Source organism: Bos grunniens, chromosome 3 (genome assembly GCF_055505025.1).
Source record: "Bos grunniens cultivar Pamir isolate PY7600 chromosome 3, Bosgru_T2T1.0, whole genome shotgun sequence".
Taxonomy (NCBI): domain Eukaryota; kingdom Metazoa; phylum Chordata; class Mammalia; order Artiodactyla; family Bovidae; genus Bos; species Bos grunniens.
This window is the reverse complement of record NC_141167.1, coordinates 78,771,752-78,843,840: the sequence shown is the minus strand read 5'-3', so window position 1 is coordinate 78,843,840 and position 72,089 is coordinate 78,771,752. Positions and strand designations below refer to the sequence as shown.

The 72,089-nt window shown below is 39.2% G+C and overlaps 1 protein-coding gene and 1 long non-coding RNA gene across 4 annotated transcripts in view; both read right to left on the bottom strand.

The window, feature by feature from the left end:
* LOC147375901 (uncharacterized) overlaps positions 1-25,344 on the bottom strand; it is a 64,013-nt gene extending 38,669 nt beyond the window's left edge. Inside the window, exons 1-2 of one of the 2 annotated variants that reach the window (XR_015160578.1) lie at positions 25,032-25,344; positions 24,332-24,494 (exon numbers count right to left, since the gene is read on the bottom strand). This is a non-coding gene — a long non-coding RNA (uncharacterized LOC147375901). The remainder of the gene's footprint in view (positions 1-24,331; positions 24,495-25,031) is intronic. The other variant, XR_015160579.1, reaches the window with a different exon arrangement.
* Positions 25,345-42,763: 17,419 nt separating this feature from the next.
* On the bottom strand, positions 42,764-65,577 carry LOC147375900 (vascular cell adhesion protein 1-like). 2 transcript variants are annotated; one of them, XM_086391477.1, is made up of 9 exons: positions 65,408-65,577; positions 64,595-64,873; positions 61,874-62,194; positions 60,153-60,419; positions 57,690-57,965; positions 55,323-55,643; positions 53,982-54,248; positions 50,066-50,332; positions 42,764-43,656 (listed from the first exon to the last, which is right to left on the bottom strand). In XM_086391477.1, exons 1-9 carry the CDS (start codon positions 65,469-65,471, stop codon positions 43,499-43,501), a joined length of 2,220 nt encoding a protein of 739 aa, XP_086247603.1. In that variant the 5' UTR covers positions 65,472-65,577; the 3' UTR covers positions 42,764-43,498. The 2 variants fall into 2 exon arrangements, with proteins under 2 accessions (XP_086247603.1, XP_086247604.1); XM_086391478.1 differs by lacking the exon at positions 50,066-50,332.
* Between the last annotated feature and the right edge of the window lie 6,512 nt (positions 65,578-72,089).

Below are 72,089 nucleotides of genomic sequence, written 5' to 3'. Positions count from 1 at the left end.
GTCCATGGGGTCGCAAAGAGTCAGACACGACTGAGCGACTAAGCACAGCACAGCACCGTACAAAATAAACAGTTAAAATTTTAAAAACGGGCTCCTTGTACCTGAGTGGGAAAAGAAAAGAATTCACTGGAGAGCAATGTCCCTTTCAATGGCTGTGCCACAGTGCCGTGCCATCTCAGTCATGTTCGATTCTTTATGACCCCATGGACTACAGCCCACCAGCTTCTCTGTCCATGGAATTTTCCAGGCAGAGTACTAATCAGTTTAAAATTAATCTGGTTTATAATAACTCAGTTAAATTCTTAATTAAGAATTTTCCATTTGAGAGAAGTAAAAAGACTGATTTTATTCTTCCAGTAACAACTATATCCACTGAGATATAGTGTTCTATTTTATGAAAGGGAGTAATACTGTACACATGTAAAGATTGTTAAGAAATACATTTGTAGAAAAAATATAAAAGAGTTAATATCCTTGATAAAAAGAGCTATCATAAAATCCATTTTTTAAAAGTTTGTAATACCTAGATGGGCAAAATAACAATATCACTTATAAAGAAAACTAAAAGAATAATGATATGTGTATCCTAAAAATACAAAAACTAAAATGAAGTAACAATAAGACATAATTGCTGTTGATAACATTTACCAAAAAATAATTTTAATGACAGTCCTGGTAACAGTATGATGAGATAAGGCCTCTTATCTAATGGTAGAATTATAATTTAGTAGAGCTGCTCTGAAAAACAATTTGGCAATATGTATCAAGACATTTCCCTAAACTGCTAGTTTATTATTATCTTCTATATAAATGATAAGAACTATTGACTTAAATTTATGCATAAAATTTTATTTTGATATTAATTAGAATATATACACGTTATAACCAATCTAATTATCAAACTTTAGGGGGAAATACAGGTATATTATGGTGCACATGTAACACAGAATATTATGACTCAAAGCTATAATGTTTTCAACACAGGGGCTATGATGTGAAATGGTAAAAACTCTTAAACTATGGAAGTTTCATCTGTAGACCCATGGAAAACCTTTGGAGTGATAACGTGCAAATCCAACTCAGTTCAGTTCAGTTCAGTCGCTTAGTCCTATCCGACTCTTTGCAACCCCATGAATCGCAGCACACCAGGCCTCTCTGTCCATCACCAACTCCCGGAGTTCACTCAGACTCACGTCCATCAAGTCAGTGGTACCATCCAGCCATCTTATCCTCTGTTGTCCCCTTCTCCTCCTGCCCACAATCCTTCCCAGTATCAGAGTCTTTTCAATGAGTTAACTCTTCGCATAAGGTGGTTAGACTTTCAGCCTTAGCATCATTCCTTCCAAAGAAATCCCAGGGCTGATCTCCTTCAGAATGGACTGGTTGGATCTCCTTGCAGTCCAAGGGACTCTCAAGAGTCTTCTCCAACATCACAGTTCAAAAGCATCAATTCTTCAGCTTTCTTCACAGTCCAACTCTCAAATCCATACATGACCACTGGAAAAACCATAGCCTTGACTAGACAGACCTTTGTTGGCAAAGTAATGTCTCTGCTTTTGAATATGCTATCTAGGTTGGTCATAATTTTTCTTCCAAGGAGTAAGCGCCTTTTAATTTCATGGCTGCAGTCACAATCTGCAGTGATTTTGGAGCCCAGAAAAATAAAGTCTGACACTATTTCCACTGTTTCCCCCTCTATTTCCCATGAAGTGATGGGACCAGATGCCATGACCTTCGTTTTCTGAATGTTGAACTTTAAGCCAACTTTTTCACTCTCCACTTTCACTTTCATCAAGAGGCTTTTGAGTTCCTCTTCACTTTCTGCCTTAAGGGTGGTGTCATCTGCATATCTGAGGTTATTGATATTTCTCCCGACAATCTTGATTCCAGCTTGTGTTTCTTCCAGTCCAGTGTTTCTCATGATGTACTCTGCATAGAAGTTAAATAAGCAGGGTGACAATATACAGCCTTGACATACTCCTTTTCCTATTTGGAACCAGTCTGTTGTTCCATGTCCAGTTCTAACTGTTGTTTCCTGACCTGCATATAGGTATCTCAAGAGGCAGGTCAGGTAGTCTGGTATTCCCATCTCTTTCAGAATTTTCCACAGTTTATTGTGATCCACACAGTCAAAGGCTTTGGCATAGTCAATAAAGCAGAAATAGATGTTTTTCTGGAACTCTCTTGCTTTTTCGATGATCCAGTGGATGTTGGCAATTTGATTTCTGGTTCCTCTGCCTTTTCTAAAACCAGCTTGAACATCTGGAAGTTCACGGTTCACATATTGCTGAAGTCTGGCTTGGAGAATTTTGAGCATTACTTTACTAGCGTTTGAGATGAGTGCAATTGTGCAGTAGTTTGAGCATTCTTTGGCATTGCCTTTCTTTGGGATTAGAATGAAAACTGACCTTTTCCAGTCCTGTGGCCACTGCTGAGTTTTCCAAATTTGCTGGCATATTGAGGGCAGCACTTTCACAGCATCATTTTTCAGAATTTGCAATGGCTCAACTGGAATTCCATCACCTCCACTAGCTTTGTTTATGGTGATGCTTTCTAAGGCCCACTTGACTTCACATTCCAGGATGTCTGGCTCTAGGTCAGTGATCACACCATCGTGATTATCTTGGTCATGAAGATCTTTTTTGTACAGTTCTTCTGTGTATTCCTGCCACCTCTTCTTAATATCTTCTGCTTCTGTTAGGTCCATACCATTTCTGTCCTTTATCGAGCCCATCTTTGCATGAAATGTTCCCTTGGTATCTCTGATTTTCTTGAAGAGATCTCTAGTCTTTCCCATTCTGTTGTTTTCCTCTATTTCTTTGCATTGGTTGCTGAGGAAGGCTTTCTTATCTCTTCTTGCTATTCTTTGGAACTCTGCATTCAGATGTTTATCTTTCCTTTTCTCCTTTGCTTTTCGCATCTCTTCTTTTCACAGCTATTTGTAAGGCCTCCCCAGACAGCCATTTTGCTTTTTTGCATTTATTTTCCATGGGGATGGTCTTGATCCCTATCTCCTGTACAATGTCACAAACCTCAGTTCATAGTTCATCAGACACTCTATCTATCAGATCTAGGTACTTAAATCTATTTCTCACTTCCACTGTATAATCATAAGGGATTTGATTTAGGTCATACCTGAATGGTCTAGTGGTTTTCCCTGCTTTCTTCAATTTAAGTCTGAATTTGGCAATAAGGAGTTCATGGTCTGAGCCACAGTCAGCTCCTGGTCTCGTTTTTGCTGACTGTATAGAGCTTCTCCATCTTTTGCTGCAAAGAATACAATCAATCTGATTTCAGTGTTGACCATCTGGTGATGTCATGTGTAGAGTCTTCTCTTGTGTTGTTGGAAGAGGGTGTTTGCTATGACCAGTGCATTTTCTTGGCAAAACTCCATTAGTCTTTGCCCTGCTTCACTCCGTATTCCAAGGCCAAATTTGCCTGTTACTCCAGGTGTTTCTTGACTTCCTACTTTTGCTTTCCAGTCCCCTATAAGGAAAAGGACATGTTTTTTGGGTGTTATTTCTAAAAGGTCTTGTAGGTCTTCATAGAACCGTTCAACTTCAGCTTCTTCAGCATTACTGGTTGGGGCATAGACTTGGATTACTGTGATATTGAATGGTTTGCCTTGGAAACGAACAGAGATCATTCTGTCCTTTTTGAGATTGCATCCAAGTACTGCATTTCGGACTCTTTTGTTGACCATGATGGCTACTCCATTTCTTCTAAGGGATTCCTGCCCGCAGTAGTAGATATAATGGTCATCTGAGTTAAATTCACCCATTCCAGTCCATTTCAGTTCTCTGATTCCTAGAATGTCAACATTCACTCTTGCCATCTCCTGTTTGACCACTTCCAATTTGCCTTGATTCATGGACCTGACATTCCAGGTTCCTATGCAATATTGCTCTTTACAGCATTGGACCTTGCTTCTATCACCAGTCACATCCACAGCTGGGTACTGTTTTTGCTTTGGCTCCATCCCTTCATTCTTTCTGGAGTTATTTCTCCACTGATCTCCAGTAGCATATTGGGCACCTATTGACCTGGGGAGTTCCTCTTTCAGTATGCTATCATTTTGCCTTTCATACTGTTCATGGGGTTCTCAAGGCAAGAATACTGAAGTGGTTTGCCATTCCCTTCTCCAGTGGACCACATTCTGTCAGATCTCTCTACCATGACCTGCCTGTCTTGGGTGGCCCCATGGGCATGGCTTAGTTTCATTGAGTTAGACAAGGCTGTGGTCCTAGTGTGATTAGATTGACTATTTTTTGTGATTATGGTTTCAGTGTGTCTGCCCTCTGATGCCCTCTTGCAACACCTACTGTCTTACTTGGGTTTCTTTTACCTTGGTCATGCCACACTGAAAAAAAGAATATCCATTGATACTATTTTATAGTTTACATAGGAAAGAAAATTAATACCACAAAGACTATAGTGAATCAGACATTTATATTTAGAACCTAGTGCTTACTTTTATAGTGTTAATAATTAACACTGAGGAGTATATTAACAAGCACAGAGGCAAAAAGTAATTCACAACCACAGAAAGTTTTAAAATAATAAATTAAATTAAATTCAAAACTATGCAAAGTAAGTAAAATATATCCCTATTATAGGGAGTTTTCACACTGAATAGACCGAATAAGTCTTATTTAGTAAGATCTCAAAGTTTTGTAATACATAAGTAATTCTCAGTGGGTAGGCTTCAGGATGAACTCAGCATTTCTAAAAACAAGAAGTTCAGCATGAACTGAGGAAGCAAAGAATCCCTGTGTCCTTTCATTTGAAGGGCAAAGAGCCAAATAAGAAGTTCATGGAATTTATACTTGAAATTAGCATTCTCTACAGAAAGCAAAAAAGAATTCACAGTTATTCCTTAGGGTACATGAGTTGGTTCTCAAGATGTTTCCCAATACTATTGAGCAACTAAGAATGTAAAATGCAACAACACCCTGTATGGCAACAGTGGAGATATTTGAAAGCTCTTTTATATTCTATTTTTTAAAATTTACTTATTTTTTAATTGAAGGATAATTTACAGAATTTTGCTGTTTTCTGTCAAACCTCAACATGAATCAGTCATCAGTTCAGTTCAGTTGCTCAGTCGTGTCCATCTCTTCGCGACCCCATGAATTGCAGCATGCCAGGCCTCCCTGTCCATTACTAACTCCCAGAGTTCACTCAAACTCACGTCCATCGAGTCAGTGATGCCATCCAGCCATCTCATCCTCTGTCATCCCCTTTTCCTCCTGCCCCCAATCCCTCCCAGCATCAGAGTCTTTTTCAATGAGTCAACTCTTCGCATGAGGTGGCCAAAGTACATAGGTATACATATATCCCCTCACTCTTGAACCTCCCTTCCGTATCCCTCCTCATCCCACCCCTCCAGGTTGATACAGAGCCCCTGTTTGAGCTTTCTGAGACATACAGCAAATTCCCATTGGTGATCTATTTTACATATGGTAATGTAATTTTCCATGTTATTCTCTCCATATATCTCACCCTCTCCTCCTCTCTCCCCATGTCCATAAGTCTGTTCTCTATGTCTGTTTCTCCACTGCTGCCCTGCAAATAAATTCATTAGTACCAGCTTTCTAGATTCCATATATATGCATCAGTATATGATATTTATATTTCTCTGTCTGACTTACTTCACTCTGTATAATAGGCTCTAGGTTCATCCGCCTCATCAGAACTGATTCAAATGTGTTGCCTTTTATGGCTGATTAATATTAGGCGATCAGTCCTGGGTGTTCTTTGGAAGGAATGATGCTAAAGCTGAAACTCCAGTACTTTGGCCACTTCATGCGAAGAGTTGACTCATTGGAAAATACTCTGATGCTGGGAGGGATTGGGGGCAGGAGGAGAAGGGGACGACAGAGGATGAGATAGCTGGATGGCATCACCGACTCGATGGACATGAGTTTGAGTAAACTCCGGGAGCTGGTGATGGACAGGGAGGCCTGGCGTGCTGCAGTTCATGGGGTTACAGAGAGTTGGACATGACTGAGTGACTGAACTGAACTGAATTGACTGAATAGTCCACTGAGTACATGTACCACAACTTCTTTATCCATGCGTCTGATGGACATCTAGGTTGCTTCCATGTTCCAGCTATTGTAAACAGTGCTTCAATGAACAGTGGAATACACGCGTCTCTTTCAATTTTGGTTTCCTCAGGGTTTATGCCTAGGAGTTTAAGGACTCTCCATACCATCTTCCATAGTGGCTGTGTCAATTTACATTCCCATCAACGGTGCAAGAGTATTCCCTTTTCTCCACACCGTCTCCAGCATTTATTGTTTGTAGACTTTTTGATGGTGGCCATTCCGACTGGTGTGAGGTGATATTTCATTGTAGTTTTGATTTGCATTTCTCTAATAATGAGCGATGTTGAGCATCTTTTCATGTGTTTGTTAGCCATCTGTATGTCTTCTTTGGAGAATTGTCCATTTAGGTCTTTTTCCCACTTTTTGATTGGATTGTTTGTTTTTCTGATATTTATGTTCTATTTTCTCATCATAATTGGTCAGTAGATAATTAGACCAAAAATGGATGAATTATATATAATATAGTCACACAATCAATAAATCTTTATTGAGCATTTATTTTAGGGCCCAGAGATATAGCAATAAGCAATAAGACAATGCTGTTATTTGCAAGCAGCTGATATTCTAGTGAGAGAGCACAAAAGTAAACAATAAATGTATTATTTCCAGGAAGCACTAAGGGCGATGAAGAATAAGCAGGACAAAGGGTTACAGGAACTATATACTATTGTGTGAAGACCTACTTTAGATAGAGGGTATTGAAAAGGCCTCTCACAGGAGGCCCGATTTAGACAGTTTGGAATGAAGTGAGAAAACAAACCATGACATGACCCAAAGGAAGAATGTTCCAAGCTGAACAAAGAGGACATAAAAAGAGCCAAGTTGGAAACAAGCTTGACACAGTTTAAGGAGATAAACACGGCTGAAGTAGAGTGGTCAGGAGAGGAAGAGCTGAGGAAGCCACTGGGTCAGATTATTTGGAATCTTAACAGCATAACTATGACTTTATTCCAAATTCACTGGAAGCAGTTGGAAGGCTTTAAGAGAGGGTTTGGTGTGAGCCAATTTACTCCGAATTTTGACTGCTGAGAGGGAAATAGATTTTTAAAGGAAACAAATGTTGAAGTAAGAACTATCAAAGAAGCTACTACTACAGTAGTTCAGGTGTGAGATGACAGTGTCTTGGATACAGTGATAGAGATGAAGGTGATCAGATTGAGGCTATAGCGAACAAAGCCAACGGAGTATGCTAATGGGCCAGCTTTATCATATGCGATACACAGAAAGGCCAAGGATGATTTCCAGGGTTGATAATGGAATATCACTAAATTGTGAATTGCTAAGGGAGAAACGCTTTTGGGGATGTCAGGAAAGAGGAAAATTGGGAGGTAGTCAGGGAATGAATCTATTTCAGATATATCAAATTTGAGGTGGTTGTTAAATATCCAAGTGAACATAGCAACTAGGCAGTACAGCTGTTTACTAGAGTCTGGAGCTCAGAAAAGTGGTTTAGACAATAGATATAACAGTTACACATTTGAGAGTCATTAGACTATAGATGGGATTTAAAGCCAGAGGACTAATTGAGATGGCTAGGAAGTAAGGGTATCAAACAGGGTCTATGTTTTTTTCTGTTGTCATGTATGGATGTGAGAGTTGGACTGTGAAGAAGGCTGAGTGCCGAAGAATTGTTGCTTTTGAACTGTGGTGTTGGAGAAGACTCTTGAGAGTCCCTTGGACTGCAAGGAGATCCAACCAGTCCATTCTGAAGGAGATCAGCCCTGGGATTTCTTTGGAAGGAATGATGCTAAAGCTGAAACTCCAGTACTTTGGCCACCTCATGCAAAGAGTTGACTCATTGGAAAAGACTCTGATGCTGGGAGGGATTGGGGACAGGAGGAGAAGGGGACGACAGAGGATGAGATGGCTGGATGGCATCACTGACTCGATGGACGTTAATCTGAGTGAACTCCGGGAGTTGGTGATGGACAGGGAGGCCTGGTGTGCTGCGATTCATGGGGTTGCAAAGAGTCAGACACGACTGAGTGACTGATCTGATCTGATAGATATAATAGTTATAAGTTTGAGAATATGATGCTGCTAAGTCACTTCAGTCGTGTCCCACTCTTTGCGACCCTATAGCCTGCCAGCTTCCTCTGTCCATAGGATTCTCCAGGCAAGAATACTGAAGTGGATTGCCATGCCCTCCTCCAGGGAATCTTCCCAACCCAGAGGATTTAAAGACAGAGAACTAATTGAGATCGCCAGGAAGTAAGGGTATCAAGAGAAGCTTCTCTCCAGTTTGGCTGCACGAGGAAAGAAGCAGGAAGAAGCGTCAGGATGGCAAGAAGCTGCTGAGACCAGCTAAGTCCAAGTACCGCATGGACTTCATCCAGTAGCAGAGGCTGCAGCTTGAGCACTGGCATGTCATGCTGGACAAGCTGGGTAAAGTCACCATCGGGGGCACCTTCCAGAACTGGACACCCGACCTCACCAACCTCATGACGCGGCAGCTGCTGGACCCCCCTGCCATCTTCTGGTGCAAGGAAGACTCCTAGGCCACGGATTGGAAAGAGGCCAAGGCACAGGAGTTCAGGGAGCGCTTGTCTGACTTGGCCAAAATCCGCAAGGTCGTGTACTTTCTCATCACCTTCAGCGAGGGCCTTGAGCACGCCAACCTCAAGGCCTCTATGGTCTTTAACTAGCTGCTCTCTGCTACCCGCTCCTCTTGGCTACCTGCCTGGCCCCTGCCCTTACCCCATCCCCTGGGTGTTTGGGGACATTCTTTTAGCTGCTGGTCTGAAGCTTGGCCGGAACCCAAGCCTGCCTTCATCTTCCTCTGCTTCCCCTGGTGCTGACGCTCCTGCTCACGTGAAGAAATGCAAAGGCTCCAAAGTCCAGAAGCTGGCCTGGGGGCCGCTGCTTCTGCCTTCGACCTTGGAGGCCTGGTCTGGGCCAGTGTGGGAAGATGAGAGACCATGGGAGATTACTTTTTCTCTGCTCCATTGTTGGGAGACTGAGAGAGAGACAGAGAAACAAATCTAAAGAACCAGGCATTGGGTTTCATCCTGAGACGGGGAGGTGAAGACTTCAGAGCAACCTCCTTGGAGAGTCTGACCAACAGGCACTTACTGCCCTCTTGGCCACAATGCCTTTTCCCAGAGTCCGTGTCCAGAGGTGAGCACCTAGCTTGAGAACCCAGAAAGGTGCTCTGCATGCACCATGTGTGGTCCCAACATGCCTCAGGTCTAAGACATTGGGCAGGGTTGCTGTGGGGCTGATTTGGGCAGTAGTGAGGGGCTGGCAATCCGGAGGCTGTGCAGGCCAACTCTTGCTTCTGGAAATGTCTTCAGGAGGGGAGAAGTGAAGGGGGAGAAAGAAAAAGTCATGTAGAGATGTATCTATCTTTATGCATACATGCGTACTGAAAGAAGAAAAGAGAAGCTTAGGACTGAGTAGTATTGGACAACTTCAATAATTAGAAATTGGATAGATAAGGAGGAGCCATTAAAGACATAGGGGCTTCCCTGATAGCCCAGACAGTAAAGAATTTGCCTGCATTGCAGAAGACCCGGGTTAGATCCCTGGGTCAGGACGATCCCCTGGAGAAGGAAATGGCAACCCACTCCAGTATCCTTGCCTGGAGAATCCTGTGGACAGAGGAGCCCCCTGGGCTACAGTTCATGGGGTCACAAAAAGTTGGACATGACTGAGCAATTAACATTAACATGAAAGACATGGAGAGGGAGTGTCTAGTGAAGGGGGAAGAAAACTAGTAAAGCATAGGATCTAGAATCTTAAGGAGAGAGTATTTCTAGGAGAAGGGGAGTGCCAAAAAGTCAAGGACAAGAACTGACCTTTGTATTCGGCAGCTTGGAGGTCACTGATGACTATGAGGAGAGCAATACACGGGAGGTCAGGTACAGAGGCCTCACCAGAGTGAGCTAAAAGACAGTAGAAGGTGAGGAAGTGGAGACAGCAAAAACAGACTACTCTTTTAGGGAATTTTGCGCCAATGGCACCCCACTCCAGTCCTCTTGCCTGGAGAACCCCACAGATGGAGGAGCCTGGTGGGCTGCAGTCCATGGGGTCGCTAAGAGTCAGACACGACTGAGCGACTTCACTTTCACTGTCATGCATTGGAGAAGGAAATGGCAACCCACTCCAGTGTTCTTGCCTGGAGAATCCCAGGGACGAGGGAGCCTCGTGGGCTGCCGTCTATGGGGTCACACAGAGTCGGACACGACTGAAGTGCCTTGGCAGCAGCAGAAGCTGTGAAGAGAGCAGAGAAATGGAGCCATTGTTGTATGGGGAAGTGTCGGGAATGAGGATTTTAAATATATGTGTATATATATATGCCTTTTTAATATTGAAAGATGCTAAAGCATGTGTGCATGCTGATAATGGGAATGATTTCTCAGTGAAGAGTAAAGATTCTCTAAGAGAAACAATGTAAGAAACAACGCAAAAGTTTAACACTTTCAGGACTTACTGGTGGTACAGTAGATAAGAATCCACCTGCCAGTGCAGGGCACATGGGTTCAGTCCCTGGTCCAAGAAGACTGCACATGCTGCAGGGCAACTAAGCCTATGCACCACCACTACTGAAGCCTGTGTGCCTAGAGCCTGTGCTCCCCAACCAAAGAAGCAAATTTTTTTTCAAATAATGAAAAAATCTGTTAAAAATTTAATATTTGAATAAAAGAGGTTTCCCCCCATGTTTTATGGGCTTCCCTGGTGGCTCAGACAGTAAAGAATCTGCCTGCAATGCGGGAAACCTGGGTTCGATCCCTGGGTTAGTAAGATCCCCTGGAGGAGGACATGGCAACCCACTCCAGTATTCTTGCCTGGAGAATCCCCATGGACAGAGGAGCCTGGCAGGCTGCAGTCCATGAGGTCACAAAGAGTCTGACACAACTGAGCAACTAAGAACAGCACATGGGGAAGAAGTCTGAAATTTTGTGAAAGGATAGAAATCAATTGAATGGCATCGTTAAAGTGCTACAGGAAAAAAAAAAGCATCAGTTAAGGATTTTACATTCAGGAAGTTATTCTGAATAACAAAAATGAAAACAACAGATTTAAAATAATTTGTGTCAAAATTCCAACAGATTTTTTTTACAGAAATGGGAAAACTGATTGTCTAATTCATATAGAATTACAAGTGGTCCTGAAGAGCTAAACTAATCTTAAAAAAAAGAATAAAATGTGATGCTTCACACTTTCTAGTTTCAAAACTTACCACAAAGCTGCAGTAATTGAAAGAGAATGATACTGGCATAAGGATAGACTTATTAACAAATGGAATAGAATTGAGAGTCCATAAATACACCAATATACCTATGGTCAATTGGTTTTTGATAAAGGTGCCAGGTCTGTTCAATAGTGAAACAATAGTTTCTTCAACAAATGGTGTTGGGACAACTGAATTACCATATGTAAAAAAATGAAGTTGAACCCCTGCCTCACACACATACAAAAATTAAATCCAAATGGATGAATGACTAAGTATAAGAAGTAGAACTGTAAAACTCTTAGAAGAAAATATAGAAGTGAATCTTCGTGAACTTGGACTTGACAATATATTCTTAGCTATAACAACAACAAAAATAGATAAATTGCACTTAATAAAAAAAAAAACTTTTGTGTATCAGACAGCATGATTAACAAAGTGAAAAAACCAACCTACAAAATGAGAGAAAATATCTTCACATCATGTGGATGGTAGGTTTAACATCCAGAATATGTAAAAGCTCCTACAACACAACAATGACAAAAAAAAGACAATCCAATTTTTCAATGAACAAAGGACCCAAAAAGATATATAAGTGGCCAATAAACACATGAAAAGATTCTCAACACCATTGGTCATTAGGGAAATGCAAATGAAAGCCACAGCGAGGTCGCACAGCAGAGCTACTAGGACGGTGATCATTTCTTTTAAAGGAATATAGCACATGATAAGAATGTGGAGGAAATGGAACATTTGCACATTGCTAATGAGAATGCAAAATGTTGCAGCTGCTATGAGAAAATAGCTTAATCTTTCCTCAGAAAGCTAAACATAAGCTATGATCCAGCAATTCTATTTTTACCTCTAAGAGGAACTCAAATAGACATTTATATACCAATACTTCTGGTGGCTCAGATGGTAAAGAATCTGCCTGCAATGTAGGAGACCCTGGTTCAGTCTTTGGGTCGGGAAGATTCCCTGGAGAAGGAAATGGCAACCCATATTAGTATTCTTGCCTGGGAAATCCCATAGACGGAAGAACCTGGCAGTCTACAGTCCATGAAGTCGGACACTTGGAGTCGGACACAACTGAGCAACTAATACCAACATACCAATACTAATTGTAGCACTACTTATAATAGTCAAAAGTTAGAAACTTCTCCAGTGTCTATCAACAGATGAATGGATAAACAAAATGTGATCATATACATACAGTGGAATATTGTTCAGCCATTAAAAGGAATGAAATTCTGATCCATGTTCATTCAACATGGATGAACCTTGAAAACATATTAAATGAAATAATCCAGACAAAAAAGACAGATATGCTTGGTTCTGTTTGTATGAAATATATATAATAGACAAATTTATAGGGACAGGAAGTAGATTAAAAGATACCTCTGGCTAGAAGTTATTGCATAATTCTTGGCTACAGTGTTTTTTGGGATGATGAAAATGTTTTGGAAATAAATGGTGGTGATAGTTTCAATTATGAATTCAAATAATACCTTAGAACTGTACTCTTAAGGTAGTTAAAATGGCAAGTTTTTTATATATTTTATCACAATAAAAATTTTGAATAATTACTCAGCCATTAAAAAGAATACATTTGAATCAGTTCTAATGAGGTGGATGAAACTGGAGCCTATTATACAGAGTGAAGTAAGCCAGAAAGAAAAACACCAATACAATATACTAATGCATATAAATGGAAATTAGAAAGATGGTAACGATGACCCTGTATGTGAGACAGTAAAAGAGACACAGATGTATAGAACAGTCTTTTGGACTCTGTGGGAGAGGGAGAGGGTGGGATGATTTCGGAGAATGGCATTGAAACATGTATAATATCATATAAGAAACGAATCACCACTCCAGGTTTGATGCATGATACTGGATGCTTGGGCCTGGTGCACTGGGATGACCAAGAGGGATGGTACGGGGAGGGAGGTGGGAGGGGGGTTTGGGATGGGGAGCATGTGTATACCCGTGGCGGATTCATGTTGATGTATGGCAAAACCAACACAATACTGTAAAGTAATTAACTTCCAATTAAAATAAATAAATTTATATTTAAAAAATAAATAAATCATATAAAAAAGAAAGCAATTTTAGATAATCAGAAGCAGATTAAAAATGTTTTCAGCACCTTGGCTTTACAAGAAATTTCAAAGGAAGCCTTTCATCCTGAAAGGAAATGATATAAAATGGAAATCTTAATTGAAAGGAAGGAAGGAAGAGAACAAGAAATTGTAAATATGTGGGTAAATATAAAGGTCTATCTTTCTCTTCTTAATTTCTTAAAAATAAATTGACTAAAGTAAAAATAATAATGGTGTATTTCAGGTTTAGAACATATTTGGGGCTTTAAACATACAGTGTAAAATGTGTGACAATAATAGCACAAATGATAGGAAGAGATAAAATTCAAATTGTGCTGTTATAAGGGTCTTACATATATATCAAATAGTATAGTATTAATTATAGATAGATAAGAAAGCTCTAAATATAATCATGTAAAGAGGTAGTAAAAAACATAAATGGAAGAGATAGAATGAAACTCTAAACAATTCTCAACTGAAGGGAAGATAGAAGAAAAAAGGCCCCACAAACAAAGGGAACAAATAGAAAACAGAGGGTGAGATGATATTAATTTAAACCCAATCATGTCAATAATTATATCAACTATAATTGAACTAATAATGTTAAAAACTGGAGATTGAAGACTCATGAGGAAGCAAGACCTAGTTAGAACAATATACAGTTTAGAAGGGATATATTCTAAATATAAAAACAGTTTGAAAATAAAAGGGTAGGAAAATGAAAATTCAGTGTCAAATATATACCCTAGGTTTGACATTTCATTTTTAAAGGTTATAGCTATCTCAGAGGGACTGAACTAGATGTACTCTTATCCTTCCTCTGAAGCATAACAGTACACCACTGCACAATACCACCCAATCTGAAGACCAATAGTAAAGGAAATTCTTCAAGAAAAAATGAAAATCCATCAATATGAACATCTAAATAAAAAAACACATAGAAGTGTATCATCAGGATAAAAAATTTTTTTGCCAGTTTGTATTGCCAATTTCCAAAACAATGCAGCAAACATAAACCCAGTCCAGACGTCAATTATAAATACTAATATAGCTTGGGGTTTTATTTAAAGGCAGCAATTTTTTGAAATAGTTAATGCAGCAGTTGCTACACAATAATAATAGTACTTCAACTCTTCCTCTATCCTTTTAAATTAATTTTCCAAAGTTGGAGTGTAATCTTTTCCCCCTTAGACTATGCATTAATTGAGACTTCTCACCACTCTTTGTAATGTCTAGTATACAGTATTTCTACTTCTCATATCTTTGCTCTTCACAGTCACCTTATCCTACCTCCCACCATCTAAGAAGAAAAGATGGTCAGACTAAGAAACAAGTGAAGTCTACAAGATGTCTGTATGTTTTGTGTGGCTTCAGAGTTAGATTGAAATTGCCAGGCACAGATTTAGTCTTGTAATTTTGTTTACACATTGGAGAAGAAAAATTCGATTTGTTAAATGTTTCATGTAACTATACCCAGGTTTTACCAAGCTAGGAACTTGGACCTTCTCTGTGTGTGTTAGTTGCTCATTTGTGTCTGACTCTTTTCGACCCCATGGACTATATAGCCCACCAGGCTCCTCTGTCCATGAGGAGATTCTCCAGCCATTCCCTTCTCCAGGGGATCTTCCAGAGCCAGGAATCAAACCTGAATTTCCTTCACTGCAGGCAGATATTTACCATCTGAGCCACTAGAGCTGAGAACTTGGACCTTTTATGTGTAGTGACTTTTTAACCCTAGTTTTCATAACCTGGAGGTCAGACTGTTGCTTTTGCATGATGTATGTAGTGTCTCTGGAGAAGGCAATGGCACCCCACTCCAGTACTCTTGCCTGGAAAATCCCATGGATGGAGGAGCCTGGTAGGCTGCAGTCCATGGGGTCGCTAAGAGTCGGACACGACTGAGCGACTTCACTTTCACCTTTCACTTTCATGCATTGGAAAAGGAAATGGCAACCCACTCCAGTGTTCTTGCCTGGAGAATCCCAGGGGCGGTGGAGCCTGGTGGGGTGCCATTTATGGGGTTGCACAGAGCCGGACACGACTGAAGCGATTTAGCAGCAGCAGCAGCAGCAGCAGCATGTAGTGTCTCATGACTGCAGTTTGCTTTGTTTTATAGTATCTGTACTTGTATTTTTCAAGAGCTAATTTGTAAATAGATGATGTTATTTCTCCATTGAAAACACACTTTTTAAAAAAGCAAAATCCCCACTCCCAAAAAAAGGGTAGAACAATATGCAATAAAAAATTAAGTGTGATATAGTCACACCAGTCTGCTATTAACATCAAAGAGTCTTCAAGACAGGGAATCAGGGATGAAGTTATCTGATGATAAAAGGTTCAATTCATCAAGAATGATCCTAAATGCTTATATCCTTAATAACAAAATTTCAAAATATATGAAACAAAAATTGACAGAACTAAATGAAGAAACATATAGATTTGTTTCTACATGTTGCTGGATTTGATTTTTTTAAACATTTTTATGTCTATGAACATGTGGATTGGAAGACTCAATATTATTAGGATGTCAGTCCCTCTCAGATTGATGTATAGATCTAAGGCTATTCAATTTAAATTCTAAGCAGCTTTTTGTTTGTTGGTTTTTTGAAGAGACTGATAGGCAAAATCTAAAATTTATCTGTGAATCCAAAGGACCTAGAATATAATCTTTAAAAAGATAAATAAAAGTGAAACTCTTACACAAACTGACTGAACCTATCAACTTATTAAAAAGCTTATTATCAACTTATTAAAAAGCTGTAGTAATCAAAGTAGTAAGGTATTGACAAAAGTAGAGAGAAATAGAATTACATAGAGAGAACAAAAATATACATGCATTTTTAAAAGTTAAATGATTTTTGACAAAGCACCAAGATAGTTCAATGAAAAAAGAAAAGTCAACAAATAATAGTGCAATATAGGATATTTGTGTGAAAAAAATTAATCTCAACTGCCACATTATGTGATACATAAATATTAATTTGAAATACATGATGGGACTAAACTAGAAATTTAACACTATAAGACTTCTAGGGAAAAAAATAGGAAGTCATCATGATTTTCTGGTACACAGGGATTTCTTAGAACTCCAGAAGACCTAACCATAATATAAGGTTTATATTTGTAATTTATAAATGTTAAGAACTTCTTTTTGCAGTGAGACACTGATAATAAAACAAAAATATAAACCACAGACTGGGAGAAAATATCTGAAATACACATATAAAATGAGAAAAGACTTGTTTCCAAGTCATATAAAAAACACTGACACAGCATCACTATCATCATCATCATCATCATTACCACCGTCATTGTCATTCAAATAACCTGATTTTTTAAATGGGCAGAAGATTGGGGGGGGGGGGAACCAGTTAATAAAAGAGTATATATTAATGATAACTAGACATTTCAAAGTCTCTTCTCTGACCTGCGAATCAAAACCACCATGATATGACACTCCCATTATCTACCAAAGTGGTTAAAAATAAAGAGACCAACAGCACTAAGTGTTGACAAGGATGGGAGCAAGAGGAGCTCTCCTACTTTGGTGGTGGCCGGGTGAAATGGTATGCCCATTTGGAAACAGCTTGCCAGTTTCTTATAAAGTTAAATGTATACCTGTTCTATGACCCAGCAATTCAATCTTAGTTTTTAAAATCAAGAGCAATGAAAACACAATAGATGGTATTGGTTCTGAGCTCTTTAAATGAGATTTTCATAAACAAACTTTCTAAAAGGTTAAAGCAGGGGTCCCCAACTTCTGGGATCTAATGCCTGATGATTTGAGATGCAGCTGATGTAATAACGATAGAAATAAAGTGCACAAGAAATATAATGTACTTGAATCACCCTGAAACCCCTGTCCATGGAGAAATTGTCTTCCACAAAACTGGCCCCTGGTGCCAAAAAGGTTGGGGACTACTGGGAAACATACTTGCCAGCTCGACTTTCTTGTTGTTGTTCGGCTGTTAAGTCTTGTCTTACTCTTTGCAACCCCAGGGACTGTAGCACACCGGGCTCCTCTGTCCTCTACTATCCCCTAGAGTCTGCCAGGATTCATGTCCGTTGAGTCAGTGATGCTATCTAATCATTACATCCTTTGCCACTCCCTTCTCCTTTTGCCTTCAGTCTTTCCCACATAAGGGTCTTTTCCAGTGAGCTGGATCTTCACATGCGGTTCGTCAAAGTATTGGAGCTTTACGAACAGTCCTTCCAATGAATGTTCAGGGTTGATTTCCTTTAGGATTGACTGGTTTGATCTTCAGTTCAGTTCAGTCACTCAGTCCTGTCCGGCTCTTTGTGACCCCGTGAATTGCAGCATGCCAGGCCTCCCTGTCCCTCACCAACTCCCAGAGTTCACTCAAATTCATGTCCATCAAGTTGGTGATGCCATCCAGCCATCTCATCCTCTGTCGTCCCCTTCTCCTCCTGCCCCCAACCCCTCCCAGCATCAGACTCTTTTCCAATGAGTCAACTCTTCACATGAGGTGACCAAAGAATTGGAGCTTCAGCTTCAGCACCAGTCCTTCCAATGAACACCCAGGGCTGATCTCCTTTAGGATGGACTGGTTGCATCTCCTTGCAGTCCAAGGGACTCTCAAGAGTCTTCTCCAACATCACAGTTCAAAAGCATCAATTCTTCGGCACTCAGCTTTCTTCACAGTCCAACTCTCACATCCATACATGACCACTAGAAAAACCATAGCCTTGACAAGATGGACCTTTGTTGGCAAAGTAATATCTCTGCTTTTCAATATGCTATCTAGGTTGGTCATAACTTTCCTTCCAAGGAGTAAGCGTCTTTTAATTTCATGGCTGCAATCACCATCTGCAGTGATTTTGGAGCCTAGAAAAATAAAGTCAGCCACTGTTTCCACTGTTTCCCCATCTATTTGCCATGAAGTGATGGGACCAGACGCCATGATCTTCGTTTTCTGAATGTTGAGCTATAAGCCAACTTTTTCACTCTCCTCTTTCACTTTCATCAAGAGGCTTTTTAGTTCCTCTTCACTTTCTTCCATAAGGGTGGTGTCATCTGCATATCTGAGGTTATTGATATTTCTCCCGGCAATCTTGATTCCAGCTTGTGTTTCTTCCAGTCCAGCGTTTCTCATGATGTACTCTGCATATAAGTTAAATAAGCAGGGTGACAATATACAGCCTTTACATACTCCTTTTCCTATTTGGAACCAGTCTGACCAACCTAGACAGTATATTTAAAAGCAGAGACATTACTTTGCCGACAAAGGTCCACATAGTGAAAGCTATGGTTTTTTTCAGTGGTCATGTATGCATGTGAGAATTGGACTATAAAGAAAGCTGAGCACCAAAGAATTGATGCTTTTGTAATGTGGTGTTGGAGAAGACTCTTGAGAGTCCCTTGGACTGCAAGGAGATCCAACCAGTCAATCCTAAAGGAAATCAGTCCTGCATGTCCATTGGAAGGATGGATGTGAAGCTGAAACTTCAGTACTGTGGCCACCTGATGTGAAGAACTGTCTCATTTGAAAAGACCCTGATGCTGGGAAAGATTGGAGGCAGGATGAGAAGGGGACGGCAGAGGAGGAGATGCTTGGATGGCATCACCGACTCTATGAACATGAATTTGAGTAAGCTCTGGGAGTTGGTGATAGACAGGGAAGCCTGGCGTGCTGCAGTCCATGGAGTCACAAAGAGTTGGACACAACTGAGCGACTGAACTGAACTGAACTGAATCCTTGCCAGGTAGTGCAGTGGTAAAGAATCTGCCTGCTGATGCAGGAGACGTGTGTTCAATCCCTGGGTCAGGCAGATCCCCTGGAGAAGGAACTGGCAACCCACTTCAGTATTCTTTCCTGGAAAATTCCATGGACAGAGAAGCTTGGTGGGCTATGGTCTATGGGATTGCAAAGAGTCAAACAGGACTGAGCACGCAGCACAAAACAAAAAAAAAATAGTCCTTGTCTTGACCTGACTCTTGCTTTGTCGTTTTGTTATCATCTTAACCACCAGCTCTATTACTTTACTTCTCTCTTACATTTCAGTCCCTCTGATTATGGCTTCCTGATTTTTTGGCTTTTTTGGTTGCCTTTGCCATCATTTTCTTTGAGTTCTGTGTGCTCATCACCATGACGTTTGTCCAGCTTTCCTGTTTGTTAACTAACCCTTTGGCTTGTCCTCTTGATGCCCTTCTTAGAATTACCACTACAGGAAGACTTTTTGGCACTGATTCCAGCAGTCTGAGCTCTGTTCTGTTGTTTCGCTTTGATATAAGATCCTGGGCATTCCAAACCTAGCCTTCCTGGTTTATTATAAAATCATGAGGTAGATTTCCTAGAATCTCAAGTTTAAAAGGAATCCTAAAATCTGTAACAGTACAACCTCTGAGTTAAAAACTCTATATTCTTTCTATTATTTTGCCATTCTTTTTAACAGTTCTTCAAATATTTGATGGCACATTTCATATCTCTATGTCTCCTCTTCATAATCTAAATATCCCAGTTCTTTAGTCATCATTTCCAACTTGAGTGATTTCCCCGAAATTGGCATCATTTTTATTACTTACCCTTTTACAATGATTTATATGATCTGAAGAGAAATCAGAATGAAAAAGTTGGTTTAAAAACTCAACATTCAGAAAATTAAGATCATGGCATCTGATCCCATCACTTCATGACAAATAGATAGATAGGGAAATAGTGGAAACAGAGACAAACTATTTTCTGGGTTCCAAAATCTCTGCAGATGGTGACTGCAGCCATGAAATTAAAAGATGCTTGCTCCTTAGAAGAAAAGCTATGACAAACCTAGACAGTATATTAAAAAGCAGAGACATTACTTTGCCAACAAAGGTCCACATAGTCAAAACTATGGTCTTTTCAGTAGTCATATATGGATTTGAGAGTTGGAACATAAAGAAGGCTGAGTGCTGAAGAATTGATGCTTTTGAACTGTGATGTTGGAGAACTCTTGAGAGTCCCTTGGACTGCAAGGAGAGCAAAGTAGTCAATCCTAAAGACAATCAACCCTAAATATTCATTGGAAGGACAGATGTTGAAGCTGAAACTCCAATACTTTGGCCACCTGATGTGAAGAGCTGACTCATTGAAAAAGACCCTGATGCTGGGAAAGATTGAAGGCAGGAGAAGGGAACGACAGAGAACAAGATGGCTGGATGGCATTACTGACTCAATGGACATGAATTTGAGCAAGCTCCAGGAGATGGTGAAGGACAAGGAAGCCTGGCATGCTGCAGTCCATGGGGTCACAAAGAGTCGGACACAACTGAGCAACTGAACAACAGCAAATTTTACAATGAAAGGTGGAAAGAATTTATTTTTTTAAAGTCTCAATTATGTTCTGACCAGTGCGGGCTAGAATAGGGCTTTATATTACTTACTATTAACTTTTACCTAACTTTTTCTGTGGTGATGATCAGGATCTTTTTAAATCCTTATTTGGAGTCAGCATATTCGTTACTTCCTGCTTCAGCTTCAGCCTCCTCTCAGATCTGAATCATGAAGCTGGGGTCAGTGTCATGCTACTTCCCATGAAGGTAGACGCCTTCACTAATTTCTCTGCAGCCATGTGCAGATATACAACATGTTACCAAGGATATGTCCAGATATGTTATGAGTGTTGAAGGGTTCTGTATAATTCTCTTCTGCTTATTGTAACTCCCTCTCATCTCCTATTCACAGAAACCATCTGAATTCCAATGAGGGAGATATTATCAGATGGAAAATCTTGAATCCATGTTGATTTACTCTTTAGCGCTAGTAACAAATTTCTTTTCACACAGAACTGATTGAAACACATCCATGTGTCTATCACAGAAGAGATTCTTGCATGTGTGAGAATTCCTCTAGGTACTGCTCCAGTCACCCTGTACACATTGTGTAGTCATTAAAGCAGTTATCCTAAGTGTCCACATCCTCCCCAAAGACTTAAAGAAACTCTCTCAGACCCTTGCCAAAATTCTGATTTCATCACATTTATTGTACTCCTTTTATTTACAGGCTTCAAAAAAATGAAAGCTAGTTTGGCATAACTTTCTTTCCCCTTTTAAATTTTGATTATTACTGCTCTATTTTTATTTTAAAAGCTTTAGAATCTTAGCAAGGTCCATGTCAAGCTCCCCTTTTCATGCTGTTTAGCAATCTACCTATTTAAAGAATAATCCAGAATTAGTGGATTTTTTTTCTTTGCAATTGGGATGTGATTTCTAGGTCTTTATTATTAAAATAGGCTTCCCTGATGGCTCAGGTGATAAAGAATCAACCTGCCAATGCAGAAGATGCAAGCTTAATCCCTGGATCAGGAAGATCCCCTGGAGAAGAAAATGGCAACTGAATCCAGTATTCTTGCCTGGAAAATCCCAAGGACAGAGGAGCCTGGCAGGCTACAGTCCATTGGGTTGCAAAGAGTCGGACATGACTGAGCACACTTACACATTATTAAAATAAAGAAAAGTTATTGATATTTGAATATTTATCTTGTATCCAGCTATTTTGCCATTACTGCTTGTTATTGTTGTGGTTTTACTCAAATTCATTTGGGGTTCTAGGGTTTCAAATATAATCAGCAAAAGCAGATAACTTGATCTCATCTTTTTGAAACCAGTTATTTTACATTCTTGTTGCTTTGCCTTATCTAGAACTTCCGAGACAATGTTTAATATTAACAATAGAATGAACAAAAATTTGGAATTTCTTAGAAATTAAGACTGATATTACTAGATAATTATTGGATCAAACAGAAATCAAAAGTGAAAGATAACCAATCTATCTAGAGAGGAATGAAAAAGATATTCTGCCAAAATCTATAGAAATAGCAAACACTGAGGCAGGGGAAAACATAAACATATATGTATACATTCATATATATATATACACATTCATATATATATATATTCTTAGATGACTTTGTCATTAAAGAAAGTAATAAAAAAATCAAAGGGGAGAAAAGAACTTAGTATTTATTTTAAGAAATTAGGGAAGAAAAAGAAACAGATGAAATTAATTTTAAAAAGAACTTAGTATCTATTTGAAGAATTTAGGAAAGAAACTAAGACGAAATTAATTTTAAAATTTTAAGTAATGACTCTGTTCCTGGAAAATCCCATGGGCAGAGGAGCCTGGTAGGCTGCAGTCCATGAGGTCACTACAAGTTGGACACAACTGAGCGACTTCACTTTCACTTTTCACTTTCATGCATTGGAGAAGGAAATAGCAACCCACTCCAGTGTTCTTGCCTGGAGAATCCCAAGGACGAGGGAGTCTGGTGGGTTGCCATCTATGGGGTTGCACAGAGTCAGACACGACTGAAGCGACTTAGCAGCAGATGTTCTTCCTGTCTCCCTCTTACAGGGAGCTTTCTGATTACTTTGGACCCACTTCTCAAGTCTAGGATAATCCACCCCCCCACCTTCCCTGCCCCCCGCATCTCAAGATCCTTAACTATATCTGCAAATGCATTTTTACCATATAGATACCATATTCATAGGTTCCAAAGATTAGAACATGAACTCTTTATTTGGGAGGTTTGGGGGGGGGGGTCATTATTTGGCTTACCACTCAAAAATTTGGGCTAAGATTCTCTTTTCCAAAGTGATCAGTTTCTGCTAAATGCTTATTAATTAGGTTTTCTTTACCATCTGTATCTTATGACTTTTTTTGCTTGTTTGGTGCAATGGCACCAATTTGGTGTCAGGCCAGGTCTCTTTGGGCAGCTTTAATTCTCACTTTCACTAGTACAGAACACTATAAAGCACTTATTTTGCCTTTCAAAATTGTTCTTTTTTCTTTTACATTTGCTTTCTTGCTGACTTTTAATTTCTTTCTTTCAAAGTTTCCAAATTCAAAAGGTATGAATATACATTAACCGTCAAACACGCACTCAAGAAATTCACTCATGATGACAGATGGCCATTTCAACACAGTAGCTCATAAGTTTCTTTTAATGTCAACAGAAGGAAGTTAAGTGTCCAGTGAATAATCTTGGATATTTAGCATTAATAATCTAGGATTCTTTTCTCTTCAGAAAACACACAACAAAAACTTATCTAACAGTATTATCAGCCCTTTGTCCTTCCCATAACACACTGAATACCTAAGACAAATGTCTTTTTTAAGGTTGCTTTCAATCTGTCCTTCAAAGATGTCTAAGCCTGTAGTTGTCTATTTCATGTGCATGAATTAACAGTAACACGGTATAGAGAGTAACAGTACCAATTCTAGAATCAGATCAAGCATAGTCTGATTCCATAGCTCTATCAATTACTAAATTTAGGGAAACTACTTAAGTATTCCAGTTCAGTTTTTCTATTGGCCAGATAACAGTACTTAGCTGGATTAATGTGAATATTAAATAAAATAATTCATGGAAAGCACTCAGTCCAGGATAGTAGTAGTAGTGTTAGTTGCTCAGTCGTGTCCAACTCTTTGCAACCCAGTGGACTATCGCCTGCCAGGTTCCTCTGTCTATGGGATTCTCCAGGTAAGAATACTGGAGTGGATTGTCATTCCCTTCTCCAAAGGATCTTCCCGAGCCAGGCATCGAACCCAGGTTTCCTGCACTACAAGCAGATTCTTTACCCTCCAAGCTACAGGGAAAATCCTTAATCCTGGATAGACATGCCATAAATTCTCAACAAATATTACTTATCAGTTGTTTTTACAAAGGTACCATTAAAAATGTGCCAGACACATCAAACAGGGATTTGTTCCCCAGCTTTGATCAGCCTGAAAAACAGGCACCCTAATTCTGGAAGCAATGGGACCACTGCCGAAAGAAAACTTAGGTTCTTCTTCCCCTAGGCATGTCATTAATGTTGACATTGTTTATTGAGTAAAAAGAAATATGTTGGTTTATGCTATCATTATCCTTAGATCCTGAAGGTAGTAGTATTAGTAGCATCATTGCTCAATTGTGTCCGATTCTTTGCGACCCCACAGACTGTAGCTCACCAGGCTCTTCTGTCCATGAGATTCTGCAGGCAAGAATCCTGGAGTGGATTGCTGTTCCCTTCTCTGAAGGATCTTCCTGACCCAGGGATCAAACCCAGGTCTCCTGCATTGCAAGCAGATTCTTTACTGTCTGAGCTACAGGGAAGATCCTGAAGATATATTTCTTCAAAAGGAAACAGAAAAAAGAAAGATATAGTCCTCTAGAGTTTCTGTTACCATTAGTCATGTTTCTCAATTGTCTTCCTGATAAAGCTATAAAAACTCTTTTAAGACTCCAAAAGTTCCTTTACTTGTTTGGAGAGCCTGAAAAATTAGGACTACTGTTATTCAGATAAATGCTAGTAGCACCCATGTCTCCTGTGCCTGGCTGGAAGAAGGGCCGCAAAGCAGAGTTTGCTTAACAAGGGTGAAACTGGAAGAGATGTAAAGCAGAATAATTTTCTTATATCAAAGATGTAGACACAATTGTAGAGCTACTTGGTTGAAAATTCCTGAGGAAATCAAATGAATTAGTAAATTCAGTTGGTCAAACACAGTAATTTAATAAAATGACAGATTTTTCCTTTCCCAGGATTTCCTTAAATCCTTCTTTATCTGCTTAAGTGTTATCAGATTCCATAGTAGCAAATTATGCCAGACTGGAAAAGAGTGAGCAAATGATTCTTGAGGCATAAAGTCAAAATTTGCATAAGGCACCTACCTGTGGTTTCTCGGATAGCTGTTGAAATCATCACGGTACCCTGATGTTTAAACCTCAGTATTTCACTTCAGTGTGGCCAAGCAATTCTGATTGAGTCCTTCCCCAAGCCCTGTGAGAGTGTGCAGTGACGGTGTGCAGGCTCTTCATGTCATCTTCCCTCCCTCCAAGCTTTATTTAGAAATTTCAGAGGAGGTTTAGTGGTGAAAGGTTGTTCAAGTACTTTCCTCTCCTTTTTATTCCCTTCAGAGCAATTACTCAAACACTCAGAAAGCCAAAGCAGCTGTCTCACTCCATGTCTGGATCACAGAGCCCTAAATATTTATAGGTCTCTGAGAATTCCAAGTCTCAAGTTCAGGTAGGATGCTATTTTTACTTGCTGTTTGAAGACTTACTAGCCATGGTTAACACACTAGAAAATAACTGTTTTGACTGTGTAATACATTCTAATTTGGAAAATTGATATGGTATAAATAAAATAAAATTACCCATAATACCACCGTCAATGTTACACTGAGATCTCTTTTCATCGCTCTATGTATATATGCATATAAAGTCACATCCAACTCTTTGAAGCCCCATGGACTATATCTAGCCAAGCTCCTCTGTCCATGGGATTTCCAAGGCAAGAAAACTGGACTGGGTTGCCACTTCCTTCTCCAGGGGATCTTCTCAACCCAGGGATTGAACCTATGTTTTCTGCATTGGCAGGAAGATTCTTGACCACTGAGCCACCAGGGAAGCCTGTATATGCATATAGACACACAATATTCAGATTTTTATGATGTTTTCAAATTTTACATACAATTCTTATTCTGTTTTTGTTAATCTATTTGGCAGAAACATGGGAGAATGTAAAAAAATTACAGTAAAAACTGTAATTTTTTTACTGTGAGTTGTAACTAATTGTGGGAGGCCTTAAATGCCGTCGTGGAAGTTTGGACTTTGTTCAGTGCTTTAGAAGGTTGACACCTCATGTTCACTTGGTATTTTCTGTTTATGCCTTTCTGTGTGTGTGTCTGTACGCACAGTCATGTCTCAAAAAGTTTGACATGACTGAACACACAGACACACACACACATACAAAAGAAAAGATAGAAAATATCAAGCGACCATGAGGTGTCAATCTCCTAAAGCACTGGGCTGATCCTGTTGGTCCCTTTCAATGCTCTTTTTCATGAACAAGGCCTTTTCCCTTCATTTTGAATGTCCCTGCCCTTCCTTACAGTGACTTGTCTACATCTTATCCATTGATTCATGATGCAGCTCAAATAGTACCTTCTTCATGGAGCCATGCTTGAGTCCTTCTGTCTCTCCTGGCCAGAGTCAGTGGTTTTTGCTTCTCAGTTCTATTTTTACCCATGCATCAGTTTTCTTGAGTTATGGCTATTTGGGTACACATCTTATTACTCCTTTTTGATTATGCATCAAAGATTTTGGACATTTTCATCATATCACAGTATCCTTTTTGGTCATTACAGTTTTTCTTGGCACATGCTAAAGAATTAACAGCAACCACAGTTATACTACTCACTTAACATATGGTGTCATTATTTGAGTAAAATTGCCCTGACTTGTCTTTTTTATATTCATCAGAGAAATGTTTTGTGGTGGTAGCTTATCTCCAAAGACAGTCCCCAATATTTCCTCTTCACTCTGTAGATACAGGTTCCCACACACATAAGGACCTGGTGCTACCTCCAACCCTCAACCATGGGCTGGCGTTATGGACTGACTTTGACCAAGAGAATGCAATGGAAGTAATAAGTCTAGGGCTTCCAAACCCAGTATCAGAAACCCATACTATAAAGCAAAGGGCCAAGGTTGTCTTTGACCTCCACAGCTAGTTCCCAGCTGACAGCCAACAGTAACTGTCAGGCTTGTGGGTGAATCACACTGAACATTCCAATCTAATTAACAACCGACCCAAACCCATGAAGAAGAAGCAGAACCAAACCCATGCAGCTAACCCTAGTCAACCCAAGAATCATTAAACATAATAAAAGGGTTGTTGTTTTAAACCATAGAGTTTGGGTGTAGTGTGTCACACACAACAGATAAACCTAACACTGATTTACAAGTTAAACCATATGAATTGCTGGATTTGACAGGTTTTGACTGGCAAGTTCATATAGTTCAACCTAACATGAATAATGCCTTGATATTGCTCTATTGCTCTCAGCTCTTATTCTAAGCAAGTTATAACACTCTTGTCTCAGAATCCACTCAACAAAGAGTAGTTAAAATTTATCACCATAATGGTAAATAATTACAGTATAAATAAAAATAAATATTTTGTATTGATCAATATTAAGCAGTTCTACAGAGAAGCATGCATTGTAAATACTAGTGTTCTATATACAACATTAAGGAGAAAAACTCCCAAGTTCAGTTTTTTCAAACTTCAGTTCTTTACATGCCACCTTCATGATTTATGGCACGTCTTCATTCTCACCATAAGATTGCCTACATTGTGTTTGCTCAGAAAAATCATTTTAATAAAACATTATATCCCTCGCATAACGATCTATTTAAATCCTTATCAAAGAGACTCAAAGTTATGTAATGTTACTGGCCCTCTTTGAAGCTTATATATTTTGATAGACACATTTATATACCCACAGGCTCTGGTTAGATCATCACACACACACAAGTATCACAACATGTATTATCAAACACAGAAGATCAGAGTTCTTTCTTTGCAAAAACTGTGAAAAAAATAAGCCTTTCCTTCAGCTCTAATTATCACTCTCCAAACCACAACCTGAGACATCCACCTTCTTTCTAGTACCCCAAATATCACTGGTCTACACAATGACAATTGATCTAGAACCCTCCTCAGTGGACAGCACTTAAGCTCTGGAGATTTCTTGTCTCTTTTTCCAACCTCATTTATCCTGTTCACCAACTCATTGAGTCTTATTCTCAAATGGAGAAAAGTTAATATAAAGAATTCATCTAGACCACGTTGTTCATGCTTATGCTTCCAAGGTACCACATATAAGCCTATTATTTTAATTTTTGGCTTACTTCTTTGTATTCTGGTCTTTCCATAAACTATTTGAGGCAACTTATGGGAAAGTGTTTAATAGAATAATAAAACACAAATGTAAGTAAAAGGCACAAAAGCCAGAAGAAAACACAAACTAGTATAGATGTAACCAAGGTGGAAATAGCACTCAAACAAAATAGTCCATAAAATACAACACAGATGCTACAGTTAAGGTATCAATTTGACTAAGAAGCTCTTAGTTGATCAATGAAGAAAGAAAAGTGGGTCTTTTATATTAATCTCCTTAGTCATGATTTAGAATAAAAATAATTTTTTCAGGTAAATGTTTTCCTGCATTATATTCTAAAATTAGTTTTTCATATGGGTCCTTATAATTTGGAGCAAAGAAATATAAAATATAAAAACATTCCCATAACAAATAGAGAAATCGTTTCTAGAAGGTGTTTCTAGCAGTTGTTTTGTAGCTAAGTTGTATCTGACTCTTTTGCTACCCTATGGTCTGTAGCCCCCCCAAGTTCCTCTGCCCATGGGATTTCCCAGGCAGGAAGACTGGAGTGGGTTGCCATTTCCTTTTTAGGAGAATCTTTCCAACCCAAGGATTGAAGCTGCATCTCCTGCATTGGCAGATGGATTCTTTACAACTGAGCCACCAGGGACACTCATTTCTAGCAGTACGCTTTGATTAAAAGTGAGTTCAGACTTCTACTTTTGGCCAAGATAAGAGGTTAGATTTACCATTACAGTTGAAAAAAAAAATGACAAACCCAGAGAAAATATATGAAACAATGATTTTTAGTCATTGGACAGGAGGTTGCAAAAGATAGTGATATCTGTGAGAGTGGAAACAAATGAAGTATGTCTTCTAATTGCCCAGACTTACTGCCTGGAGAAAGTTTCCAGGCTACAACTGCAGGAGAGAGGAAACCCAGGCAGAGCCTAGTGACCTCCTGAAACTACGGAGAATGACTTGGAAGTTGAAAGAGGCCAGGGTTGGTAGGGTCCTGAAATTGTTGTAATACAGCAAGACTATAGTTATATCAATAAGTGGTTACATCATAAGATAAGGTGGACGTTGTATCACTACAAAGGAGCAGACATTATACTGAGGGTTTAAACAAGATGAGAGCATGCATTGTTCATAAGTCACTACATTGGGTCCACCAGTGAAAGTCACATGTACATTAAGTTTTCCAGAATCATTGGTAAAGAGAAAAACATAAGGAGAGGGTAGACGAGCCAAAACAGAGTAAGTAGAATTATTTTCTGGTTGGAGTTCTTGCTGCAGCAGCCCCGTCAGTCTCGCTGGGATCTCGATGTTTATCTTGCCTCCCCTTCCGGCGGGCCGGCTCCTCTTTTGTGATCGAAGCAATGGGGGAACTGGATGTCTGGGGGACTGCAACATGGCGAATCAGCCTGTCCCGTATGTAAATTGGAAAATCTGCATCCTGTGGAAAAATACAAGCACATCCTCGACCGCTAGCTAATAATGGGTCATTATTGTCCCTTCCATTGTCCTGACAGGAAGTCCTTCCATTTGACTAATGGTTTTGCATTTAATTGCTCCAGGCACCAATGACGAAGCATTGCAGTAGTTCCATCCAGATCAGTATTTAGAATATTTATTACAAAAAGAGCATGTTGCAAGATTTGATGGGGAGAGCTATACTTAAACTCCCCTTCTTTTAGTTTTTGAATTTGGATTTTTAATGTTTGATGCGTTCTTTCAACAATGGCCTGTCCCTGGGGAGATTATAAGGGATGACAGTATTATGTTTAATTTGAAACTTTATACAAAATTCCTGAAAAGACTTAGAAGTGTAAGCAGGAGCATTGTCAGTTTTCAGAGCTTTTGGCAGGCCCAAATATGAAAAACAAGTAAAGAGATGTTGTATCACATCTTTAACTGCCTCTCTGGTACGAGCAGTTGCAATAATAACGTGAGAAAAGGTATCTACAGTTACATGAACAAAGGACAGTTTTCCAAATGAAGAGACATGAGTTACATCCATTTGCCAGAGTACATTAACTCCCATAGGTAGACTATTATAAACAGTGGGGCAGTGTAGGCAAGAACGCACAATCTCTCGAGCAGTCTCTCTGGGAATTTGGAATTGATATCTTAAAGCAGTAGCATATTGATGATAAAGTAAGTGAGAGGCTCTGGCCTCCTCAATCACAGTAGCCACTGTATTTCTGGTTAACAAGTCAGCCAAATCATTAAAGGCATTTTAAGGGCCGGGCAATCCGGAATGAGCCCAAATGTGTCCAGTGAAAAATATTTTATTTCTTTTCCAAATTTGTTCCTGTAATTTAGTTAACAAATGAAATATGGTAGTTTTATTTTCAGGCAAAACCGCAGTTTTATTTTTTTAATTTTTTTTTTTAACATTATAAAAAGGTAGTATTTTTGTGTGTGTTCTTTTTTTTTTATTTTTTTTTTTATTTTTAAACTTTACATAATTGTATTAGTTTTGCCAAATATCAAAATGAATCCACCACAGGTATACATGTGTTCCCCATCCTGAACCATCCTCCCTCCTCCCTCCCCATACCATCCCTCTGGCTCGTCCCAGTGCACAAGCCCCAAGCATCCAGTATCGTGCATCGAACCTGGACTGGCATCTGGTTTCATACATGATATTTTACATGTTTCAATGCCATTCTCCCATATCTTCCCACCCTCTGCCTCTCCCACAGAGTCCATAAGGCTGTTCTATACATCAGTGTCTCTTTTGCTGTCTAGTACACAGGTTTATTGTTACCAACTTTCTAAATTCCATATATATGCGTTAGTATACTGTATTGGTGTTTTTCCTTCTGGCTTATTTCACTCTGTATAATAGGCTCCAGTTTCATCCACCTCATTAGAACTGATTCAAATGTATTCTTTTTAATGGCTGAGTAATACTCCATTGTGTATATGTACCACTGCTTTCTTATCCATTCATCTGCTGATGGACATCTAGGTTGCTTCCATGTCCTGGCTATTATAAACAGTGCTACAATGAACATTGGGGTACACGTGTCTCTTTCCCTTCTGGTTTCCTCAGTGTGTATGCCCAGCAGGGGATTGCTGGATCATAAGGCAGTTCTATTTCCAGTTTTTTAAGGAATCTCCACACTGTTCTCCATAGTGGCTGTACTAGTTTGCATTCCCACCAACAGTGTAAGAGGGTTCCCTTTTCTCCACACCCTCTCCAGCATTTATTATTTGTAGACTTTTGGATCGCAGCCATTCTGACTGGTGTGAAATGGTACCTCATAGTGGTTTTGATTTGCAGTTCTCTGATAATGAGTGATGTTGAGCATCTTTTCATGTGTTTGTTAGCCATCTGTATGTCCTCTTTGGAGAAATGTCTATTTAGTTCTTTGGCCCATTTTTTGATTGGGCCATTTATTTTTCTGGAGTTGAACTGTAGGAGTTGCTTGTATATTTTTGAGATTAGTTGGTTGTCAGTTGATGTTGAAACAACCTGACAATAGACTGAGAATCAGAATAAAGGTTAAATTCCTCATCTGCAAACATAGGAAAAGCCCCTATGACTGCTGTTATTTCAGCTCTTTTAGCTGAAGTTTTCTGTGTTTCTAAAACCTTTTGGTGATTTTTAGTAACTATGGAGGCTTTACCGTTTGCTGCCCGTCAGTAAAGGCTATCTGAGCTTTTGGAATAAGAGACTGTTTACATCTGACGGGAAAAATAACTGGATGTCTGGATATAAAATTCAGCAAAACATGCGAGGGTAAATGATGCAAAATTTTGACCAAAATAGTTTCCTATAGCAATCTGCCAATTTTCATCAAACATTAGAAGAGCACCAAGTTGTTCCTTATTATATGGGATTACAATTTCTGATGGCTCTTTACCAAATAATCCAATGTTCCGCTTTTTTCCTTTAATATCAAAGTAGCTGTCAATCCTGGATAAGAAGCCGCTACTTTTTTAGTTTGAGCTGGAAGATGGACCCACTCTAGGGGGCCGTTTTGCTATAAAACCAATTTTTTGTCTGGTTACCCCAATTACACCTATGGGGGTTTTATGGCAAAGGAATTGTCAAGCAGTTGTCAATTTAATTTTTTAAATTTTTAAAATTTACATTTTAACAACATAAATTTAGGTTAATTTAGGTCTAACAACATAAATTTAGGTTAATTTAGGTCTAACGTTTAGTTTAGGTCTCTATAAATCTAAATAATAAATGTATAACCTCCTTATCTCATTTTGGTATACAGATATACCTAAATGCAAAATGTATTTATATGTATTTATATATGGCAACAAGTATAAACATACTGACATAATCAATATACTTGAATTAATCTTTATAATTAATATGTTAATTAATATATATTACAGCAATATAACATGTACACAGCTAATACCAACCAACACAAACCAATGTACTGCATTAGTACATGTCACATATATATAATTATACAGTATATAGAACATATATCACAGCACATCAATCCATACCAATTAATATCAGCCACACACATATTACTGCAATATACATTTAATTATACAGTATATATATAATATGCATATATAGTATACATATTAATTTATATACAAATTAAGTATAGATCTATAAATAGAATTAGGTATACCTTTATTATATTTTATTTATACCCATACCTAATTAGGCAAACTGTAATTAGGCAAATATATTTATATTATGTATTTATAACAACATATAAAGTATTGTTAATTGTACCGCCTGTTGATAACTAAGAAATTGAGAAAACCCTTCTCTGAGGATTTCCTATTTGAGACAGCATGTCCCTCCCCCATAGGGTAAAGGGGAGCATAGGAACTACATAGGGTTGGAAAGTTCCACAGATATCCTCAAACTGCCAATCTAACATTTTTGAACTTTTAACTACTGTGGGGGCTTGAGGGCAAATGAAACAAAATTTGACCTCTGAAATCTATCAGGGCAACTTGCCAATCATCACTATTTTGTAAAAGACTTGCAGTTGATCCTTATTGAATGGAATTACTATATTTGCTACTTCTTTTCTAAAAAGTTCCACACTTCTTTTTTCCTCCTTTTATAAATTGTGCCACCAAGTTAGGATAAGATAAAACTATTTTTCTTGGGGTCACTGGTAGATGGAACCAATGGGCCTTTTTGTCACAATCACCCTGTAGGTGTATGTTTTATGGCAAGAATAATTTAATCTCATCTTTTGGTAATATTAATCCTAATTAACTGATCATTTAAAGTCTCATCTACTTTAACAAGAGCCGTCTGTCTTATTAGTCAACTTTCTCTTAGAACTGGAATTAGTATCGCTTTTTAAGCAATCAAATAAAGGCTTTAAATCTGCAGTAGTCAGTTTTAAATGAGGGCGTATCCAATTAATGTCCCCTAATAATTTTTGGAAATCATTTACAGTTAGTAAACAATCTCTCCGCAGCTTCAAAGGGGCATTATCAGTTTTTAAAACTTTTGGCAGACCTAAATATGAGAAGCAATTAAACAAGTGTGGCACAACATCTTTATAAGCTTCTCCAGTTATCGTTTTGTAACCTAAATCTGGTCTATAGCTTTTTAGATGACAAGCAACCATCTAATCTTCACTTGAATACTTCCAGCAACGGGGAACTCACTATTTTTCAAGGTTTTAAACGCTCCCTCACCTTTTTCTCTACAGCATTCCCACCCCGCATACCACTTTCTCTAATCTCACCAACTCATTTTCAGTAGTATGCGTTGGCCAGGAGCTGGGTCAGTCTTTCCCAGCAATGTTAAGAGACGTCTGTTCCTGTGTCTAATAGCCCTGACATTTTATTTTCTTGAATTAAAAGATCTTTTAAAGGCCTTGGAGCTGTAATTTCCTGCACCCAAAAGGCTAGATCACTAAATCCAAATGTTCTGTGGCTCCTAGCCTGAGAAGTCAAGGTTTTTTCTTGTCTGATACTAAGGTAAAAAGCAAAAGCTGTGTTACTCTTTAAGATTTATTAATTTGCATAGTTTTAGTAGGTGATGAGATTAAAACTTTAATTTCTCAATATAATCAGAATCTATTACATCATGCACCACCGAAGTTCCTTGAAAAGAAAGCGAACTACGCCCTAGCACAAGTCCTACAATGCCCTCAGGCAGGGGGCCAGCCACTCCCACTGGAATCGGAGCAACCGGCAAGTCAGGGGTTAATATTGTTGCTAAATCCCCTTACAGGTCAGCTTTTTTCTGAGCCTAGGTGAGACCCCCCTGAGGGGGTTTTCTCCAAGGAGCATGCTCTACATATTGTGCATGCAGTCTGTTTTAAAAGCTCCACTGTTGAAAAAACTTTTTATCTTCCTCAGGCTTAGGCAACACTTTGAGAGGCTTTGGGGGCAAAGTGGGGAACTCTTGGGCCCTGGAAGGCGCAAACGGAGGCGGCAGTGATGGCCTTAAATCAGAAAGTGGTGGATAAGTTTTTTTTTTTTTTTTTTTAAGGTTTGCGCAGAGGGGGAGGGAGCTCGCCAGGGTGCCTGGTCACAGCGTCTCTTACTGTCTCTCTCTCTCTCTCTCTCCTTCTCTTCCTGCCTCTCTCACTTTTCTCTCCCCCTTCCTTTTTCGCTACCCTTCTCTTTCCTTAGTTTCTTTCCCTTTACCCTCTTTCTCTCTTTTTCTTCCCTCCTCCCTCTCTTTCTCTCTGTATCTCTTTTTCTAACTTCCTTTCTTCCTTTCTCAATCTTGCTGCGTTCCCTGATTCCTTCTTTCTCTGTTCCTCTCTCCTTTTCACTCTTTAGCTTTTTCTCTATCTTTAGATCTTTCTCTATTTCCTTTCCTTTTTTCTTTTTCTTTTTCACTTTTTTTTCTTTTTTCTTTTTATTTTTTTCTCTCTCTCTTTTTTTTTTTTTTTTTGCTTGGGTGAGGCCCCCGTGAAGGGGTTTTCTGCAAGGAGCAGGCTCTGTATATTGTGTATTTTTTAAAGGCTCCTTTGTTTAAAAGAAGTTTTTATCTTTTTCAGCCTTAGGCAATGCTCTGGGAGACTTTGGATGTAAACTGGGGAATTCTTAGGCCCTGGGAGGTGCAAGCGGAGGTGGGGTAGTCGCCTTAAATCAGAAATTGTTGGATAAATTTTTAAAGGTTTGTGTAGAGGGGGAGGGGGCTCGCCAGGGCGCCCGGCCGCAGCGTCCTGTAAGCCCTCTCACTCCTCGGGAGGTAGAGCACAGTCTCCCTCCTTTTCTTCGTCAATGGCAGAAAATATGATCTGCGCAGAAGGTGGAGACCCACTACCATCCACCGCTATAGCCTCTCCCATAGGCTATCCCACAGCCTCATGACGAGGGTCCAGAACATTTTTAATCATATTTATAGGATAAGTTTTTAGTTGTTTTTTACTTTCACCCAAGTATCTAAATTAACAGTAGCCTCTTTAACAGTTTCAAGTACTTATACAAGTAAAGAGTTGCCATTCTTAGTTTCAGTGTTACGCATGTCAGAAAATTAAGTATAATAGAAGATAAAGCTTTTAGCTTTCAAAAGATCAGGCTTTTCTTTGGCCTTTTAACGTCAGAAACCGTTTTTTCTCTCTAACTCTAACTTTTTAACACTTTCAACACTTCCAACTCCTACTCACCCTGTCTATCCTACAGGGGGGTCCGCAGCACCCTGACTGGGGTCCTATCCGTCCCTAAAATTCAACACTGGGGGAAAGGGTTGGGGACCTACCTTCGAATTGTCCCTGTTCGGGCGCCACCTGCCGGGGACCAGCCCCCGCTGATCCAGGGTATTCGAAGCGGGGACGGCGTCGGCGACCTATTTATTTAAATATTTTATCAAAGATATAAAGAGTAATAGGGTGAGGATAGCTCAGTAGGAAAATTCAGTGGAGAAAAGAGGCTGAGTAGCTTGGTTTACGCGGGAGACCAATAAAACTTCAAGACAAGAAGTTTGCACCACTTATGTAGGCCGCAGGCATCCTTCCGTTCTCCCGAAGGAGAGGAGACACTGAGGCCTCCCCGGTCGGATCTTAGAAGCCCAGGCATAATTAGCAAGCATGGCGGGTTCCACGCTCCAGATGGAGACTCAGCCAGAATTTGAGAGAGAGCGACATGGGGAGACCAAGTTTCAGTGAACAAGGCCCGCACTTTATTTTCCAAAGTAGTTTTTATACCTTAAGTTGTGCATAGAGGATAATGGGGGAAGGGGTGGAGTCATGCAAGGACAGCAGTTCCTGGTCCTAATCGAAGCCAGGCTTTCAAACTTATCATATGCAAAAGTTCAGGTGAATTACATCATCTTCTGGCCAGGAGGCCTGTTAACATTTTAAGAAACTTATCTTTCTCTAAAGGTGATTATTCCAAAGTCAGGCACCAGCCTCCAAAAAAGCATTGGACAAAGCTGCATTCCTATAGGGCAAAGGTGAGGTGGGCTCAATCAAGAAAAGAATTAACTCAAGGGTCCAAGGTTACAAACATTGAGGCTACTACTTACATTTCTATACACCCATTATATCAATCAATACACTGCCAAGGACACAGTAGGTAAGGAGTATGGAGACTTAGCAGCAAACATTGGCCCAATAAGTGAAAAACCCTTCACCAATACAATTTCTAATCAATCTTTTAACTACTCAAAGGAATCTGTATTTAGACAGTTTAGAACATCTCCTGCCTCTCACAGTTGGGAGGCTCTGAACAATCACATGTGGCCAGAAAAACCTATTCAGGCAGGTTAGAGGATTTCCAAAGGAGTTTGTAGGTTAAACACTGTCACACCCAGGAATTATTAACTGGAGCTGTAAGCTAACTCTTTTTTCAGAGAGAGGTAGTGGGGGACAGCCCCCCGTAAAGTCAGATGTGTAGGTGAAAGCACAAAGCAGAAAGTAGGCAGACTCTGGTTTTGGGGGTAGATGCTCAAGAATTTTCAGGGGGACTCCTGAGGCTCGATCCCGCCTTTGCGTATGCCGAGCCTCCTTCCTCATGATCTTTGTCATGGGCGGAGTTCCTCACTGGCTCCCAGCAGTGATAGAATTCCAGTTGAGCTATTCCAGATCCTGAAAGGAGATGCTGTGGAAAGTGCTGCACTCAATATGCAATATGCCGGCTCCCGGCAGTAGGGTGTGCAGGACAGAGTGCCAGAAAGGAGAGAGCTCTGGAAATCTTCCTCAAACTGGGCTATGGAGGTTTCCTATATAAGGAAACTACCCAAATCTGGGAGAAGAACCACCCAGTAAGAGGAAGGGGAATGATTGTTGGAATTCCACAGGACAAAGAATAGTTTGTGCTACCTCCAACAAGAGTGGGAAAAACTTGTAAGTCACTGGGTATCAGGTAGAATACTCAGAAGAGTTTTGATTTAGTGATAAAATTAGCCCTTGACTAAAGGTTGCTTCAGTCCCTCATAACAATACTTAAAAACAAAATCCTAAAAAGTGTCAACATTTCTCCAAATAACTTAGCAATCACCTAGGGAAAAAAGCTCAAGAACAGTTATAAGAATGTGAATATATTCAGCACCAAGCAAGGTAAAATTCATAATGTCTTGAATCTAATAAAAATTAAAGGTCACAAAAAAGCAGATGACAAATATCACTCATATTGAGGAGATGAGTCAATCAACAGAAACAGACCCAGAAATGACACATATGATAGAATTAGCAACAAAAACATTAAAAGTTATAATGATATCCTTACATTCAAGAAGGTGAAGGAAATTTGAGCACAATAAGTAAAGGCACAAGCAGAGCTACTAGCCATGAAAATTACAATGTCTATGATTTAAATACACACACACAGAATGTGGTTAATAGCAGATTAAACAATGTAAAAGAAAAGGCTAGTAAAATTAAAAACATAGCAATTGAAACTATTAAAAATGAAAAACAAATTTTAAAAAAGAATAGAACAAATAGGCAAAGCATCAGTGAGCTATGGGACAATGCCAAGCACTTTTTTGTACCTGTATTGGGGTTTATGAAAGGGAAGGGCTGTGTGGTACAGAATAAAATTTTGAAGAAACAATGATTGAATTTTATCCAAATTTAATGAAAACTCTTTGACTGTGTGGATCACAATAAACTGTGGAAAATTTTTCAAGAGACGGGAATACCAGACCACCTGACCTGCCTTGAGAAACCTATATGCAGGTCAGGAAGCAACAGTTAGAACTGGACATGGAACAACAGACTGGTTCCAAATAGGAAAAGGAGTACGTCAAGGCTGTATATTGTCACCCTGCTTATTTAACTTATACGCAGAGTACATCATGAGAAACGCTGGACTGGAAGAAGCGCAAGCTGGGATCAAGATTGCCGGGAGAAATATCAATAACCTCAGATATGCAGATGACACCACCCTTATGGCAGAAAGCAAAGAGGAACTAAAGAGCCTCTTGATGAAGGTGAAAGAGGAGAGTGAAAAAGTTGGCTTAAAGCTCAACATTGAGAAAACTAAGATCATGGCATCTGGTGCCATCACTTCATGGGAAATAGATGGGGAAACAGTGGAAACAGCGTCAGACTTTATTTTTTGGGCTCCAAAATCAAATTAAAAGATGCTTACTCCTTGGAAGGAAAGTTATGACCAACCTAGATAGCATATTCAAAAGCAGAGACATTACTTTGCCAACAAAGGTTCGTCTAGTCAAGGCTATGGTTTTTCCTGTGGTCATGTATGCATGTGAGAGTTGGACTGTGAAGACAGCTGAGCACCTAAGAATTGATGCTTTTGAACTGTGGTGTTGGAGAAGACTCTTGAGAGTCCCTTGGACTGCAAGGAGATCCAACCAGTCCATTCTAAAGGGGATCAGCCCTCGGTGTTCTTTGGAAGGAATGATGCTAAAGCTGAAACTCCAGTACTTTGGCCACCTCATTCGAAGAGTTGACTCATTAGAAAAGACTCTGATGCTGGGAGGGTTGGGGGCAAGAGGAGAAGGGGACAACAGAGGATGAGATGGCTGGCTGGCATCACCGACTCGATGGACGTGAGTCTGAGTGAACTCTGGGAGTTGGTGATGGACAGGGAGGCCTGGCGTGCTACAATTCATGAGTTCACAAAGAGTCAGACATGACTGAGCGGCTGAACTGAACTGAACTGAACTGATAGAGTCATAAATCCAAGAATCTGAACAAATCTCAAACACAAAAGAAACCATAAAGAAAGTGATATAAAGGTGTATCACAATCAAATTTCTTAAAGCCAGTGTTAAAAATGCCTTAGAAACAACCAAAGATGAAAAAGATGTTACATTAAAAGAATGAAGGTAAGCAGATTTAGAAGACAGTGAGATATTTCTGAAGAACTAAAAAAAATAAAACAAAACACCATATCAAGCTAGAATTCTATACCAATAAAACTATCTTTCAAAATGAAAGACAGAAAAAAACAGAGACTTTCTCAGCAAAGAATTCATCACAAGCAAACATGTATATCCTATGAGGAATGTTAAAGGAAGTTTTTAAACAGAAGGAAAATGAGGGCAGAGGAAATTCTGAATCTACGGAAAAGAGCGATGAGTGCTAGAAATGGTAAATATCTGATTAAACACAAAATTTTTTAATTTTCAAATATCTTTACAAAATAATCGACTTTAGAGTAAAAACAACAACATCATATTGTGGTTTTTATTACTTCTATAGAATAAAAATGTCTTAGCACAAAGGCTGGAGGCAGAGATAAAATATACTGTTATAAAGTTCTTATAAAAGTGGTGTAATAGTAAACTGATGAGTTAAAGCTATGGACCGTAAAGCAATGGGCTTCCTTGGTGGCTTAGTGGTAAAGAATATACCTGCTAATGCAGGAGACACAGCTTCAATCCCTGGGTTGGGAAGATCCCCTGGAGCAGGAAATAGCAACCCACTCCAGTGTTCTTGCCTGGGAAATTCCATGGACAGAGCAGCCTGGTGGGCTACAGTTCCTGGGGTCACAAAGAGTCAGATATGACTTAGTAACTACTAAAAACAAAAACAAGTAAGCCAACAAGAAGGATAAAATGTAATTGCTAAAAATATAATAACCCAAAAAAAAGCAGAAAAAGAGGAAATACAAAGAACAGATGGGATTATCTTACATCATATAAAAAATTTAACTCAAAATAGACAAAGACATAACCTTAAGACCTAAAATTGTAAAACTCCTAGAAGAATACATAGGGGAAACCAACAAAGGACTAGCATCCAGAATAAATATATACACACATATACATATAAATATTATATATATTGAATATATATATATATATTGAATTTTACATGCGTGCCTGCTAAGTTGTTTTAGTCAAATCAGACTTTTTGTGACCCCATGGACTGTTGTCTGCCAGGCCCCTCTGTCCATGGGATTCTCCAGCAAGACTACTGGACTGGATTGCCATTTCCTCCTCCAGGGGATGTTTCCAACCTAGGGATTGAATTCCTGTCTCTTCCATCTCCTGCTTTGGCAGGTGAGCTCTTTACTACTAGTGTCACCTGGGAAGCCCATATAAATATATATATATATATTGACCAGGGATCAAACCTGTGTCTCCTGAATTGGCAGGCAGATTCTTTATCACTGGGCCACCAAGGAAGCCCATTGCTTTAGGGTAACATATATACATATTCCAAAATACATAAATATATTTTAAAATCTCCCCCAAATCAATAAAAGACAACCAACCACCAGGAAAACAGCAAAAGAAATGTACAGATACTTCACAAAAGGGCCAGCTCCAATGATCCTAAACACAGAGTCCTTAAATATATGATAAGATGTTCAACCTCACTAGTAATCAGGAAAATGCAAATTCAAACCATAGGGAAAATCATTTTAAGGTATAAGAAATGTAAATTTCAAAGTCAGACAATGTCACCGATAAGCTATTTAGTAATGTGAACTCTTTTTTGCTGCTGTTGGGAGTATAAATTATTTCAACTACTTCAGAAAATAGTTTAGCTTTCCTTACAAACCTGAAAGTCTACATTTCCTGCAATCCAGCAATTTCATTAGAATGTATACACTATAGAAGAATTCTTGCACCCTAACTTCATTCATACACATAATTCAGGAATATGTAAAACAATGTTTATAGAAACTTTGATCATATTGTAAAAACTGTAAACAGGTCAAATATCCATCAATGGTAGGATATATAAACATATATATATCCTATATAAATAAGTTGTGGCAAAATCCTATAATAAATAGACATAGCTAAATATAACAATATGGATTAATTAAGAAAAAACATAATTTTGAGCGAAAAATAGTCACTGTTAAATATACCATTTGATTATATTTAGGAGAATCCCATGGACAGAGGGGCCTGGTGGGCTCCAGTCCATGGGGTCGCTAGAAGTCAGACACGACTGAGTGATTTCACTTTCACTTTTCACTTTCATGCATTGGAGAAGGAAATGGCAACCCGCTCCAGTGTTCTTGCCTGGAGAATCCCAGGGACGGGGGAGTCTGGTGGGCTGCCGTCTATGGGGTCGCACAGAGTCGGACACGACTGAAGCAACTTAGCAGCAGCAGCAGGGGCTTCCCAGGTGGTGCTAGTGGTAAAGAAATCACCTGCCAATGCAGGAGACACAAGAGACAGGAGTTTGATTCCTGGGTTGGAAAGATACCCTGGAGAAGGAAATGGCAACCTACTCAAGTATTCTTGTCTGAAGAATCCCATGGACAGAGGAGCCTGGCAGGCTACAATCCATGGGGTGACAAAGAGTCTGACTCGACTAAAGCAACTTAGCAGGCATACACGTAAAATTCAAAAGCTGGCAAACAAAACAATGTTCTACTTCAGTTCAGTTCAGTTCAGTTCAGTCTCTCAGTCGTGTCCAACTCTTTGTGACCCCATGAATTGCAGCACACCAGGCCTCCCTGTCCATCACCAAATCCCGAAGTTCACTCAAATTCACGTCCATCGAGTCGGTGATACAATCCAGCCATCTCATCCTCTGTCGTTCCCTTCTCCTCCTGCCCTCAATCCCTCCCAGCATCAGAGTCTTTTCCAATGAGTCAACTCTTCACATGAGGTGGGCAAAGTGCTGGAGTTTCAGCTTTAGCATGTTCTACTTAGGGTTACCTATATAGGTATAAGGGCTTCCCCAATGGCTTAGCAGGTAAAGGATCTTCCTGCAAATGAGGAGACACAGGAGATGCAGGTTTGATCCCTGGGTTAGGAAGATCCCTTGGAGGAGGAATGGCAACCCACTCCTGCATTCTTGCCTGGAAAATCCCATGGACAGAGAAGACTGGTAGGTGGGCTACAATCCATGGGGTCACAGACTTGGACATGACTGAGTGAGTAAGCATGCATATAGGTATAAAATTTGGGGATTTTATACCCCAAAGAAAGGGAAAGATCAATGTACAATCCAAGATATTGTTGAATCCTCAGTAACAGAGCTACAATCAATGAGTGGCATCTAAAAGGATTTGAAGAACAATTATGCTCTATCTCTTCACTTAAATGGTACATACGGGTGTTCATTTGCTGCCCTTTAACATGTCCATGTTTATCTGCATTCACTCTTTCTGTGCATACTATATTTTAAAATTTATTTTAAAATTGCAGATTCCAAGGCTACATACAGATATTTCAATTCAATAGGTTAGGATGGCCCCAAGACAAGTAAATATTTGTAAAGTTCCCATGGTGATTTTGATAAAAGTAATATGAGGACCACACTTCAAGTATCTGCTTATTATCACCATGGGTTTCAACACTTCGGTCTTGGGACTGACAAAAAGAGTTACAACATGACTAAAGGAGGCAACTTATAATAAATAAACACACAACTCTTTCAATTTCAGAAATCATCGCTTTACTATACAAAAACAAAAAAGCCCTAAACATTTACAAAAGAAAATCAAAAGAAGTTACATTTTTAGACCACTTGGGAAAATGACACAAGAGTCTGATGAACAAACAACATCAAAAAACGTCTCCGTACCGTGTCAGTACCATCCAGAGAAATCCAGTTAACCATTATACTATAGGTTGAAGTGTTTAGTACCTGAAAGTCAACCCAGTGCCCCGAAAACCCTGGCATCTTTACACAACATGAAATTGTTTCCCATGAACTTTATAGGAATAAAACTTTGTTAAAGGAAATAAAATATTAAAAAGATGACATAGTTCAGCTGCCAGTTGATATTAAGATGCATTGTTATAACAATCAGTTCAAGCAACATTTAATAATTTTAGATATAGTGACTCTAGTGTGCTGATATTCCAAACAACCTTGCTACAGCATAGTTTTACATATATACAAATCATGTTATTGTATATACACATCAAGAAATTACTCCAGTCATCTCAGTGGTAGTGCCTAGTTTTTAAGTAGAAATTTTCCTTTGGCTTCTTGCTCACAGTAAGGGCCATAGGCAGCTATTTCTTTCCAAGCCTTCACTGCATTCAAGGAAGCCTGAACCCCCAGTTTCTGTTTTCCTCGTGGAATGATGAGCAGTATTGAGCATCTGAACTGATAGTATCTTTGGTAGAACCTTTCACGCAGTAGCTACACTTTACAAGCATTAGCAGACTTTCTGTGCTTCTACAAGACTGTATGACCCTGTCATGTTGGCTCTTCTAGCAAAGTAAATAATCATTCCAATGGCAGGTATTATTAAGGAGGATGCACAATAGAGCACCAGAAGTTCAGGAGAAAAATAGTCCTTGTTACTTTCTCTTCCTGGAAAATAACAAAATGGATGCAATTAATGTCTGGTACAAAAAGAAACTGTTTAATAATAAAAGTCACATGTTTTATTTTAATAGTACCATTAGTTCTCTAAAGAAAAGTGAATCAAAGCAGTGATAAGAACCAATAGAACTAAAAATGCACATTTCTTTGAATTAATCAAATAATCAGTTAGCAGTTGCTATGGTCATGATGAGTCTAAAGATGTTGTTGACTTCTGCAAACTTGGATTCAAATAGATGCTGGTTTAGTAACAGGGTGGAAGAAAGGGTGCAAATTTTTAGGGTTCTTTTGAAAGAGTAAGAACTGGAGAAGAGTGTTTGCTTTGGGAAATATAAGTACATACTAAAGAACTAGAACTTTGATCATTATGAACTAAAATAACTAACTGGTTCTCCAAGAAAAGTATCATAACTCCTAGTATGCCACCATTATAGTCAAACATCACCTGTAAGATAGTAAGGGAAAGAATTCTTGCCAATGGTGTTTTTAGAAATATATAGAAAACTTCATATTTTGTATCTCTGAAGTAGGGCACCTTACTATACATTATTCCTCTTCAGCATTTATATCATTTCATGATAATATGAAGTTCTTTGGATAGTATTATATTTTAGCTTGAGAACCCCATGAACAGTATGAAAAGGCAAAAGGATAGGACACTGAAAGATGAACTCCCCAGGTTGGTAGGTGCCCAATATGCTACAGGAAGTCAGTGGAGAAATAACTCTAGAAGGAATGAAGAGATGGAGTCAAAGCAAAAACAACATCCAGTTGTGGATGTGACTGGTGATGGAAGTAAAGTCCAATGCTGTAAAGAACAATATTACATAGGAACATAGAATATTAGGTTCATGGATCAAGGTAAATTATAAGTGGTCAAGCAGGAAATGGCAAGGGTGAACATTGAAATTTTAGGAATCAGTGAACTAAAATGGACTGGAATGGGTGAATTTAACTCAGATGACCATTATATCTACTACTGTTGGCAGGAATCCCTTAGAAGAAAGGGAGTAGCCCTTAGAGTCAACAAGAGTCCAAAAGGCAGTACTTGGATGCAATCTCAAAAATGACAGAATGATCTCTGTTCATTTCCGAGGCAAACCATTCAGTATTACAGTAATCCAAGTCTATGCCCCAACCAGTAAAGCTGAAGAAGCTGAAGTTGAATAGTTCTATGAAGACCTACATGACCTTTTAGAAATAACACCCAAAGAAGATGTCCTTTTCATTATAGGGGACTGGAATGCAAAAGTAGTAAGTCAAGAAACACCTGGAGTAACAGGCAAATTTGGCCTTGGAATACGGAATGAAGCAGGGCAAAGGCTAATAAAGTTTTGCCAAGAGAATGCACTGGTCATAGCAAACACCTTCTTCCAACAACACAAGAGAAGACTCTACACATGGACATCACCAGATGGTCAATACCAAAATCAGATTGATTATATTCTTTGCAGCCAAAGATGGAGAAGCTCTATACAGTCAGCAAAAACAAGACCGGGAGCTGATTGTGGCTCAGATCATGAACTCCTTATTGCCAAATTCAGCCTTAAATTGCAGAAAGTAAGGAAAACCACTAGACCATTCAGGTATGACCTAAATCAAATCCCTTATGACTATACAGTGAAAGTAAGAAATAGAGTCAAGGGATTAGATCTGATAGAGTGCCTGAAGAACTATGGATGGAGGTTCGTGACATTGTACAGGAGGCAGAGATCAAGACCATCCTCAAGAAAAAGAAATGCAAAAAGGCAAAATAGTTGTCTGATGAGGCCTTACAAATAGCTGAGAAAAGAAGAGGAGTGAAAGGCAAAGGAGAAAAGGACAGATATACCCATTTCAATGCAGAGTTCCAAAGAATAGCAAGGAAAAATAAGAAAGCCTTCCTCAGTGATCAGTGCAAAGAAATAGAGGAAAACAACAGAATGGAAAAGACTAGAGATCTCTTCAATAAAATTAGAAATAACAAGGGAACATTTCATGCAAAGATGGGCACAATAAAGGACAGAAATGGTATGGACCAAACAGAAGCAGAAGATATTAAGAAGAGGTGACAAGAATACAAAGAAAAACTGCACAAAAAAGATCATGATCCAGATAACCACGACAGTATGATCACTCACCTAGAGCCAGACATCATTGGCCTTAGGAAGCATCACTATGAAGAAAGCTAGTGGAGGTGATGGAATTCCAGTTGAGCTATTTCAAATCCTAAAAGATGATGCTGTGAAAGTACTGCACTCAATATGCCAGTAAATTTGGAAAACTCAGCAGTGGCCACAGGACTGGAAAAGGTCAGTTTTCATTCCAATCCCAAAGAAAGACAATGCCAAAGAATGCTCAAACTACTTCACAATTGCACTCATCTCACACTAACAAAGTAATGCTCAAAATTCTCCAAGACAGGCTTCAACGTACGTGAACCATGAACTTATAGATGTTCCAGCTGGATTTAGAAAAGGCACAGGAAACAGAAATCGAATTGCGAACATCCACTGGATCATCGAAAAAGCAAGAGAGTTCTAGAAAAACATCTACTTCTGCTTTATTGACTATGCCAAAGCCTTTGACTATGTGGATCACAGCAAACTATGGAAAATTCTTAAAGAAATGGGAATTCCAGACCACCTGACCTGCCTCTTGAGAAATTTGTATGCAGGTCAAGAAGCAACAGTTAGAACTGGACCTGGAGCAACAGACTGGTTCCAAATCAGGAAAGGAGTCCATCAAGGCTGTATATTGTCACCCTGCTTATTTAACTTATATGCAGAATACATCATGAGAAACTCTGGGCTGGAAGAAGCACAAGCTGCTGGAATCATGATTAGTGGGAGAAATATCAATAACCTCAGATATGCAGATGACACGACCCTATGGCAGAAAGCAAAGACGAACTAAAGAGCCTCTTGATGCAAGTGAAAGAGGAGGGTGAAAAAGTTGGCTTAAAACTCAACATTCAGAAAACTAAGATCATGACATCTGGTCCCATCACTTCAAGGCAAGTAGATGAGGAAACAATTAAAACAGTGACAGATTTTATTTTGGGGGGCTCCAAAATCACTGCAGATGGTGACTGCAGCCATGAAATTAAAAGACGCTTGCTCCTTGGAAGAAAAGCTATGACCAACCTAGACAGCATATTAAAAAGCAGAGACATTACTTTGCCAACAAAGGTCCACATAGTCAAAGCTATGGTTTTTCCAGTGGTCATGTATAGATGTGAGAGTTGGACTATAAAGAAAGCTGAGCGTCAAAGAATCAATGTTTTTGAACTATGGTATTGGAGAAGACTATTGAGAGTCCCTTGGACTGCAAGGAGATCCAACTGGTCGATCCTGAAGGAAATCAGTCCTGCATATTCATTGGAGGACGGATGTTGAAGCTGAAACTCCAGTACTTTGGCCACCTGAGACGAAGAACTGATTCATTGGAAAAGTCTGATGCTAGGAAAGATTGAAGGCTGGAGGAGAAGGGGATGACAGAGAATGAGATTGTTGGATGGCATTACTGCCTCAAAGGACATGAGTTTGAGTAAGCTCCGGGAGTTGGTGATAAATGAGGAAGCCTGGTGTGCTACAGTCTGTAGAGTTGCAAAGAGTAGGACACGACTGAGCGACTGAACTGAACTGAACTTATATTTTAGCTTAAGTGTTACTTAAACATAGAGGCATCCTCTGACCTGCATCCCTCCAGCCTAAATTAGGAAACTTAATATACATTTTTTCCTTAATATACTTTCATAACCACTACATTTTCCCTCCATAGTTCTCATTATAGCTTATAGTTAAACGTTTCTTTGCTTATCTATTAATTTAGTTTCCTCCTTCAGACTGTGAATTACATGAGGAAAGAATCTAGTTTCTTATTGATCCATCCCTGTATAGCCAGTAACTGGCTCACTGCTTGGAGTAGCTTGCACCCAATAAATGTGTTTTTTTTTTCGCCAATAAATATCTTTTGAATAGTAATACATTTTTTCTTTCTACATCCTATCATTTTGTCATTTAGTTATAAATTGAGTACATAAAGTAATAGTATCCCAAAACTTGAAATTTAGTACTCTTTCTACGCTACTAAAAATCATCTGACAGTTACAATATTATTTAACATTTTAACCTTATAAGAACTTCTGAATAAGACATCATGGTATTTACTGGAGATTCATCTCTATTTACATTTATGTTTGCATAGCACAGTATGATCTCACAAATACTGTTTTTTCAAGTGGTATATGTATTGTTTCAGTCCTGGAAGAAATGAGTGATTTGGCCTTGGAAGTCATTACTTTCCTTCTAGGCGTTTCTAATCACTGGAGGTCAACCAAAAAGAAAAGAATAATTAGATGAAGGGAAACCCATTTTTGAATTATTGAAGTCAAAAATGTATCATGACAAATATAATGATAGCTATCTTATTTTTCTACTTTCCCTTGCTAGAGTAGAACTAGTCAGAGTATGAGTCCTAATTTAATGGGATATTCATTATCAAAATTATAGTTAGGCATCAATATTGATGACATGGTAGGTAAGGTATTTTTGATCCTATTGTTTTCTTTTCAATTTAATAAATAGTGTGTTATCTTTTCCCTTTGGTTTCTCCCTCAAGCATCTATGGTAAAATTTTGCCAACGAGTTGGTTACCAGGGCAATCTTCAAATACGATTTTCTATTAGCTGTGTCAACACTAAAATTCCTAAAGACTCCCAACATTTCTATCATTGGACTACATTTGAGCAAATGTATTTTTAAAACAAAACTAACAAAAAAATAGTTTAAAATATCAGTTAAATGCAAAGGTTGATTAGATAAAAATTTCCAGGAAAATGACAAATTTTTGTTTCCATTCTTTTACAGTTCTTTGAAACCATACATAGTTTGGGGGTTGTAGCTGAGTGCCTATAATATACTTCAATTGTTCATTTAAGTAATGAGTGAAAAATAGCAAATATATAAAGTTACTAACTTAAAAAAGCAATTAGAAAAGACAACAATGTATGAGAAAGAGTTAAAAAGTGGAAAACTTTGATGTGTCTTTAAAAGAAAAACATTAACTACAGAAAAAATTATAAAAATGTTAGGAGTGCAAGTTTCTGGAACCAGGCTTAATTAAAGGTGGTCTGGAGCCATCAGGGATTAAATAGGAATAGGTGAATTTCAATGTACTCATAATGGAGATCTCAATCTGTCCAGAAATTTCCCCAACCTCATTGGTAGCACTAATTACATACACCCCTGTATCATTTTGAGTGACATGATACAAGGTAAATGTCCCATTCTCTGAACACATGGTAACTTCATTGGCCAGGTCAACTCTTTTCAGAATGATCACTGCATGTGGATGACTAAAAGTTTTACACGTAACAGTGATATTTTCCCCTTCTTTAACATTTCTAGATGGATGTATTGATATTGTTTCGAGGAGGTACTGTGAAGACAGACCTCCTTATGGTAAGGAGCTCCTATATGGTAAGACCTCCTATATGGTAAGGCATGTAATCTTGAGAGATTTGGCCAGATGAGTAAAATTTTAAGTCATTTTCTGACCCAGGTGTAAATTTTCTTTACATTGATGAGTAGTTGCTGTATCTGGGAGCTCAGTGCCAGAGGCTCTTAAGAGTTGGTGTTTGTTTACAATCATGTTTATTTCAAGTTTGGCTTCCAGTACACAAAGGGGGCTCATTAGCACTCAAGGAGTGGAAGACTGATCAGTAAAGGCTGACAGATTCTATTTCCACTGATAAGATCAACAGATCGTACAGTGTGTTCACAGTAGGATTAGCTGGGTTAGATTAAGAGGCCCCTGAAATTCCTCTGCTGAGGCCATTGCCACCTCCCTCCATTTCTCCAGCAGAGTACAGCAGGATGAACAAGGATCTTGGATATCTAAGGAAGCAGTTCTGCATTCTAGAGACTCATTATGCTGTTCAACATTAAGATCACCGTTCTCAGTTATTATTCTGTAAAGAGTCAATCCCAGAAAATATGCAGTCACTTTGTGTTCAGAGAGTGGCAGTCTCTTTGGGTAGGAAGGAAAAGGGCCTGGATAGAAACTTGCGTTTTCAATGCACCAATTCTACTTCTTCGTTTCCTAATAACCCTCAAGGAAAGATTTTGAAAATGGATTTAAACACATAAGAAATGTAAGACCTCAGAGACAAATGCTGAATTGTCAACGTCTTAAAAAGCAAATGGGAATTCTACACTGACTTATGATAAAAAGTCAACATCCTGGCTAAACTCCTTAGGACAGAGCACCTGTACATTATTATTTTAGGAAACACTAAGAAATAACCATAATTGACATGGAATTCAGTTCCATTTTGCCAACTCATTCATCTGACCCTTGAAATTCTTTACAATCCACCAAGCTTGTTATAAAAATAACAAAAAAATAAACTAACCTTTAACATCAAGTGTTAGGCTTCTTAGCTGTGAGCCAACTTCATTTTTAGATTCACACTGGTATACTCCCGCATCCTCTAACTGAGCCCTGTGGATGGTATATGCACCACCTGTAGACTTTAGCACTGTGTAGCCAGTCTCTGCTTTTTTCTTCAGAATTATCAAAGTTGGGGGAACATTTCCACATGTACAGGAGATAATGACAGTGTCTCCTTCCTTGACACTCTCAGAAGGAAAAGCTGTAAGTTGTATATCTTTTGGAGCAACTGTGGAAAGAATTTAAAGATACCTCTGATTGAATGACAATCAATCATCATTGAAAGGACAGAGGAGACTGGTGGGCTACAGTTCATGGGATCGCAAAAGCTGGCCACGACTTAGCAATTAAACCACCACGGATTGAATGAAATATAAACAAATTCCATATTAATTTAATGACAGTAGCAATAGCTGTCAAGATAGTACTTGTGCTTACTGTTTGCATTAAATATTTATAGAGGCTATTAGAGAAGTCAAGCATTTACTGACTTCTTGTAAAATGATCATGTTTTAATGAAAGAAGACATCTTATGTTTCTCTCGTGTTCCTTAATACAAAGGTCCCCAACCACCAGGCCATGGACTGGCCAGTCTGTGGCCTGCTGAGAACCCAGTCACACAGCAGGAGGTGAGCAAATAGTTATCAAGCTTCTTCTGTATTTACAGACCCTACCCATCGCTCAAGAAGTGAGGCGGAAAGAATACACAGAAGAATTATACAAAAAACCCAGATAACCACAATGATGTGATCACTCACCTAGAGCCAGACATCTTAGAGTTCAAAGTCAAGTGGGCCTTAGGAAGCATCACTATGAACAAAGCTAGTGGAGGTGATGGAATTCCAGTTGAGCTATTTCAAATCCTAAAAGATGATGTTGTGAAAGTGCTACACACAATATGCCAGCAAATTTGGAAAACTCAGCAGTGGCCACAGGACTGGAAAAGGTCAGTTTTCACTCCAGTCCCAAAGAAAGGCAATGCCAAAGAATGTTCAAATGATTGCCCAATTGCACTCATTTCACACGCTAGCAAAGTAATGCTCAAAATTCTCCAAGACAGGCTTCAGCATACGTGAGCCGTGAACTTCCAGATGTTCAAGCTGGATTTAGAAAAGGCAGAGAAACCAGAGATCCAACTGCCAACATCCACTGGATCATAGAAAAAGAAAGATAATTCCAGAAAAACATCTACTTCTGCTTTTTGACTATGCTAAAGCCTTTGTCTGTGTGGATCACAACAAACTATGGAAAATTCTTACAGAGATGGGAATACCAGACCACCTTACCTGCCTTCTGAGAAATCTGCGTGCAGGTCAGGAAACAACAGTTAGAACTGGACATGGAACAACAGACAGGTTCCAAATCAGGAAAGGAGTCTGTCAAGGCTGTATATTGTCACCCTGCTTATTTAACTTATATGCAGAGTACATATGCAGAGTACATCATGCAAAATGCCAGACTAGATGAAGCACAAGCTGGAATAACATTGCCGGGAGAAATATCAATAATCTCATATGCAAATGACACCACTTTTATGGTAGAAAGTGAAGAGGAACTAAAGGGCCTCTTGATGAAGGTGAAAGAGTAGAGTGAAAAGCTGGCTTAAAACTCAATTTGCAAAAATGAAGATTGTGGCATCCGGTCCCATCACTTCATGGCAAATAGATGGGGAAACAATGGAAACAGTGACAGGCTTTATTTTTGGGGTTCCAAAATCACTGCAGATGGTGACTGCAGCCATGAAATTAAAAGACATTCCTTGGAAGAAAAGCTATGACCAACCTAGACAGCATATTAAAAGCAGAGATGTTACTTTGCCAACAAAGGTCCACATATATAGTCAAAGCTACGGTTTTCCAGTGGTCATGTATGGATGTGAGAGTTAGACTAGAAAGAAAGCTGAGTGCCAAAGAATTGATGCTTTTGAACTGTAGTGTTGGAGAAGACTCTTGAGAGTCCCTTGGACTGCAAGGAGATCCAACCAATCCATCCTAAAGGAAATCAATCCTGAATATTCTTTGGAAGGACTGATGCTGAAGCTGAAGCTCCAATACCTTGGTCTCCCGATGCAAAGAGCCAACTCATTAGAAAAGACCCTGATGCTGGGAAAGATTGAAAACAGGAGGAGAGGGGAGGACAGAGGAAGAGATGGTTGGATGGCATCACTGACTCAATGGATGTGAGTTTGAGCAAGCTCAAGGACAGGGAAGCCTGTCTTGCTGCAGTCCATTGGGTCACAAAGAGTCAAACATGACTGTGCAACTGAGCAACAACCCATTGCTTGAATTACTGCCTTAGCTCCACCTCCTGTCAGATCAGCGGTGACATTAGATTCTCATAGAAGAATGAACCCGATTGCACTTGAGTCTCCCCAAAACTAGCCCCCTCTCCCATCCACGGAAAAATTGTCTTCCACAAAATCAGTCCCTGGTGCCAAAAAGGTTGGGAACTGCTGCCTTAATGTAATTCTTACCCAGCTTAGCCAACAAATAGCTGTTTAAAAACAGTCATAAATTTCAAATGTGGAAAATAAACTTTTTTTTTGTCACACAGTTGTGCAGATATTTCTTTAAGTATAAAAGCCGTTGCGGGACTCTGAGTTTTGAGATAGACCATTCCAGATCAAAAAATTAAGCTGTGCAGAGATGGCCCTTACAATCCTTAACACCAGTTGTTATCCTGAGCTAAGTACCTGACATACAACATCTCTGTTAATATGCAACCTGTGGAGGGAGGTACCACATCAGTGTCTTGTAAGTGAGGTTCCCGTTAAGATTATCTGTTTTGCAATTTGATACTCTTTCTTCAACCAAAACTACAGTCTAAGGGCTTTCTTTAAGGTAGTACATTGCTCCTCCAAGTTTCTTCCCTTCCTTTAAAATACAAATTATTATTGTAATGGTAACAAGACAGTCATTAACACCTTAGTGGAAATAATACCAAGGGGTAAGAGAGGAACTGACAGCCCTAGTGAAGAAGAGGACCTCGAACCCCAAAAGGGAAGATATGAGGGAAATCCAAATGGACCACTTCGTGACTTTCACCAAAACTGCCTAGAGCTTCAATGTGTCAACTAGAAATTATTTTGTTCTCAGTTTTGCCTCTCCATCCTGGAAAGAATGGGTCTGGATCTCCTAACTTAATCCATCCTGGTGATTCTATGCCATTTTATTGATGAACCAGAGGGTAAGGTCAGTGCTACTCAGTCTCTGAACTTATAAAATGTTTAAGTGCCTTCTTAGCCTTCTAAGCAAATCCTAGGAGTCATTTTATGAGATTACCATGAGGAATTTAATCCAGTTAGATAAGGTGATTTTGTGTGCTAGGTGCCAAGTTGCTTCAGTCATGTCCAACTCTTTGCGACCCTATGGAGCATAACTTGCCTGGCTCTTCTGTCCATGGGATTCTTCAGACAAGAATACTGGAGTGGGTTGCTGTGCCCTCCTCCAGGGGATCTTCCCGATTCCAGGGATCAAACCCGTGTCTCTTACATTTAGCCCGCATTGGCAGGCAGGTTCTTTACCACTAGTGCCACTTGGGCCCTAAGTAATTCCAAAATATATATATATATATATACATCTTCCTATCCTTTTTTCAACACCATAACCAATGCCTCGTAAGTATAACTGGAACTTTTGGCACAGTTCCTGAAGCTAGCCTTCCACATGAGGTTGAAAGAATTTTAGGATAAGTGACTTGGAATGGTTCATGGGTATAACTCTTCCAGGAGATTTCCACGCAGAGGAAATATCATGAGCTCTTCAAAAGGCTCAATACTTGTTATTTTAGAAAATCTTATTTCCAGGACTTTGTTCAAAACCAGTAACACAACCAAAATAAGACTAGCACTAATAACTCATTTAATCACTTTAGCTCACCTTGGATAATTAAGTTGACTTCTTTTCTGCTTGTTCCAGCCTGGTTAATGCCTTCACAGACATAAATGCCAGAATCTTCTATTTTTGTAGACATGAAGCTGAGAGTTGCATTCTCAGAAATAGGCTGTAGATCCCCATTACTTAGCTGCCTGCTCCACAAGATTTTGGGAGCTGGAAGGCCATTGCTAGAGCATGTCATATTCACAGAACTACCTTCCTCCAGGATGGAGGAGGGACTGACCAAGATGGTTGTATCCCTGGGAGCAACTGAAAAGGTAAAAGACACTTGTTAGCTTGGCTGGTTACACCCTGCCAAAGAGTTTTACTAATGTTATAAAACTTGGCTTTGAGTTTAGTGGATTAGACCAATTTGTATCTTGATAACTTTACCAAAGGAAGTTTCTGCCCCCATTTACTATAACAGATACAGAGTAATTGTTGTTGCTATTGTTTAGTCCCTAAGTCATGTCTGCTTGTTTGTGACCCCAGGGACTGTAGCCTGCCAGGCTCCTATGTCCGTGGGATTCCCCAGGCAAGAATACTGGAGTGGGCTGCCATTTCCTCTTCAGGAGATCTTCCCCACCCTAGGATCCAACTCGCATCTCCTGCACTGGCTCTTTACCACTGAGCCACCAGGGAAGCCCAATACAGAATGAAAGAGTAGAACATGGGTGCATCATGGGTATTTACTCTCTTGCTATCAAAGACTGGATGGTCAATGATAGTGTGTATTGACATTTATGGTACGTTAAACATGACCATGAGCCATGTAAACCACCTATGAAAAGGTGGACTCTATTTTCCTATCTCTTAAATCTAGGCTCCCCTTGTGATTAACTTTGACCAATACACCCTGGAAGAAGTAACACTCTAGGACTTCCAAGCCTAGACCACAAGAAGCCACCTTCATTATCACTCTCTTGAAACACTGCACTCTGGTGACTAAATCTACGCTACCTTCCCTGAGAGACACCACATGGAGAAAGGAAAGTCCAGACACCCCCAGCGAAGGCCCAGATGTGTGAGTGAAGCTACCTGGGACCACCCCCCACTGACCTTCTAACCAACTAAATGAATATGTAAACTCATCTAATACCATAATGAACATACTACCCGTTTGATCTCTTCTCAAAGTGTCAGCTTAGAATCATAAGCAAATAAACAGTTGCTTTAAGCTTGGAGGTGCTTTTTTTTAAAAAAACAATCAATATTTTGTAGTTTCTTTTCAATTATTTTTTCACAATGGTTTCAACTATGAACCTCATGTTGACTATTACCTGGCAAACATGATAAAAAAAAATCATAATCTATTGTGAATACATCACATATGTACTTACTTACCATTAACATAAAGTGTTTGTGTACTCTGCCTTTGTTTGAGTTCAAATTCCATTTCATCAATTGGTAACCGAGCCAGACAAACAAGAACATTTCCAATATCTTCAGTGGTGGGGATGAAGGTCTTCTCCAAACTCTTGGTCTCTAGGGCTTTCTTACTTACATCTTTCGAGAAGGTTTTATTCATCATAATACTCTCCCCTTTAAACAATTCAATCTCCAGCCGGTCAGAAGGATACACATTAGGAACCCTGCAGCTTACAGTGACTGGGTTTCCACTCACTAATGGACCACTCATTTCAATTTCTGGATCGCTAGGGAAGGCTGCAAATATCAAGCAAAATATGAGGTTTATACGTGACACTAGAAGAAAAACAGAGCTAATCTTTATTAAATGCAAAGGTCTCAAAATGAAGGTTTTAATTCACCTGGGATAAAGTGATTACTAACAGATGCATCACAACATTAAATGTAAATATTTATGATATCAAATATAAATACTGCTGGAAACAAAAAATACCTAGCACATCAAATCATCAAGAAATAAATATACTTCTTACTCTTCTCTCCTTAGTGATACAGTCTTGCTGACAGCTATGGACTAGTCTTTTCAAAGGACACATCAGCTTCTACCAACTTACTTAGTAAATATATATTCTAAGCATTGTATTTTTGTGTGATATATTAGATGTTTACTGTGTGCTAGTCCCTTAATATTCATTATATCTGTCTTCAAAGCAGCTTAATCTAATGGGTGTTAACTTATTTTAAAGCCAGAAAAATGTACGAAGACTGTATTTGATAGCTAGGGAGACTTATAAAACTTATAAAGGCTGAGAGTCTGCCATTTAATGTCATACCTAGTAAGTCACCCAGCTGAGATCAGAATTCCTATTTCCTTGAGCTCAGAGCCCAGGCTTGGGTTCACAGAGCCATGCAGTTTAGACATTTTTATTTCCAACAGCCAAATTTAGGCAGATAGTTTTAAGTGTTCCTTGGCTAATACTTGTAGTTCAGAAAAAAATATAAGAGATTTAGATTCTAAATAATGTTTATAATACATCTGATACAAATCAATAAATGTGAGATTAGAATGGTTATGAAGAGCAAGAACAATGCTGAATTCTTTCTTTCTCCTTATGCAAAATGTCATCAAAGTGATAATGTTTCCACATGACCATAAGGCTTCACTGCTGGTTCTCAATGCTATTGGGAATGTGCCTGCATCAGCAGCTCCTGGACTCTTGGTAACAGGGTAAAGCAATCATATTGCTTCTTTGGAGAGATTCAGATATCTTTCTGGACATGCTCTAACTCATTTTGAACAAAATCCTGAGGGGTAACACAAGTTTGGGCAGGATTTCTGGAGGAACATGTCCACAATTGTTCTCTTGAATTCTGCTGAATAAAAACAAGGAAGAACGTATGGGCTGTTTGCTGTGCTTAATCATTCAGTCGTGTCTGACTCTATGCAACCCCATGGACTATGTAGACCCCCAGGCTCCTCTGTTCATGGAACTCTCCAGACAAGAATACTAGAGTGGGTTGCCATTTCCTCCTCCAGAGGATCTTCCTGACTCAGGGATCGAACTCTCATCTCCTGCATTGCAGGCGGACTCTTTACCATCTGAATCACCAGGGAATTTTCTGATCACTTTGCATATATTGTCCCTCATTCATTACAAACCAAGTAACTCCAGCAATGGCAATTCACAGAGAATGAAGCTATTCAGGATTTTTGTTAAGGTGACAGGAATAGCAAGAAGAAGTGTAGCATATGTATGTGGTATAAATCAATGCTCAAATCTAGTGCAGTCTCCTCGTGCTTCTTTTCACCTGAGCTGCTGTGCTGACCATCCCTGGTGATCATTCTAACGCCCAGGTTTGTTCTTGCTCATCATTGCCTCATGTCTCCATCCTGCCAATCAGCTTTGAAATGTGCCTTCAAAACTGGAGGTTTGGGCCTCACCCCCAATTTGAATAACTGAGCAACAGTCATCCCTCTCCATGATCTGAGTGGGCACTGACACTACTCTTTACACACAACCATCTCCATATACACCATATACAGCCAGAGCAGGGTGGAAAGCAGGGAGTATGAAGTTTGTTCAAGCCCATGATGAGAGAGTATCGACACGACACAAACTAAGGATTGGGGATACTTGGTTCATACATAATATATACTTAAGATTTAGGGCAATGAAGTTGCATCAGAAACTCTGGTTTGGAGATTTAGGAACCATTCCCAATGCTAAGTTTCCTTCTTAAACACAAAGATCTTGTGTATCACAAATTTCCATTCTGCTTCTTCCAATGGAACTGGGAACGACAACAACAGCAAAACATTAAACAATTCTGAAAACCACTTACAGTAGGGCTTCACCTGGATTCTCTTTTCCAGTTTCTTTTGCCCACACATCACAGTGCACAGGTAGAAATGTTCGTTCTCAAAACTCACAGGGCTCAGGGTCAACGTGGACTTGGAGCCCTCACTCCTCACATTCCCATTCAGAGGGCTGTCTATCAGGGTTCTCCAAGAGAAAGATGGGGACTCGCAGTCCCTGACATCACAGGTCAACACGACTGAGTCGCCAACCTGAGCAGCAATCTGGGGTCCAGGAGAGATCTCAACAGTAAAGTTTTTCTCTGGGGTGAGGGAAGAAAAGAACAAGAAAAAATAAAATAAATTTTCTTCTTTCACCAAAGTTTAATACACTGTTATTTTTTCTGGCCTCTTTTTAGTTAACATCTGTGCTGAGAACATATTACTCCCTTCTACTTTGAGACTATCAGGAAGGGAACCACATCTTTCAAGAACAAACCCATAAGACGCTGTGATTCATTGATTAAACAGATTGAATAAGGATAAAAATTTGTAGAGGGAGACTGGCATTTTTCCCTAACAAAAATTCATTCTCCACTCAAATGTATTTATCAAATTCCTATAACTGTGGAACACGGCTAAAAAATATGAGGTTCCAGTGTATCAAGCACTATTTAAACCACTTTACATATATTAATATTATCTCATTTAATCCATACAACTTCAGGATCTGGTATCATTACTTCTCCTTGACTCTCATTTTCTGTTTTTACTTTTCCTTATTTTCCTTCCTTTCCTCCTTTTCTTCCTCCTCCCCTTTTTTCTTGAGGAAAAATGATAATTTCACCCAGCTTGCAAGTAGCGAAATTAGGACTTGGAACCAGGTGATTTAAGACCCCAGTTTTTAACTTGAACAACTAAATCAAAATATCCTCATGTGGAAATAAAATCTAAGAAAAGTACTGAAAAAAAGCCATATGAATATGCCTTCTGATTAGAAGCAGTACCCGTAATGGACCAGTACTTAGAGCTTCTATATCAACAGAATAAAGTTGTACTGTTGAAAGTCACACAGAATGACACTGAAAACAAAGTCAAAATCTAAGCACTAAAGTGTTATGCAAGCCACCTTTTAAATTTGTTTAACACAATGCAAAAGTACAATGAATTCAGGGACTGAAAACTGAGATGCCGGGTCCAATTCCTAAGTCTCAAATATCTAGACAATCTCTTTGGCTGCCAATGCTATCCCCGTGGGGCACCCTGGCTACTTTGGGATGACTACTGTCCCCGGAGAAAAGGAATTTCAGATCTTGACTCTATTTCCCTGGAGAAAGTGGGAATCCTTGAGCACCTCTGAAAGTGACAGATGAGACTCCGCAGAAAACTCGCCCTTATGAATAGCCAGCTGGAGGCAGAAGAAAGCTCAGCATATACATGATCCAAAGGCACTACATTTTGAAGGGTTCTCATCCGTGCCAGAAGATTTTTTTCGGTTTGATTGGTCTAACAGGGCCATTATGGTCTCTTCCAAAGAATGCTTTCCTCAAATTACCATAACAAACTGATGTGTTATCAGATTTTTGAAGAGAAATTTCATTCAGAACAATAAGCACTGTTTCTGAATTCCTTATACACTAGTGTGAGAATGGAGAATTTAAAGATCTACTTCCTGACGGTGAACAGTCTCAGATTGTTCTTTACAGTTGCTGCATGTGTTAATGGGTAAACTCATGACTCCTGGAAAAGCAACTCTGAGATAGAAAAAGAGTGAGTGTTAGTCGTGTCTGACTCTTTGCAACCCCATGGACTATAGCCACCAGGCCCCTCTGTCCATGGAATTCTCCAGGCAAGAATACTGGAGTGGGTAGCCATTCTCTTTTTCAGGGGATTTTCCTGATCCAGGGATCAAACTCAGGTCTCCTGCATTGCAGGCAGATTCTTTACCATCTGAGTCACTAGGGAAGCCCCCAAGGGGCAGAAAGAAAAGGAAAATTCAAGGGATGAGACAATGAAGGAATGCTGCTGCTGCTGCTGCTAAATTACTTCAGTTAAGTCCGACTCTATGCGACCCCGCAGACGGCAGCCCACCAGGCTCCCCCGTCCCTGGGATTCTCCAGGCAAGAACACTGGAGTGGGTTGCCATTTCCTTCTCCAATGCATGAAAGTGAAAAGTGAAAGTGAAGTTGTTCAGTCGTGTCTGACTCTTAGCGACCCACCAGGCTCCTCCATCCATGGGAGTTTCCAGGCAAGAGTACTGGAGTGGGGTTCCATTGCCTTCTCCGAATGAAAGAATGATGAACAATGGAAAAGAACCAAAACAGCAGAGCCATGGAAGCTCTGGCAGAAAAGATTTCCAAGAAACTAGAGTAAGGTGAGTATATAATTGTGCTAAAGTACATAACAGTCAGATGGATCATCAATAAAACTTAACGAAGTAACTTTGACATTGAAGCTATTTCACTATTGCTTAAATCTCAATGACAGCACCTTTTTCACATTTTGCTTACCTTGAACAATTAATTTCACCTCTTTTCTGTCTTTCCCAACAGGGTTATTTCCTTCACACACATAAATCCCAGAATCTTCTGCCCTCATAGAAATTAAAGTGAGAGTTGCATTCTCAGAAAGGAGCTGTAGGTTCCCATTGTCTAATTTCTTGCTCCAGAGAATCCGTGGAGCTGGTAGACCTGCACTGGTACACGTCATCGTCACGGAGTCGCCTTCCTGCAGCCTTGTGGAGGGATTCACGGATATAGCTGTGTCTTTGGGGGAGACTGAGAAGGCAGGGCACAGTATTAGTCATTGCTAAGCATCATAATGGTCCCACAGGGCGACTGTAAATACTCTCATGGACTGTATTTATAGCTTTCTCAATCTGACAAACTTACTCTGCCAAACTAGTATAAAGAATTGCTGAGTCATGAAAATTAGTCAATCCAGTTTCTGACTGATTTGATGGAGTTACTCTTTTTGATGGTTGGTGTTTTCAGATGGCCATAGACACTCAGAAATTAAGAAAAACCCTTAGAATTATGTGATTCAATCTCCCAGGTAAGGTACAAATTCCAGCTCAGCTTCCTTGCCAAATGTTCACGCAAGACAGCTTCAGTACTTCTGGGGCACAAGGCAGTCCACGGCCTTATAGGAAATATTGTCCATGTGATTTTTGGACAGCTCTGATTGTTAGAATGTTTTCCCTCTATTGAGCTGAAATCTTTCTCTTTGTAACTAACTTCTATACACCGGTCATAGTTCAGTCCTCTATTGCTAAAGAATAATCCAAATTTCACTTCTACATGACAGCCATTCAGATACTTAATTATAGCTCTCATTTCCAAGTTTGATATTCTCTAGGAAAAATATCTCCTATTTCTGACTATTCTTCTCAAAGCATTGATAAAATCCTTTCCATCGCATTCTGTCTCAGCTGAACATGTTGTAGAAGGCAATGCTCCTTTTAACTATGGTGTCTAGAGAAGACCAGGGCATTTTAGTCTAAAAAGAGCACAGTGAGTCACTCCTACACAACTTTGGGATGACAAGACTGCCTCAAATCCCCCAGCCATCTCTGAGAGAATGGAGACAATCAAATCTCATCTCCTCTCTCCCACCCCATGCACACGTGTCCAGGTGTGCACACACATATACACTCACACACAGACTAAATACTGCTTATAAAACTTCTATACTTTGATATCTCAAGCCATGATATAAGAGTTTACAAAACATAATTTAAAATTTTTTATCACTTGAGCCTATTATTTCCCACTACCCAATCAGGTGGTGGTGATTTAGTCACCAAGTAGAGTCCAGGCTATAGTCAATGGGATTTAATAGGCAAGAGTACTGGAGGGGATTGCCATTCCTTTCTCCATGGGATTTTCCCAATCCAGGGATAGAACCCTGGTCTCCTGCATTGCACGCATTCTTTACCAACTGAGCCACCAGGGAAGCTTCCCAATCAGGTGGTATTATCATTATTCCCCTTTGATAGACTGAGAAATTAAGTGACTCTAATTCACAGTTAATGGAGACAGAACTTAAGCTCAACTTTTCTCAACCTAATTGGATGCACTTTTTTTTGAATTATGTAGTTGACAAGAATTATGCTCTCAGTGAATCAAAATGGTATAAAAACTACAAACATGTTTCTTCTTGACTGTAGCTGCTTGGTTTATTGCTGTGTACATCCAAGAGTATATTCCCATAGACAGACACAAGTACTTACTGTAGACTTCCAGTTCTTTTGTAGTTTTCCTTACTTTGGGTGGAGAATCATCATCATAAATGTATAATGTAGCTTGACAAACAAGAGCTGTCCCAATATCCTCATCAGTAGGCGAGAAGGTCACGTCCAGGCTCTTTGTTTCCTGGGCCTTTTTTTCTGAAGGCTCCAGAAAGTCCTGTACTTTCATGGGACGGTTGCCTTTCAACAATTCTATCTCCAGCCTTTCAAATGGGTAAACATCAGGCACTGAACACGTGACTGTGACTGGCTTCCCGACCTCTGGGGGGCTACTCAAATGAATCTCTGGATCCTTAGAGAAAGCTGCAAAGGTCAAACAAGTACATGCATGTGGATTTTTTGTTCATATTATGTAAAGTCCCTTACTGATTTAAATCAATGTAATCTGAGTCTAATATTTTTGTGAATACAATCTTAATACAGCAGAATGAATTGTTTAAATAGCCTTTCATGGTCTGGGGTGTGTTCAAAATCAGAACAACCAGTTAGAGAGTTCTTCAGTTCTGATTCTGCATGTACAAAGGGTTTTATGTTGCCAAAGTAAAAGGATGGAGAAGAAACTTATGTTTATTGAATACTGATACGTGCCCATCCCTGTGCTATTCATTTAACATTGATGACTTAATTTGATACTCACAACAACCCTCAGAAATAGATACCACATTTCGTAGATATGAAAACATAGACTCAGCATATTTGCATAATTTTCCTAAGGTCACACAGCTAGTAATGGTGAAGCTGAGATTTAAACTCAAGATTTCATCGTGTTATATCACAGTCTTTTATTTTAGTGAAGGCAGATATACTTCATTTTATAGATAAGGAACCTGAGGCTTAGAATGTCATGGCAAAGAATAACTACTGGGATAGATAGGCTAAGAAATGAAAAGAACAGCTCTAAATAATTAGCTTCTGAAAATGGTGTCTCTGAAAGACATTCATCCTCCAGAAAGGTACACCTGTGTGATCTTTAAGTTATGGAAGGAAGATTTGCCTCCCAAAATATCTAACTCAACATCTACCTACTATTCCACTTGAAATTTTTAGTGCCAGGGAACACACTAGTTCAGTGAGCCATTGCTTTCTTTGCAAGGCTGCTTTCCATTGCAAACCGCCATGAAGATAACACATTGTCTTAATTCAAGACTGTGAAATAAGAAGAATACAAAGGTCCCAACTCCAAAGAATTTTACAATCAAATGTGGAATGGAGACTGGACTGTTAAACATAGTGAAAGACAGACTTTTTGGGGAAAAAAAGAAAAACTTCAGGCAAGATAATTAAAGCCAGAAGAAACTTCTGTTCTCTATTTAAATCTTCAACTATATGGTTCCTGCAAGGAGAGGCAAAGGAACTGGCAAATATTTGCTGTATGAAGAAACAGTACTTTTCATTTTTCCACCCAGAATTCTGTCCCTTGTATTCTGAAAGATATGCCCCTATAATTCATATGGTTTGCTGTCAGCTGATACAAGAACTGGCTACTTTGCCCTGTATTTACATAAGGGGGCCTTTCAAGGAGCTCAGAAGGCTGTACAGACATAAACTCTGAATGTACAACCAGCATAATTGAAAACAGTCAGCCAAGCACAGTTTCTTGAGAAGCATTAGCAACATATGGGATTATTGAAGAATCAGTTAAGGTTATTGGATCAAGTTGAGCTCTGCTATAGCAAAAGAAAAGCAACATAATTAGAAAAGATAATCAAATGATGTTTTCCTGAAGAGATGACTATCAAGAATTCCAGTTTTCTGACAGGAGCAGTAACCAGAATGCAAGTGATGTATTTCAGGTTATTTTTTTTTTTACTCTTTTTTTCTACCTTTCTTTACTAGTTTGAGAATGGATTGAAATACATTTTGGTAGGCTAGTAAACAAAGGCTATTCATTCACATTCACTAGGCAAATCAAGTTCATTTTCCAAATACCCTTGAGTTTGAGCTGTTGAGCATTAAGACTTAATGGCACCAAACAAAAACAGAAATCAAATCTCCTAAATTTATCTCTGCTGAAGTCAAATGAGTGAAAAGTTTGCAGATATTTTTCTTCCGTCTAAGGGGGAAAGTTTTGTACTGAAGCCCATTAATAATTATAGCTCTCCTACTTAATCTTTAAACTAATTTTAAGTACCAAATTGCTTTAGAATAAATAAATAGAAAATCCTTGAAGCATGGAATTTATAGATTATTTGGACACATGGACAGGTGAACATGTAAGAATCCAACTGAAAAGAATTAAGAAAAAAATAAATAAATAAATAAAAGAACCTTAGAGAACTTCACTTTATGGCTAAGAAAACTGAGGCCTAGAGAAGCTGAATCTTACCCCTTACCCATGGTCACCATATTCATGGCAGAGTTGGAAGCAGAAGCCAAGATTTGGGTCTCTAGTCTGGTGGTAGATTCAGCTGTCTTCTAAATTTCTTTTTGCAGTATGTCCCCTAGCCAAGAATCTGGACAAGAACATCTTTTTAAATTTTTTTCTCTTAAACCTATCCTTTTAGTCATTAAAAAAAACTGTAATTTTATCACTGACTCAATGAAGATGAGTTTGAGCAAGTTGGTGATGGACAGGGACGCCTGGCATGCTGCAGTCCATGCAGTCGCAGAGTTGGACATGACTGAGTGACTGAACTGATTCTTTTCAAAAACTTATTTTAAAGCAAAATGGAGAGAAAATCAAATATTGACTAAAGTACTCACAGTAGATCTCCACTCGGATTGCTTTCTCCAGTTTCTTATCCTTGCAAATCGCTGTGCACAGGTACTGGTGTTCATCCTCGAAACTAACAGGATCCATGATCAGCGTGGATGTGGTCCCCTCAGTTTTCACCTTTCCGTTCAGTGGACTGTCAATCTGAGTTCTCCAAGACAATGATGGGGACTCACAGCCTGTTGTGCTGCAAGTCAGTGAAACAGAGTCACCAATCTGCGCAAAAATTTTGGATTCACTTGGGAATATGTCGATTTGGGAAGCTTGAGCTATGAAAACAGAAAGAGAAAAACAAGCTTACCAGTCGTTTGTCTAGTATTCTACTCCTTCTTCTCTGTTCTAGTATAATACCCAGATCTGGCTGGTCTCTTTCCTAAACTGCTTCTAAGTAATGCAAGGCAGCACTGGAGTCCCTGCCAAAGGAAGGTATTGAAATTATCTTCACTTAGGAGAACTTTCACTTCTGACCTTAATGCCCACTTATCAGCTGTTTTAATAGCCAACTTTGATCTCATTATCAAGTACAGGAAGCTAAAAAGACAGACCTTCCTAGAGATAGAATCCAATTACTCATTGAACATTGCAAAAATCCAAAAACTATCAACTTTGCTGCTCTAACTATGACAATATAATGGTATAAATTAATAGCAATAGTCAATAGTATATTAAAAGTTAGGTAAAGTTTTCCCACTCTTTAAAAATCCTTCTGCCTTTCTTTACTATCATAACAAAACTGACTGAAGCCAAAGTCAGGGCTAAAATGGAATGCTAGCATTTGGAACAAATCAAGGAGAAGAACTTACAAACTGCAAACACCATCCAAAGTATATCTGAGGCTCCAAAGATCACAAACATCTTCCTAAGCATTTTAAGTTGCTGCTCTTAAGAGAAAATTATTCCAAAATGCTTCTTTCTGTCCCTCCTGAAGGTGCCTGGGAAGGGTCTTGAGCTCCTAAAGCCAGTGAGGTTTGGTAAGGAATGAAATAGAAAGTCGGCTCTTTATAAAGTGTCTTGTTGCAGAGGCGGAGGGAAATCCCTTCAAGGGGAAACCTGGAGCAGAGCCAGAAAAAAAGTTTAACTGACACCCAGCCAAGTCCAGCATTAACCCCTTCCATGGCACTCAGTACCGAAACTGCTCTCTCCATCATAGAAAAAGAAAACCCTTCCATGGCTATAAAATTAAAACTTTTTCTCGCTTTTCATTCCAAAAGGATATCTTGCTTGATAGATAAATGCTAATGTTTGTTTCAGAATGAGGCTTTCTGAATCTAACAGGGGAGAAGAGAGTCAGAGAAATAGTAAGTTACACTCTAGTTCTTGAAGTGGCTGAACAAGCACTATGTCATGTGAACTGATTTTTCTCCATTATGAAGATATATTTGCAATTCTAAAACAGAGACTACATTCTCATGCAAGCAAAAGGAAAAGATCCTTTCTTTTGATTTATTATTTTTAAAAAGGGAGACAGCATAGCTTCTGAGTTTTATGCTTTTTATTCACAAAATAGATTTTTGGACAACAAACATCAAGTTTCTGAAATTATTTTCTTGAGTAGAGAATGAAGGAATCCTACAAAAAGAAGAGAAATAATTTTCTTCTTTTGTTTTAGAAAAGTTACCAATTCTCGGTTCAGTCGCTGGATAATTGAGTGTCTTAAATACAAATGTATGGAATTCCTCTGAAATGGTAAGTCTCTTAGACTATGAGACTTATACAGTAAAAACAAGAAAAATAATTTGTTTTTCTTACATAAGAGATGAGAACGATAATTTTATGTTCTTTTTCCCCTCCAATAAAATGACTTAAAGGATATTTTTTAATAGCTGTTTTTGCCTTGCACATACATACTTAAGTTTTTGCAAAAGTTTCCCCATCAGAAAGAAACCAGAACAACCACTTCCTTGTATTATACGTGTGCAAGTCTTTCTCCTTCTTCAGAACATCAATTCCTATCATGGTCCCTGACCAGTTCTTGTTCATCATTGTATCTACTTCTGCCTTCCCAATGTCTAATGCATGGTTTACACTTAGCAATTACCAAAAAAGTGCAACCATAAATAGTTTAAATTAAAATTTGGAAAAGAAGATCCCAAAAGGTTAGCAATAATATGTAACTATTGCATGAGAAAAAATGTTGGATTCTACAAAAAAAAAAAAAATCCCAAGCTCACTGACTCCCAGGGATGTGTACAATAAACAGCTCTGTGCCTTTTGACAGAGGAAGACCATAACTGAGATTTGGAACTAATAACTGTTCCTCAGGGCTGGAGGGAGAAGGCAATGGCAACCCACTCCAGTACTCTTGCCTGGAAAATCCCATGGACGGAGGTGTCTGGTAGGCTGCAGTCCACGGAGTCGCTAAGAGTCTGACATGACTTCACTTTCACTTTCACTTTTCAGTTTCATGCATTGGAGAAGGAAATGGCAACCCACTCCAGTATTCTTGCCTGGAGAATCCCAGGGACAGAGGAGCCTGGTGGGCTGCCATCTATGGGGTCACACAGAGTTGGACATGACTGAAGCAACTTAGCAGCAGCAGCAGCATGGCTGGAGAGGTTCTGGACCTCCTCTTGGGTGCAGATGAGGCTCCCATTCAAGGATAAGGGGAGAAAAAGAAGTGGAAGCAGCTACTGACTGTAATAGCATGTAAGTGTGACTTCATCTGCCAAATAGCTAAAGATCAGAAAAGTAGTTTCAGGCAAAATTAGCTGATGAATAAGTAATCTACAGGTCCTTTACAAGCTCATGTCATGGAAGAAGATGACAAGAACTATGTAGGTTGACTGCTTAACTCAGAAGAGATAGAAAGGGAATTATGGAATTTCAATGTAATTCTCTGGGGTGTAGACACAAAAGTGAACAATAGGATCCCAAAAATGTTATCACCAGGAACAAGTCATAGCAAATAACTTCAGTTTCAAGCTTGAATAGGATTCCAGGCTGGGAACATTGGAGAAATATCTAATCTATTGAATTAGTTCATAGTTGTTTCAGTAAAGTCCCTCAATGGTATCTTTGAGTTGGATGCCATTTCTTTTTTATCATTAACATATGATTATCTGGCATTCATAATGCAAGATAAAGATAGCTAACCTTAGAAATGACAGAATCAAGATAAGGACAATCCTAAAAGATGTAATAATTGTCCAGATGATGAAGTGAAATGTAACGGGAATGCATTAAAGTCCTGCAAAAATGTGAACATCAAAGTCTTGAATAAAATATGGAAGAGATTTGACTTGATGGTTATCATAGGAAGATTGTCTGAGGGTGTTAGAGAATCACAATGTGTACACAGGCCAAAAGTGCCATGAGGAACCAAAATAGATATTGATAACCTCAAGGTGCACTCATAGCGTTCAACCTTCGTGTCGTCTGAGGTCATAGTCTCTAAGACCATACTGGGAGCAGAGGTGTCAGTTCAAGGTTCTAGTCCTTATGTGAAGGGCTGACAAAATAGAGGGTGTCTAGAAGAAAGTGATAAGGCTGACAAATGACTACAAAATCCCTGGCCTGGTAGGAGCTGTTGAAAGAATTGGATATTTAGTTTGGATAAGACACACACGAAATCATGTGATAACTGAATGACTGATGTGCAGATAAAGGAATATACTTGCTGCTCTGTGTTATATCAAAGGCTAAGTGTAGAGCTTTTTGATAGGTAATTGATAGATTATTAGCTGCAGGAAGTCCAGGAGTGTGTGTGTCCTGTTCACCAGTAGATCCTCAGCACTTAATATAGTGACCGGTAGATAGTAGTGATTCAGTAAATTAATGCTGAATAAACAAATAACAGTTTGAAAGAGAGCTTGACTCAGATCTCATTAGTCCTGAATTCAAATCCACTGCTCCATCTAGGAATTGTGCAACCTTGCACAAACATAGCTAGTCTCTCTGCAAGGTTGTTTGCATGCACGCATGCTAAATCGATTCCATCGTGTTTGACTCTGTGCAATCCTTTGAACTATAGCCTGCCAGGCTCCTCTGTCCATGGGATTCTCCAGGCAAGAATACTGCAGTGGATTGCCATGCCCTTCGTCAGGCGATCTTCCTGACCCAGAGATTGAACCCACGTCTCTTGCAGCTTCTGCACTGAGGGTGAATTGTTTGCCACTGAGCCACCAGGGAAGCCTGCATTTTTGTTTGTTGTTGTTGTTCAGTCATGTCAAACTCTTTGTGACCCCATGGACTGCAGCATGCCAGGCTTCCCTGTCCTTCACCATCTCCCAGAGCTTACTCAAAATCATGTTGATTGAATCGATCCAACTCCGCTTCTCTTCTCACCTTCAATCTTTTCCAGCATCAGTGTCTTTTCTAATGAGTCAACTCTTTGCATCAGGTGACCAAAGTATTGGAGCTTCAGGTTTAGCATCAGTCCTTCCGATGAATATTCAGGACTCATTTCCTTTAAGATGGACTGGTTGGATTTCTTTGCAGTCCAAGAGACTCTCAAGAGTCTTCTCCAACACCACAGTTCAAAAACATCAGTTCTTCAGTGTCAGCCTTCTTTATGATCCAACTCTCACATCCATACAACACTACTGGAAAAACCATAGCTTTGACTAGATGGACCTTTGTAGGCAAAGTAATGTCTCAGTTTTTTTAATATGCTGTCTAGGTTAGTCATAGCTTTTCCTCCAAGGAGTACTTTTATTTACACATGCTCAAATAGGGATAATAGTATTTCAAGTGATTCACATGACTTTTATGATTATCAAATCAAAAGTGATGGTATGAAATCTTTCTAATTATAAACAGCAAAGTGCTGTGTAAACAACATGTAACAATATTAGAATATGGGCTTCACAGGCGGCACTAGTGGTAAAGAACCTACCAATGCAGGAGACATAAGAACTGTGGGTTCAGCCTCTGGATGGGGAAGATCCCCTGGAGGAGGGCGTGGCAATCCACTCCAGTATTCTTGCCTGGAGAATCCCATGGACAGAGGAACCTGCTGGGCTACAGTCTACAAGTTTTCACAGAGTTGGACACAACTGAAGTGACTTAGCATGCACAGTATTGAAAAACAACGCTATTAAGTTCATTGTGGAGAAGGACATTCTAATTGCTAAATCTTTTCAGCAGTGGAATGGATCTCCTTAGGAATTAACCAACTCCTAGTCACTGCAAGTTGTCAAGCAAGGTTGGGTGACACCTCCTAAAAATGTGCTAGAGGTCAAGTTTTGCTTCTATGAGATATTCAACTGGGTGACCATTAAGGTGCCCTCCAATGTCAAGATTTTGTTTCTGTGTTATCCATCCTTTCTATTCTAACTTAAGCAATCCCCTCATTGTCCATTTCAAAATTCTAAGCATTCTGATGCTGCTCTGGTTGGATCCTAAGAAGATTCAGGCATACTTCTCTCAGCTGGTTTCATAACCACCACGTTTGTAGCAAGTCTCTTTTAGGACTTCTAAATAATCCATTTGTTATGGGCCTCCCTGGAACTAAAGTCCCTCACTTTTTATAACACATCTGAGGCAAATGACACTCTTAGTAGTAAGAGGGGCTCTTTATGCAGTACCAATAAGTACCAATGAAAGAAACATCATATCCTGATGAGCTAAAATACCCCCATTAGTCTTGCCATCTTATCCAATTTAAACATCCCATGTTCAAAGGTTAATTGAATTGTAGAAAGATTTTATAAATATATCTCATATTTGTAAAGTGCTTTCTAATTTTTGTTAATTCTTTAATATGTTTTATCTCATGTGAGCCTTCTAACAATCCTCAGGGTGAGTATTTTTATCTTCATTAGATGGAGGAAGAAACTGAGAGTCAGAGAGGTAAACTGACTTCCTCAAAAACACACAGCTAGGTAATAGGAAAGCTAGGACTAGAGTGAAGTTTTCTGATTCCCTGTTTAAGTGCCCTCTTTGTGCTAGCACCGTTCAGTTCAACTGTGGACAATCTCAGCTCAGCTCAACCGTGGACTTTTTTTGGTCTTCCTGGATCTTTTTTGGCTGTCCAGGAAAGCCTTGGAGATAACGAAGTCATTACCTTTTTCTGGGATGTGGTGTTGTCAGATGCAAACTATTTTTATCCTTTTGCTTCTGATTTCACAGAACAAACTTTCCATTTCCAAATCACACTTAAAGTTCACTGCCCTGATTAGTAACTATATTTGTAAGAAGTAATGTTGTGAAGTAAATCAACTGATTTCAAAAATTCCCTCTGTGTATTTTTGTTGGCTTGGAACATAAGCTGTGGAAATTCCAACGCTTTCATATAAAAAATTAGAAAAACCTGCCTATGATTTGCCACATTATAGCTAAAGTAGGACTTAAGGAGAATATCCTGTTTTTGAAGACTTTGTGCCAGAATAAATACAATAAATACTAACTGGTTAAAATGTTTAAAAAGAAAGCTGTAACAAAAATTTCAATGTCCTTATGGAGGTTAAAAACATTTTCTATAAATTTCCTAAGTATGGTTTTTAAAAACCCAAAGGGTTTAAACAAGTAGGGGGAAATGCTGAATGTAAAAATGAAAGTAGATAGCTTTTTAACCTGAAAGATTTTCAACTTAAAGGATTTGGGCTCCTAGGAATCAGTGGGTTCTGTCTTTTCCTCCAAACCAGGACCAAGGCCATCTTTGCTTCAGATGACAATAATCTTCTTAAGCCAGATGACACTGGCAGCATGACGTTTTCCACACCCCTCAGGATCCTGCAGGAGCAGTGATGAAACTGGCAATTTTATTCTCAGGGATGTTCTTAAATTTTTTCAAGGAATTGCTACAACAACTTTTCCTTTTAGATTAGCAAACTGAGCAGAACTTAGAAGTAACGGTGCTGTGTAACTTATCTTCCAAGCAGTTGATCCAGAAAGACCATTGTGAAAGTCTATCGGACAAAAGTTTCAAGGCCACAAAGGAGGTGTTTGTGTTGGAAGAGATCTGAAAATCATCTTATCCTGTGGTTCTCAACCAGAGTGGCGATCAGGTGAAGTGCTGCTCTTTGGAGATGACTTAAAAAAAAAAATAGATTAGATTGCAGATAATGCCTATGATGATCATCAGGCTTACTCACTTGCTTTCTGAAATGCTTTCCTGATTGAGAGTAAAAAGGTAGAGTTACAGCAAGTTTCCTGTGAGTTGCTCATAACCCGCAGTCTATCTTATCTGCTACTGGTGAGTAAGACAACAGACATTCTGTTCATTATTATAGTTTTTGTAATTAGGGAGAAAAAAGGCGGGCAATCATTTTTCCTGCATCCTTGGAAAATATTTACAGATTTCTCTCAAGTCTGGGTTTGTGAAAATGAAAATCATCCATCCTATACTGTGGTGGAGATAAATTGGAGTCCTTCTGATGAAGCTCAACACCATCCAATGTTAAATGCAGGAGATAGTGACCACCTGAACCACAGATAGCAGCAGCAAACTGGAGTGGAACTCGAATTCTAAGTGAACTCTTTCTACTGGTCTCTGGTGACCTCAGAACATCTGCCTTTAGGATTGGTTACACATTAGAAACAAAG

What these genes read in the sequence shown, in the direction of transcription:
- LOC147375900 (XM_086391477.1), bottom strand. Translation starts at nt 65,471, where the DNA reads ATGCTTAGGAAGATGTTTGTGATCTTTGGAGCCTCAGATATACTTTGG. An exon ending in AAAAGAACTGGAAGTCTACA is followed by an intron (nt 60,420 to 61,873) that starts GTAAGTACTTGT and finishes CTGCCTTCTCAG; the next exon opens with TCTCCCCCAAAGACACAGCT. An exon ending in CCTAACACTTGATGTTAAAG is followed by an intron (nt 43,657 to 50,065) that starts GTTAGTTTATTT and finishes GTTATTTTCCAG; the next exon opens with GAAGAGAAAGTAACAAGGAC.